The sequence below is a fragment of the Liolophura sinensis genome, chromosome 7 (genome assembly GCF_032854445.1).
Source record: "Liolophura sinensis isolate JHLJ2023 chromosome 7, CUHK_Ljap_v2, whole genome shotgun sequence".
Taxonomy (NCBI): Eukaryota; Metazoa; Mollusca; class Polyplacophora; order Chitonida; family Chitonidae; genus Liolophura; species Liolophura sinensis.
The window spans coordinates 55,998,829-56,070,917 of record NC_088301.1 but is presented as its reverse complement, the minus strand read 5'-3'; the positions used below and the strand labels follow the sequence as shown (position 1 = coordinate 56,070,917).

The following is a 72,089-nucleotide window of genomic DNA, read 5'->3' as shown; positions in this document are numbered from 1 at the left end:
GCTTGAGCTTATTATTATTTTTTGACAGCCTGGTACGACAGATATTGGTGTACAACTGTGAGGTCTGGAGCTATGTTAACACCAAAGCCATTGAGAGTACATTTATCTGTTTGTAAATATATACTTGCTGTGAAAGTTGCTACTATGTATCCAATGGTGTGTTGCGAGGTAGGCAGGCGTCCCTTTGCTGTTACCACTAAAGTCAGAACGATCAGATTCTGGTGCAAGTTTTTTTCTTTAAAGGAGACCGAATTAAGTCTGTGTGTTTCAAGTGTCAACAAGCTGGTGCGATGTCAATGGTACCAGTATGTTCAGAAAAGGGAATCGTAGAATCCAAAGTTTCAAATGCAATTTACTAGGTCAACTTGGAAAATAATTGAATATATACAGCATGTTAGTGCTGTCTTCACAATCAATTCCAGATAATTTTCTCTCTGCCAAGCTATAATTTGTCGGCTTAACATTTGAAATGTAATCCTACTCCCTCCGTTGTTTTCCCGTCCCATCCCATGCGCCCTTGTGGTGAGCAATGCTCAATGGATCTAATCGGTAAAATGATCTGACAGATTTTGTATGACCACGTTAATGTGTGTACATAGCAATCATGGTTAAGTTTATGAGGTTGAGGAAAGCAGCTTTGTTTCAGTGTGTAATACTTTAGTAACCCCATTCAACTTTGATAGCTCATGGTACTGAAAATCACATACAAGGGTGAAGAAAACAGACAAGGTTGACGATTTCAATTCTTTACTCCTTAAATTAACAAAAACTTATTTCAACAATGTACACAGATTTCCTCAACCCATCACTTTCTTGATTACGGTGTAACGAACACAAATCAAATACATGTGTACACCGTTTCATTTATGGACAACTCACACATTGCCACCAAATACACTTCTGAAACACCCGTTTGCATGAAGGTCACCTGTTAACACACGCTGCATAAGTGTCTGTTCAGACAGTTTTATCGTCTTAAGAGAAACGTGGTGGAGTTGCTTTTGTTACATCCAAATCACACTCTAAGTTTCCATGGAACACTCTGATTTTGTATGGCGCTCAAATACAGGTATGAAACTGTCACGATCGTGCTTATAACATTGTTTATGGGTTATCAATATTTTATCCTACCCCTTTCAAGTAGACTTCGGCTAGATAATGTTGTATAGGGAAATCATACGGGAGATGAAGACAGCCCAGTGTGAAATGCCTTCGCAATATTAGTAACATACTTCCAAATCTGTAGTCGGCCTTTCATCCTGCTCCTTTCAAGTAGACTTCCGCTCGATTATATTATGTAGGGAAAATACACGGGAGATAAAGAGAGCCCAGTGTGAAATGCCTACGCAATATTAGCAAAGTACTTCCAAATCTGTAGTCGGTCTTTCATCATGTTCCTTTCTAGTGGACCTCCGCTAGATAATGTTGTGTAGGGAAGACACACGGGAGATGAAGAGAGCCCAGTGTGAAATGCCTACGCAATATTAGCACACTTCTGCACAGATCTGTGGTGTGTCCGCTGTTTTGGTTCATCCAGATGCATTTTTTCAACAATCTTGAGTCTGCAAAACACACGGGAGATAAGGAAAACTCATAGTGAAATACCTACGCAACACTAGCACACCACTTAGAATTTTTTTGTCTGTCTTTTGTTTTCTTTCTTCGTGGGTGACTTTCGCTTGATAATGTTGTGTAGAGAAGACACACGGAAGATGAAGAAAGCCCAGTGTGAAATATCTACGCAATATTAGCAAAATACTTCCAAATGTGTAGTCGGTCTTTCATCCTTTTCAATTCTAGTAGACTTCTGCTAGAAATTGTTGAGTAGGAAAAACACACAGAAGATGAAGAGAGCCTAGTGTGAAATGCCTACACAATATTCGCACACTTCTACACAAATCTATAGTGTCTCCTGTTTTCTTTCATCCAGATGCCTTTTCTCGAAAATCTTGAATCAGGAAATCACACGGGAGATAAAGAAAGCTCATAACGAAATGACAACGCAACACTAGCACATCACTTACAAATTGGCTGTTTGTCTTTTGTTCTGTTTCTTTATGGTTGAAATCCGTTAGATAATGTTATGTAGGGAAGATACACGAGAGCTGAAGAGACCTTTACAAATCGGTTATACATATTACATATTAGCACATTTTTGTACAAATCTATTGTCTCTTTCATGTATTGCTTTATCTATATCCCTTTGTTAGATAATGTTGTGTAGGGAAAATACGCAACATAAGCACATTACTTACAAATTGGCTGTCTGTCTTTTCTTTTGTTTTTTTCCTAGATGACTTCCGTTAGATAACGCTTTGTAGGGAAGACACACGGAAGATGAAGAGAACTCAGTGTAAATTGCCTACGCAATATTAGCATATTACTTACGAATCGGTAGCACATATTACATATTTGTATATTTTTGAACAAATTTTTTGTCTCTTTCTTGTTTTCCTTTATCTATATGCTGTTTTTAGATAATATTGTGTAGGGAAAATATGTAATATTTGTACAATCCTTACATACCGGTTGTCTGTTTCGTGTTCTGTTTGTTTATGGGTGAGTTTCGCTAGATAATGTTGCGTAGGGAAAACACTCGGGAGATGAAAGGGATCCAGTGTGAAATGCCTACGCAACATTAGCAAAGTATTTCCAAATCTGCAGTCGGTCTTTCATCCTGTTCCTTTCTGGTTGACTTCGGTTAGATAATGTTGTGTAGGGAAGACACACGGAAGATGAAGAGAGCCCAGTGTGAAATGCCTACGCAATATTAGCACACTTCTGCACAGATCTGTGGTGTGTCTGCTGTTTTAGTTCATCTAGATGCCTTTTATCGATAATCTTGTGTCAGGAAAACACACGGGAGAAAAATTAAGCTTATAGTGAAATACCTACACAACACTTGCACATCACTTAGAATTTTTTTCTCTGTGTTTTGTTTTCTTTCTTTGTATATTCTGTAGATCTTCCCTTTGACCATTCCCTTAATAAATTTTATTAAATAATATTGAGTAGGCTGAACACACGGGAGAGGAACATAACCCAGTGTGAAATTCCTACGCAATATTATCATGTTGTTCACCAGTGTCAAGGGTAGATCTTCTGTTTGGCTCTCCTCGTGATATATTTTTTACAATAATATTGAGTAGGCTAAACACACGGGAGAAGAACATAACCCAGTGAAGAATGCCTACGCAATATTATCATATGTTGTATATCTTGTATATTCTGTAGATCTTCCGTTTGACCATTCCCTTGATGAATTTTATGAAATAATATTGAGTAGGATCCACACATGGGAGAGGAACATAAACCAGTGTGAAATGCCTACGCAATATTATCATATTGTTCACTAGTTCTAAGGGTAGAACCTTTGTTTGACTTTTCTTTTTCTGAATATTTTAAAGTAATATTGAATGTGCTAAACTCATTGGGAAAGGAACATAAAACAGTGTGAAATGCTTACGCATTATCATCATGTTGTTCACTAGTGTAAAGGGTAGAACTTCTGTTTTATTCTTCTTTTGATGAATTCAATTAAATAATATTAAGTAGGCTAAACACAAGAGAGAATAAGATAACCCACTGTGAAATGCCTGCACCCTATTATAAAATTGATCCTCAGTCAGAAGTCTGACTTCTTTTCTTCCTCTTTTCATCCAGAATTTTTTCAAATAATGTTGAGCGAGGAAAGCACACTGGAGAGGAACATAACGCAGTGTGAAATACCTACGCAGTATTATCATGTTTTTCACTAGTGTCATGGACAGATCTTCTTTTTGGCTCTTCACTTGATCAATTTTATTAAATATTATTGGCTAGGGTATACACACGGGAAAGGAACATAACCCAGTGTAAAATGCCTACGCAATCTTATAATGTTGTTCACTGGTGTCAAGGGTAAAGCTTCACTCTGACTCTTCTCTTGATGAATTTAGATAGATAATATTGAGGAGGGTAAACACACAAGAGAAGAACATAACCCAGTGAGAAATGCCTACGCAATATTATCATGTTGTTCACTAGTATCAAGGGTAGATCTTCTCTTTGACTCTTCTCTTGATGAATTTCATTAAATAACATTGAGTAGGCTAAACACACGCGAAAGGAACATAACACAGTGTGAAATGCCTACGCAATTTTATCATACTGTTCCCCAATGTCAAGGGTAGAGCTTATGTTTCACTCTTCTCTTGATGAATTTTTTATAATGACATTGAGCAGGGCAAACACACGGGAAAGGAACATAACCCAGTGTGAAATTCCTACGCAATATTATCATGTTGTTCACCAGGTTAGATCTTCTGTTTCACTCCTCTGTTGATAATTTTTTATAATAATATTGAGTAGGCTGAACGCAAGGGAGAGGAACATAACCCAGAGTGAAATGCCTACGCAATATTATCAAGTTGTGGTGGACTTTGTTCTTGATGAATTTCATTAAATAATGTTGGGTAGGAAAAACACAGGGGAGAAGAATATAACCCAGTGTGAAATACCTACGCAATATTATTATATTGTTCACCAGTATCAAGGGTAGATTTTCTGTTTGACTCTTTAGTTTATGAAATTCAAGAAATAATATTAAGTAGGGTAAACACACGGGAGAGGAACATAACCTAGTGTGAAATGCCTACGCAATATTATAAAGTGGCCCTTCAGTCTAAAATCTCTCCTCTTTTTGCCTTTTTTTCATGCTGATTTTTTCAAATATGCTGAATAGCAATAACACACGGGTGTCAAGGATAGATCTTCTGTTTCAGTCTCCTCTGGATAATTTTTTTACAATAATATTGAATAGGCTAAACACACTGGAGAGCAACATGACCTAGTGTGAAATACTCACGCAATATTGTCATATTGTTCACTATTATCAAGAGTGGAGCGTCTGTTTGAGTCTTCTCTTGATGAATTTTATTAAATAATGTTGAGTAGGGTAAACACACGGGAAAAGAACATAACCCAGTGCGAAATGCCTACGCAGTATTATCAAATTGTTCTCCCACCTGAAGAATGAAATTTCCGTTTGCCTTTGTTCTTGGTGAATTTTATTAAATAATGTTAAGCAGGAAAAACACACTGGAGAGGAAAGCTCAGATAAAGATAAAATCGGGTATAGTTCACTATACTGCTACTTTCTAGGGCCAAACACAAGACAGTCTTACCTTGATCGTCTCAGGACTGTACACACTCCTGCACACCTCACTCTGTCAACGGGGTTACACTGACCACAGTGATCCAGACCTGTCATATATGCGCTGTACTTAGACTTCCCACGAATACCACTTACTGTGTGAGAGGGACACCGAATGATTAATCCGATAATCTTTATTGGGTATTATCATCTAGGACAAATTTTGCTCAGAGGACCTTTCGGAACAAGTTTCTTTGCAAATTGCTCAGGCGGGGAATAACCGTTTGAGGAAATTAATTGATCACTGAGTAACTTTGAGAAATAGGCCTGCAGTTTTAATGTAAATGTTTTCAGGCAATAAAAAACCTTGCCCTTTACCTGATTGATCAGAATATAATATTCGCAGATTTTGTAAACAAAAGTAATTTTGAGGCTATACGGCGTGCTCGGTGTCATATAGGAAGCATAAAAACGGTTTTATGGTGTAAATCTGGCATAAATGCCTTATCGGGAATATGTACCTGCAAGATGTGTTATTTTGTCTTTCAATACTCTAACTATAACGACCACAAAAACTTGGGGGATCTTAGGGAAAACGTCGCTCGCGGACATATATCTGATAGACCAGTTACAAGAAATTATTGATCTGCCTTAATTTATTACGTGAAAAAAAAAGTTTCCTAGTAGATCCCTGTTTAACTGCATTGTCTAGTATTTGCTTTTCCTCAAAACGTGCATGTACTTGGTTACCTACGGTGCCAAACGATTCTTAGGACAATCTATACCAACTGTTGTCAAGAATGTTTTGGGGTTTTCAAGTTTGAACAGCTCCCATATTGTTTGTCTTATATTGGTTTTACGCAACTGATTACCTAACTCTCTTTGACCTATGTAACTATACCACACTCAGTCGCCTTCGATCGTCCCCGCGTTCTTTAAAAGCGATTAAAGAAAAACAATAATGATCTTTCGAACGGCACTTCTTTTATTCTGTAATCACTAGTGGCATAATATAAGGATCAGACAAACACGTAATAATTAAGGTGCGGGGGAGGGGGCCAAGTTGGACTTGTCTGAAACTGTCCCCGAGCTGAGTTCATGGCCAGGATAGTTTCCGATAATCCCCACAATCGGATTAAATCCGCAATGTACGAGGGTTAGGACGGTAGTGGGATGTCCCGTACAGTAGAAACAGTAGAAACCACTCTCTCTTAAATAAGGGCTTCTTCAGGGTGGAATTACATTGAAGGATTTTACCTCTAAGACGACCACTGCAAATTAACTGATTGCATTGGAGACCACACGAAAGCTGGACAAGAGTAACGTATGCGCTGTGCAAAAACCAATAACAACGTTGTTAGTTCTCAGTTACGGTGTACTACGAATGACCTGAAGTGCACTGGAGGCAAGCTTTTCAGACACGTAAATGACCACCTGGATCTACAGGGAAGCAGGTAATATATGTCCATGAAAGAGAACATTATATACGTAAAGTAAAATTCTATTTTGCAGGTGTGCAAGCAAATCGAATGTCTATGCATGCTGTAAATATTACAGATCACTCATAATTCCGTATCCAGATATAGATTTGATAATATTACATGCACATTTCAAACTTGGATTTTTCCTTAAAAGTTAACTGTAATTCTTTGAGAGAAACAACCGAGTTTACGTCTTTCTTGAGGGCAAGCCAATGCAACAAAATAACACATAGTCAAGAAGTAGTTTTCTTTGTTCAGTCAATTCTTTATCCGGAGCGTTGTAAAAAACATTGTTAAAGAAGCACAACCAAACTAACTTGTTTTAGTGGCATTTAGAAGTTGGCGCGGAAGTACACTGGACAAGACATTACTTATGGCTTTACAACTTCTTGGTTTATTGTCACGACGTTTCGATGCAGATACTAGCATCGTTATCAAGTGAATGGCATCATAACATAAAGTACTTGTTATATATAAACATTTTATGTTATGGTGTCATTCACTTGATAACGATGCTAGTATCTGCATCGAAACGTCGTGACAATAAACCAAGAAGTTGTAAAGCCATAAGCAATGCCTTGTCCTGTGTACAAACAAACTATCTGAATACACTATCATATACGGGTTATCCATATTACTGTTCACATTTTCATCTTCTCAATACTACAAAAGGAAACCCCAAAATAACAGGATTCAAAAGTCCAGCTGGAAACAAATTTTAAAACTCATACTGCATTAGTAGTTCATGGGCAATGAGTTATTTCTTCCATTGTTAATTTAAAAAGGCATTTCACAGGGAATTGTGTTCCTCTTCCGCATGTTTTTCTTACTCAACACTGCTTGAACAAATTCACCATGAAAAATGAAGAAAACAAAGTTTTAAGCATAAGCAAAATTGCTTATGCTCATCACACAGGGTTATATGGCCCTACAGTGTAATTTTCCTCCTCAACATGATTTGATGAAATCCATCAAGAAGAAAGACCAACAAAACATCCAGACTTCAGACAGGTAAACAATGTAATAGAAATGCGTGGACATTTCACACTGGGTTATGGTTTTTCCTTCTCAACATTATTTATTGAAATTTATTCATGAAAAGAAGGCTAAAAGAACGTCCAGAAAAATTTTATAATATTCCGGAGGGATTTCACCCTGAGGTATGTTCCTCTCCCGTGTGTTTTTCCTACCCAACATTATTTATTCAAATTCAGTAAGATGAAAGGGCTGCAGAACGTACACACTTGACACTGACGAGCAATATGATAATACTGCGTAGGCATTTCACACTGGGTTATGTTCCTTACCCGTGTGTTTTTCCTCCTCAACATTATATAATAAAATTCATCAAGAAAGATGCAAACAGAATCTACACTTCAGATTGGTGAGGAATATGATAATATTGTGAAGGCATTTCACACTGGGTTATGTTCCTTACCCGTGTGTTTTTCCTACTCAATATAATTTATAGAAATTGAGCACGAAAGAAAGGCGAAAAGAAGCCAGACTTCACACTCAGGAGCAACTTTATAGCAATGGGTAGAGATTCCCCACTGGGTAATAGTCCTCCCCGTTTTCACTACTTAACATTATTTGAAGAAATTCAGCATGAAAGAAAGGCGAAAAGAAGTCAGACTTCACACTCAGGAGCAATTTCATAATATTGCGAAGGCATTTCACACTGGGTTATTTCTTCTCTCGAGTGTTTTCCTAGGTTAACATTATTTGAAGAAACTCAGCATGAAAAAGGGCGAAAAGAAGTCAGACTTCACTCTTAAGAGCAATTTTATAGTATTGAGTAGGCATTTCACACTGGGGTATATTCCTCCCCAGTGTGTTTTTCCTCCCTTAACATTATTTGAAAAAATTCAGTATGAAAAAGGGTGAAAAGAAGTCAGACTTGACCCTCAGGAGCAATTTTATGATATTGCGTAGGCATTTCACACTGGATTATTTCCTCTCCCGTATAATTTCCTTACTTAACATTATTTAATGACATTCAGCACGAAAATTGGCGAAAAAAAAGTTCAGAGTTTACACTAAGGAGCAACTTAATAAGACTACCTTATGTTCTTGTCCCGTGTGTTTTTCTCCACACATCATTATTTAATGAAATTCATCAAGAGGAAATACCAACAAAAATCAATTCAGAATTGAGAAAAATATGATAATTTTGCGAAGGCATTCTACCCAAAAGATCAACAAATTTTAAAAAAAAACAACACAAAAAGGGTGAAAAAAGTAAGACTTCAGACTGAAGAGCAATTTAGGCAGTTCACACTGGGTTATGTTCTTCTCCCGTGTGGTTTTCCCGTGAAGGCATTTTTTAATAAAATGCCTTCAGAAAAATGCTAACGGCGTACTCTATGAAATTGCCGTATGCACTTCACACCGAGTTATGTTGCTCTACTGTGTGTGCTTACTACTCAACATGATTGGATAAAATCCATCAGGCAGAAAAAAACAACAGAACGTCCAGAATTGGGACTGTCGAGGAATTTGATAACATTGCGTAGACATTTCACACTGGGTTATGTTCTTCTACCGTGTGGTTTTACTACTCAATGCTATTAGATAAAATGCATCCAGGAAAACTGCCAACAAGACGTTCACAGTTTATACTGACGCACAGTATGATAAATATGCAAAGGTCTTTCCAACTGGATTATGTTCCTCCCCCGTGTGTTTACCCTACTCAATATTATGTAATACAATGTATCCAGAAAAAAGGCCATCAGAACGTTCACATTTTAGACCGGCGCACAATATGATAAAATTACTTATGCGCATCACACTGGGTTATAACATGATTTGATGAAATCCATGAAGAAGAAAGACCAACAGAACGTCCAGACTTCAGACTGGCGAGGACAATATTGCGTAGGCATTTCACACTGGGTTATGTTCCTCTCCCGTGTGTTTATCCTACTCACTATTATTTAATCAAATTCATCAAGAGAAGAGTAAAACAGAAGATCTACCCTTGACACCGGTAAACAATATGACAATATTGCGTAGGGATTTCACACTGGGTTATGTTCTTCTCCCGTGTGGTTTTCCTTCTCAACATTATTTATTGAAATGTATCCAGGACAAAAGGTAACAGAACGTTCACAGTTTAAATTGACACACAATATGATAAATATGCAAAGGTCTTTCACACTGGGTTGTGTTCCTCACCCATGTGTTATTTCTAGTCAGCATATTTGAAGAAATTCAGCATGAAAAATAGGCAAAAACAAGAGAGATTTTAGACTAAAGAGCCACTTTATAATATTGCGTAGGCATTTCACACTAGGTTATGTTCTTCTGCCGTGTTTTTACCCTACTCAATATTATTTATCAAAACTCATCAAGAGAAGAGTCAAACAGAAGATCTACCCTTGATACTGGTGAACAATATGACAATATTGCGTAGGCATTTCTCACTGGGTTATGTTCCTCTCCCGTCTGTTTACCCTATAAAACATTATTTAGTGAAATTCATCAAGAACAATGTCCACCACAACATAATAATATTGCGTAGGCATTTCACACTGGGTTATGTTCTTCTCCCGTGTGTTTACCCTACTCAATATTATTTCATAAAATTCATCAAGAGAAGAGTCAAACAGAAGATCTACCCTTGATACTGGTGAACAACATGATAGTATTGCGTAGGAATTTCACACTGGGTTATGTTCCTCTCCCGTGTGTTTACCCTACTCAATATTATTTTAAAAAAAAACGAATCATCCAGAGAAGAGTCAAACCTAAGACCTACCCCTTGACACCAGTGGACAACATGATATATATTGCGTAGGCATTTCACACTGCGTTATGTTCCTCTCCCGTCTGTTTACTCTATACAACATTATTTAATGAAATTCATCAAGAACAATGTCCACCACAACTTGATAATATTGCGTAGGCATTTCACATTGGGTTCTGTTCCTCTCCAGTGTGTTTACGCTATACAACATTATTTAATGAAATTCATCAAGAACAATGTCCACCACAACATAATAATATTGCGTAGGCATTTCACACTGGGTTATGTTCTTCTCCCGTGTGTTTACCCTACTCAATATTATTTCATAAAATTCATCAAGAGAAGCGTCAAACAGAAGATCTACCCTTGATACTGGTGAACAACATGATAATATTGCGTAGGCATTTCACACTGGGTTATGTTCTTCTCCCGTGTGTTTACCCTACTCAATATTATTTAAAAAAAACGAATCATCCAGAGAAGAGTCAAACCTAAGACCTACCTCTTGATACCAGTGAACAACATGATAATATTGCGTAGGCATTTCACACTGGGTTATGTTCTTCTCCCGTGTGTTTACCCTACTCAATATTATTTCATAAAATTCATCAAGAGAAGCGTCAAACAGAAGATCTACCCTTGATACTGGTGAACAACATGATAATATTGCGTAGGCATTTCACACTGGGTTATGTTCTTCTCCCGTCTGTTTACCCTATAAAACATTATTTAGTGAAATTCATCAAAAACAATGTCCACCACAACATAATAATATTGCGTAGGCATTTCACACTGGGTTATGTTCTTCTCCCGTGTGTTTACCCTACTCAATATTATTTTTAAAAAAAAAATCATCCAGAGAAGAGTCAAACCTAAGACCTACCTCTTGATACCAGTGAACAACATGATAATATTGCGTAGGCATTTCACACTGGGTTATGTTCTTCTCCCGTGTGTTTACCCCACTGAATATTTTTTAATAAAATTCATCAAGAGAAGAGTCAAACAGAAGGCCTACCTCTTGACACCAGTGGACAACATGTTAATATTGCGTAGGCATTTCACACTGGGTTATGTTCTTCTCCCGTGTGTTTACCCTATAAAACATTATTTAGTGAAATTCATCAAGAACAATGTCCACCACAACTTGATAATATTGCGTAGGCATTTCACACTGGGTTATGTTCTTTTCCCGTGTGTTTACCCTACTCAATATTATTTAATAAAATTCATCAAGAGAAGATTCAAACAGAAGATCTACCCTTGATACTGGTGAACAACATGATAATATTACGTAGGAATTTCACACTGGGTTATATTCCTCTCCCGTGTGTTTACCCTAATCAATATTATTTTTAAAAATTCATCATGAAAAGAGTGAAACAGAAGATCTACCCTTTACACTGGTAAACAATATGACAATATTGCGTCGAGATTTCATCCTGGGTTATATTCTTCTCCCATGTGGTTTTTCCTACTCAACATTATTTATTGAAATGCATCCAGGAGAAAAGGCAACAGAACGTTCACAGTTTAGACTGACGCACAATATAATAAATTCCGTAGACAGTTCACACTGCGGTTATGTTCCTCCCCCGTGTTTTTACCCTATACAACATTATTTAATGAAATTCAGCAAGAACAAAGGTCCACCACAACTTGATAATATTGCGTAGGCATTTCACACTGGGTTATGTTCCTCTCCCGTGTGTTTTTCCTACCCAACATTACTGAATGAAATTCAGCAAGAACAAAGTCCACCACAACTTGATAATTTTGCGTAAGCATTTTACACTGGGTTATGCTCATCTCCCGTGTGGTTACTCTACTCAGTATTATTTTAAAAAATTTATCAAGGAAGAGTCAAACAGAAGATCTACCTTTGACACTAGTGAACTACATGGTAATACTGCGTAGGCATTTCACACTGCTGTTATGTTCCTCTCCCGTCTGTTTACCCTATACAACATTATTTAATGAAATTCATCAAGAACAATGTCTACCACAACATGATAATACTGCGCAGGCATTTCACACTGCGGTTATGTTCCTCTCCCGTGCGTTGAGCATACTTAATATTATTTAATAAAATTCATCAAGAGAAGAGTCAAACAGAAGATATACCCTTTACACTGGTAAACCATATGACAATATTGCGTAGATTTCACCCTGGGTTATGTTCTTCTACCGTGTGGTTTTCCTACTCAAAGCTATTAGATAAAATGCATCCAGGAAAACTGCCAACAAGACGTTCACAGTTTATACTGACGCACAGTATGATAAATATGCAAAGGTCTTTCCAACTGGATTATGTTCCTCCCCCGTGTGTTTACCCTACTCAATATTATGTAATACAATGTATCCAGAAAAAAGGCCATCAGAACGTTCACATTTTAGACCGGCGCACAATATGATAAAATTACTTATGCGCATCACACTGGGATATAACATGATTTGATGAAATCCATGAAGAAGAAAGACCAACAGAACGTCCAGACTTCAGACTGGCGAGGATAATATTGCGTAGGCATTTCACACTGGGTTATGTTCCTCTCCCGTGTGTTTATCCTACTCAATATTATTTAATAAAATTTATCAAGAGAAGAGTCAAACAGAAGATCTACCCTTGACACTGGTGAACAACATGATAGTATTGCGTAGGCATTTCACACTGAATTATGTTCCTCTCCCGTGTGTTTTTTCCACCCAACATTATTTAATGAAATTCATCAAGAAAAAACGGCCAACAGAACTTTTACTCTTTAGATGAGTGAACAACAGAATAACATTGCGTAGGCATTTCACTCATGGTTATGTCCCTCTCTCGTGTGTTTTTCTACTTGACAATTTAATGAAATTTATTAAGAGCAAAACCGAATAGAACTATTATTTTTTAGATAAGTGAACAATGAGATAATATTGCTTAAGCATTTTACAGTGGGTTATGTTCCTCTCCTGTGTGTTTTTCCTTCTCAATATTATTTAATGAAATTCATAAAGAGCAAAAGCCAAAAGAACGCCCACTCATTACACTGGTAACAACATGATATTGCGAGGGCATTTCACACTGGGTTATGTTCCTCTCCTGTGTGTTTTTCCTACTCAATATTATGTAATGAAATTCATAAAGAACACAGTCCAAAAGAACGTCCACTTATTACACTGGCAAACAACATGACATTGTGTAAGCATTTCACACTGGACTGTGAGTTCCTATCCCGTGAGTTTTTCCTACACAACATTTTCAATAAAATTCAAAAAGGCCAACAGAACTTCCAGTCATTACACTAATGAACAATCTGATAATATTGCGCAGGATGTTCTCATACTGGTGAACAACATGATAATATTGCTAAGCATTTCACACTCGGTTATGTGAATCTCGAGTGTGTTTTTCCTACTCAACATTATTTGATGAAATTTATCAATAACAAAGGTGATCAGAACTTCTATTCTTTAGATGGGAGAACAATACTATTATATTGCGAAGGCATGTCACATTGGGTTATGTTCGTAGGCCATGTGTTTTTCCTACTCAACATTATTAATGAAATTCATTATTAAATGAACCCCAACAGAACGTCCATTCATTACACTGGTGAACAGCATGATAATATTGCGTAGATATTTCACATCGGGTTGTGTTCCTCTCCCGTGTGTTTTTCTTACTAAACATCATTTAATGAAATTCATCAAGAACAAAGGTTCAACAGAACTTTTATTCTTTAGATGGTTGAATAATGTGGAAATATTGCCTGGGCATTTCACACTGAGTGATGTTTCTCTCTCGTGTGTTTTTCCTACGAACATTATTTAATAATATTTATCAAGAACAAAGGCCAACTGAACGCCCACTCATTACAATGGTGAACAACATGATAACATTGCGAAGGCGTTTCACACTGAGTAAATGAGGAAAGAGGAATATCACAGAATACCTGTATGTGGCGGGCATGGCTTCTGTGTTAAACGCTTTCTGTATCATATTTTTCTGTAAATTTTCTTTTACTTTTATCTCGAGTGTTTTGAAATGAGCCATTTATGAAGGAAAAACCGTTTACAGTAGTCTATTTCTTTTGGTGAGTCGTCTATATTCAGCTGTCTGTAAAATCAGTCATACTCGTTGCCAAAATTGCCTTTAGTCAGTGACACCTAACAACCCAAACTCAACACATCCATATGTTGTTCATAAGAAAATGAAATTAGAGCGTGTTTTCTGATTTATAATGTTGCGCTCCATAAGCCTTTTTTCGACACCAAGAACTCTATTACGAGTTCCTACTTCTTTTGTTGTAAAATATGTGTTTTATTACTTAATTGTTGTTTAAAGCCATACTCAAGAATACTATGGCGGTCGCTTTTATGGGCAGAGAAAACCTGAGTGCCTGGTGTAAACCACCCACCTCTGTCAAGTTACTGACGAACTTTCCCATGTGTAAAGTACATATCATATCGGTGGTCTTCAACACAACGTGAGACTCTGCAAATTAAGAGCCTCGCTGGCGTTGTCAATCTATCCACAAAAGTTCCAAAAGAACGGTGAGAGCTGGGAAATCTACAAATTCCCTGTCCAAGGTTGGGATTGAACTTATTACTCATATGCCCTAGCGATTGCCATGCAAACACCTTTAAGCGTCCAGTAGCCCACGGTACATTCCATAAAATGCATATGAGCCCATCAGCCAAATGTTTACCACAGTTTATGTGCAGTCATGAATGAATTTATTTAGCACAATTAAAATGGTTTCTCGGCCAGACGTGGGAACCTGCGGATGGTCATAGGTTTTCCCTGGTCTCTGTCCGGTTTCCTCCCACTGTAATGCTGTCATACAAGTGAAATATTCTAGAGCACGGCGTAAAACACCAATGAAGGAAATAAATGAATAAATTAAAATCATTTCTGAGTTCCTCTAGCCGCTGTTCAATCCTGCGAATTTGATTAGACTGTCGATCTGTTTGTCACTCTCTGTGTTTGGCATCACTCCGTTATTAGGCCCAACCAAAGACATTGCAAAGGATTGTCTGTGACTTATTGTGTATGGTTTACAGCGCCGGTGTTATCACTATTACATACCGCCACATTAAGATTGATTTTATTTGTTGGGTTGATAGATGTTTAACTCCGTATGTTAAGGAATATTTCAGTGTCAGAGTGAAGACCAGACGAATGCCACTAGAGTCAATTAATACTCTGAAAACTAACCTATATTGATAATAATATGTTTTCTCAGTGATGGCAGAATAGATAATGTTGTTGATATAACATATTATTATTTGCATGCCTGACTTGCTCTGTTATTCCAGCAAAGTTATTCATAATATAACATTATATTGGAGTAAAAATCTGTTGTAGAGCGTCACTCAGAAAGCATAATATTAGTGTTTAGGGTGATCCATAGCCTATTAATTGACGGAATTTCCCACATGTGCCATACTGAGCAGGCCCTAAGAGCCGTTCGAGTTGAAGCATAAGTTCATTTCATTAGACGGCACAAATGCAGTGCACTGGTTGTTGGTGAATTGCTTTAGTATGTCAGTTTTCAATTTTCGATTAATAATTATTCTGGTATGAGGACATGTGTTAACAATGTTTTAACAGTTTCGATGATATTCATTCTGTCGTCTGTTCTTGTGTGTCCGGAGAATGTACAGTAATATTAAGTTATGCATGGACCGTCACTGACTGGTTGAAAGGAAGTAATGGGCTAAAAGGAGCAATGAATTCCGAAATGGGATTCCTGGTTTACTAATATACCTGTGGTTGTTCACCGCCAAAATTTGGATCTAGGTCCAGGTCTTGGGTAATTCATATCAGATACACGAACTGTTACAACAGAGAATTAATCCTTGAGTGGGGCGTGAAGATATGACAAAACCCACTAGTAAAGAATACCCGCTTTAGTCAGGTCAAGGTCGCACTGGGAGACCTATAGTTGGATCCACACTGATCAACATCCAAAAGTTCAAGGTTAAACACATATATATCTTTCTCAGTCGCGCTTTCATTTCAGGTGTTCATAGGAGCACTATATTGATCCTATGTAAACGCGAATGATCACACAACCCCCAGACCAGGTCAGTTATAGGTATTACGACCTCTCAGATCGCCAGTCGTCGTGAACATTCTGTCCATATTTGCGAAAAAGGCACTGGAGAATATAACAGACATTGTTGTTCCTTCGTGATGAATTCCGATGTTATCCGCTGATAATGTGGTATCTACAGAGATGAAACCAAAGCGATGTGAAATTCCTATATATGCAGCATTATCAGATGGTTCACCATAATTCAGTGGTAGTGATTTGTTCTGTGTTTCTTCGCCATGGATTGTGTTAGATAATGTATACCATGCACACATAACACTCTTTAGCACGAGGGATACCAAAGCAAAGGTATTTTGCAACACAATACATACCATTATATAATGCATGTCCTATCCTTGTGTAAATTTACTTTCTTCTATAAAAGCCGAGTTAGAGTATAGATGCTTGCAAACACACCCTATACCAGCCGAAACAATATCAGAACAAAAACAAAATAATTGCATGCACAGAAATCGTTCCATAGAAATATACGTTGCAATCCCTCTGTATATATGGTCTCGTTATTCCTTTCACTCTTCTCGAGAATGTTGGTTTCTGTAGACGAAATTACTTTCCGGAGACAACCACGCTCAAGAAAAAAAGGCGGAATATAGAATATCTGCCTAGATCAAGGTGGGTGCATAATGACATCATTTAAATTCTGCCTTAGCTTCACACATTTGGACAAATGGACAAATTGTCGTCACGTCATTCACTCAGGAAAGAAGATTATTTCTATATGAAATGACTATATGTAAACAGATCATAAAACATAACTGTACAATGTTAAAAATGTTAGAAACAGATGTGTATGACCCACTATTGGAAAGTTGGGGCAGATTGAGTTTAAACTTTTATACTGGACATTTCTGGCAAAAAAAACATATTCGCTAATCAAATCAAATTGTCTGTATTTACCAGGAATATCTCGAATTAGTCGCCACTATTTATGGTGTTAAAATGATTCTAAAGTTATAATGCGATCATCATTTTAGAAATTTATTCCCGATTTTGAACGGCAACACATGCCTATGAGAGAGTAATATTTTGTGAAAGGTAATTATTTGAGCTATTCTAAAATAATAAGAAACATTTGACTGAATTTGCACTGATTGATTTTTGCCACGAATCTGTTGTATATAAGAAATGAAAACATACACATTGCAGAAAAGGTGTCGTTCTTTTTCAGTCTCAGTATATATTGCCTAGTTTTCTTAATACTGACTCATATCTAAGTTTATACACAAAAATCAGCCCTAACACAGTGGGGAAATTCCTACCCAACATTAATATATAGCCAACGCTTTGTGTTGAAAGTAATCAATCAGGGTCTAGCAAGTCTAATACATGCAATTATTAGCAACTAACACCTTTACTATTCCGTTTTCCTTCTGTCTGTGAAAGGCATGGGACGGGCCAACAGACTGAGAGGACAACACCACATGTAAGATCAAAGCATGAATGAAGGATGTTAAAAAGTTCAAAGAGTAAATTATATGTTGTTAATTAAATAACTGGATTTTCCTTCCTCTGGAAAAAGCGTGATTATGTTTGTAATAACTCCCTTGTGGCTGAAATGGTTTGTTTGAGCTCATCATTTGTGAAATTAATACAAAATGCAGAGCTCACAGCTCCTCTTACTCTCCGGACATGGAAAGGTTTGTCAGCAACCTGTGGATGGCTGTGGGAGATGCAAGGAAAAGCCTCTCCACGTTATTGTATTTGGTTTGACTCAAAATTAGTAACTTAAAACACGATAATTTAACCAGTTTATATCAATCAAGCAATCAGGTTCAGAGTAGTCTTTCTTTCTACCGCTAGCGTTACCCTTTGCCTCTTACCTCAGGTGCCCTAGATTGACGCATCTGATACCAGACTTTGGCTAGCCAACTCATAACTACATAAACCCAGGAACAAAAATCCTGTCCTTTCATTTGACACATCAGCACTCTCGGTCTGGCCATAGGTTGAGCAAAGAAAACAATAAAGAATTAATCTTTTAATCTGTTTATAGGGATTATCGTCAAGGTTGAGTTTTGTTCGGGAAACTTAGACCCTTTTGAACGAGTTCATTGTTGGCTTAGTTCGTCCCCATGTCTTGGTAAATCATGTCAGTATTACCCCAGTACTGATTATATTTGGTAAATATCAATGGCTACTTATGTATCTTGGCGCAAATTTGTTAACGCCCTGGCGGGCAGGCCTGTAACAACACAATATAATCCACAACCCATAGTGAGACTTTGATGTCTACCTTTATCCGCTTAATAGGGTGAATTGAAAACAATATTGTGCGCAGTCAGGGCCGGATATGTATGTATAAGTTTGTGACAGTAGTATATTGTATGTTTCTTGTCCAAATGTGTGTTATTCAAAATATATTAACTTAGTTCATGCAAATATTCCGGAAAATATCACGCGCTATTATCTGTGGCCATTGTGAGATTATTTCTATGGTGTACACGTAGTTGATGTCATTTTGAATTAAAGAAAGCATTTGTCTTCTTTGAATGCTGATCAGTTTTAAGACTCGGGATAATCTTAAGTATTGAAACATAGCATTTATTTTCCGTTGATGGGAGTGTATGTTCGCGAACTATTATTGCTTGGTTTGCCGTTGGTGGATTTTTGTACAGACACAGTTGGTCTGCTCCAATAATGCAACAAGTCCCGACAGACCCTTTAACCGTTTCTCTCTGTGGAGTGGCTAAATCTTTGTCGACTTTTCACAACACTTGTTGAAATGACACAACATGTCACAATCGGGAAAGATCTGATTAACTCTTGACCGACGTCCTTCATTTTTAGTTTATCAAACACAGGTATTGTTGTTCATCAGCCAATTAGATTTGACGCAGCGCAGAACTTGTCTGAAATTGTTCTCGAAGAGGGACCTCTCCGTGATAGATCTCTACTCTTGTTAATCCCTCACGAGCGGATTATCCCAATCGTAATCCATTGTTGGACTGTAACCCCTGCTGATGAATTACATCTCTGCACTGATCATAGGCACTAAGGAAAAGGTATATAAAGGCGTGTCTGAAGTCACTGGGTAACAAACAAGGGTCACTTACTTGGAAGGAGAAGGCGGGTTGTCACCAACAGAAAATTAAATCTGTAATGTTTAAGGTAAGTGGAAAATGAATACAATTAGGACGTACAGCACAGAGAATAAAAAACAGAGGAGCGACGACAGTGTCATAGTTGGTAAATGGTCACACATAACTGTTGAAATACGGCCTCATTTCAATTTACCTCAGTTAGAGTTTATTAACATGACATCTTTTCCGTACGTCGTCAGGACAATTTGTTGGCAAATGAGACTATCGCCTCGCGATAATTCTTAGATATTCCTGAGTTACTACATATTACGTATTTAGTTGTCAGAGCTTGGTTATGTCGTTAATGACTTGTAGGCCATTTGTAGTAGGTATCGAAAGCATTGTTGGTGTCCTCGTGTTACTGTAGATTATCTACTCAGAGTACTGTTTTTAAAGGGATGTCAGGCTGACAGATTATAAATGCTACCATTTACTGGATGTTCATATTTCCAATCCAAAACCAAATGATAGGCTTATTTTGCATATTTCATTTCAATAAATAAACTTTCTTCTCTATTACAGGTGTTCAACTTTCCTTCTTGAAAGGAGTTGTTACCAGTAACTGAATATAGTCTCTATCTATAAGCCATCCGATGATTTTGCGTAGGCACTGTGCGCTGGTTGATACTATAATCCTGTGTATTTTATCTATACTGTATCATCTGCTAATTTGTCAAGAGGGATATCAAGAGGATATTATTGAGGAACCAAGCGGTACAAGTTCTGACAACCTAACAAGCATTCAATCTCTCAACATTGGTCAGAATAGGTGTCTATTTACTCAAGCAGTGCAATAAGTGATGGTTCCGTCTGAGAGTGTAGTATTGCATAAAAGAGGCCAGACAAATACATTGATGTGTAGATATCGTTGTGTAGTATTGCATAAAAGAGGCCAGACAAATACACTGATGTGTAGATATCGTTGCGTAGGCATTCTGCACTGATTGGTATTTATCTCTGTGCATTTTACCTATCAAATATTATTTGCATTGCTAAACTTCTGGCTGTTGTGGAGAGCAAGACGCGTGTGTTTCACCTTCATCACAAGCTCTGCAGACATAATGCGATAGCATTTACCATCAAGTGTTTTCTTTATACAGCAATATATTTCGCGCACATTGGAGAGAAAATAAGTAGTGACACAGTGTGCCTATCACAAATATCTGATCATATCTGGTAGGTATTTTGCTCTTGGTTCAGGATTCTCTTATTGCTTTTTCCGTAAAGATATAGAACTGATTTCACTCACAACATCTTTTATTCCAACTCGTCGAGAAAAATCAACAAGAAGTCACATTGTGCATATTTTTGACAATATTGCGTAGGCATTTCGCGTTGGGTTCTAATTTTATCTCGTGTGTTTTTCCTATGCAACATAGTTTAAATCCAATGCATCGCGGAAAAGAAGTCTGTGTGACCAGCCATCTGATAATTTATCGTAGGCACTTCACACTGGGTTTTGAATTTGGCTCGTATGTTTTTCCTATGCAACATTATGTAATGTAAGTCGTCTGGAGAACAAGAAAGTTCAACCATCTGACAATATTGTGTAGAAACATTGCACTGCGTTCTAATTTTGTCTCGCGTGTTTTTCGTAGCGGCATTATTTAATGCAATTCGCCGAGAGAACAAGAAACTGCCTTCATCTACTTGATATAATTGCGTAGGCATTTCGCACTGGGTTCTGATTTTGTCCCGTGTGATTTTCCTGTGCAACATTATTTAATGCAACTCGCCGGGAGAACAAGAAACTGCCTTCATCTATTTGATGATATTGCGTAGGCACTTCACACTGGGTTCTGAGTTTGTCCAGTGTGATTTTATTATGCAACATTATTTCATGCAAGTCGCCGGGAGAACAAGAAACTGCTTTCACCTATTCCATAATATTGCGTAGGCATTTCGCACTGGGTTCTGATTTTGCCCAGTGTGATTTTCCTATGCAACATTATTTAATGCAACTCGTCGGGAGAACAAGAAACTGCCCTCAACTATTTGATAATATTGCGTAGGCATTTCACATTGGGTTCTGATATTGTCCAGTGTGATTTTCCTATGCAACATTATTTAATGAAGTCGCCGGGAGAACAAGAAACTGCCTTCACCTATTTAATAATATTGCGTAGGCACTTCGCACTGGGTTCTGATTTTGTCCCGCGGGGTTTCCCTATCCAACATAATTTCATGCAAGTCGTCGGGAGAACAAGAAACTGCTTTCATCTATTTGATAATATTGCGTAGGCATTTCGCACTGAGTTCTGATTTTGTCCCGTGTGATTTTCCTATGCAACATTATTTAATGCAAGTCTTCGGGAGAACAAGAAACTGCCTTCATCTGTTTGATAATGTTGCGTAGGCATTTCGCACTGGGTTCTGATTTTGTCCCGTGTATTTTTCCTATCCAACATTATTTAATGCAAGTCCTCGGGAGAACAAGAAACTGCCTTCATCTATTTGATAATATTGCGTAGGCATTTCGCACTGAGCTCTGATTTTGTCTCGTGTGATTTTCCTATGCAACATCATTTAATGCAAGTCTTCGGGAGAACATGAAACTGCCTTCATCTGTTTGATAATGTTGCGTAGGCATTTCGCACTGGGTTCTGATTTTGTCCAGTGTGATTTTCCTATGCAACATTATTTAATGCAAATCGCCGGGAGAACAAGAAACTGCCAACATCTATTCGATAATATTGCGTAGACATTTCGCACTGGGTTCTGATTTTGTCCAGTGTGATTTTCCTATCCAACATTATTTAATGCAAGTCTTCGGGAGAACAAGAAACTGCCTTCATCTGTTTGATAATGTTGCGTAGGCATTTCGCACTGGGTTCTGATTTTGTCCCGTGTATTTTTCCTATCCAACATTATTTAATGCAAGTCGTCGGGAGAACAAGAAACTGCCTTCATCTATTTGATAATATTGCGTAGGCATTTCGCACTGGGTCCTGATTTTGTCCAGTGTGATTTTCCTATCCAAAATTATTTAATGCAAGTCGTCGGGAGAACAAGAAACTGCCTTCATCTATTTGATAATATTGCGTAGGCATTTCGCACTGGGTTCTGATTTTGTCCCGTGTGATTTTTCTATCCAACATTATTTAATGCAAGTCTTCGGGAGAACAAGAAACTGCTTTCATCTATTTGATAATATTGCGTAGGCATTTCGCACTGGGTTCTGATTTTGCCCAGTGTGATTTCCTATGCAACATTATTTAATGCAAGTCGCCGGAGGAACAAGAAATTTCCCTTAACTATTCGATAATATTGCGTAGGCATTTCGCACTGGGTTCTGATTTTGTCCAGTGGGGTTTTCCTATCTAACATTATTTAATGCAACTCACCGGGAGAACAAGAAACTGCCTTCATCTATTTGATAATATTGCGTAGGCATTTCGCAATGGGTTCTGATTTTGTTCCGTGTGATATTCCTATCCAACATTATTTCATGCAACTTGTCGGGAGAACAAGAAACTGCCTTCATCTATTTGATAATATTGCGTAGGCATTTCGCACTGAGCTCTGATTTTGTCCCGTGTGATTTTCCTGTGCAACATTATTTAATGCAAGTCGTCGGGAGAACAAGAAACTGCCTTCACCTGTTTTATAATATTGTGTAGGCATTTTGCCCTGGGTTCTGATTTTGTCCGGTGGGGTTTTCCTATACAACATTATTTACTGCATGTCGTTGGGAGAACAAGAAACTGCTTTCATCTGTCTGATAATATTGCGTAGGTATTTCGCACTGGGTTCTGATTTTGCCCAGTGTGATTTTCCTATCCAACATTATTTAATGCAAGTCATCGGGAGAACAAGAAACTGCCTTCATCTATTTGATAATATTGCGTAGGCATTTCGCACTGGGTTCTGATTTTGTCCCGTGTGATTTTCCTATCCAACCTTAATTAATGCAACTCGCCGGGAGAACAAGAAACTGCCCTCAACTATTTGATAATATTGCGTAGGCATTTCGCACTGGGTTCTGATTTTGTCCCGTGTGATTTTCCTATCCAACATTATTTAATGCAACTCGCCGGGAGAACAAGAAACTTGCCTCAACTATTTGATAATATTGCGTAGGCATTTCGCACTGGGTTCTTATTTTGTCCCGTGTGATTTTCCTATGCAACATTATTTAATGCAAGTCGTCGGGAGAACAAGAAACTGCCTTCATCTATTTGATAATATTGCGTAGGCATTTCGCACTGGGTTCTGATTTTGCCCAGTGTGATTTTCCTATGCAACATTATTTAATGCAACTCGCCGGAAGAACAAGAAACTGCCTTCATCTATTTGATAATATTGCGTAGGCATTTCGCACTGAGTTCTGATTTGTTCCGTGTGATTTTCATATCTAACATTATTTAATGCAAGTCGTCGGGAGAACATGAAACTGCCTTCATCTGTCTGATAATGTTGCGTAGGCATTTCGCACTGGGTTCTGATATAGTCCCGTATATTTTTCCTATGTACCATTATTTAATGCAAGTCGTCGGGAGAACAAGAAACTGCCTTCATCTTTTTGATAATATTGCGTAGGCATTTCGCACTGGGTTTTGATTGTGTCCAGTGTGATTTTCCTATCCAACATTATTTAATGCAAGTCGCCGGGAGAACAAGAAACTGCTTACATCTATTTGATAATATTGCGTAGGCATTTCGCACTGGGTTCTGATTTTGTCCCGTATATTTTTCCTATGCAACATTATTTAATGCAAGTCATCGGGAGAACAAGAAACTGCCTTCACCTATGTGATAATATTGCGTAGGCATTTCGCACTGGGTTCTGATTGTGTCCCGTGTGATTTTCCTATCCAACCTTATTTAATGCAACTCGCCGGGAGAACAAGAAACTGGCCTCAACTATTTGATAATATTGCGTAGGCATTTCGCACTGGGTTCTGATTTTGTCCAGTGTGATTTTCCTATGCAACATTATTTAATGCAAGTCATCGGGAGAACAAGAAACTGCCTTCATCTATTTGATAATATTGCGTAGGCATTTCGCACTGGGTTCTGATTTTGTCCCGTGTGATTTTCCTGTGCAACATTATTTAATGCAACTCGCTGGAAGAACAAGAAACTGCCTTCATCTATTTGATAATATTGCGTAGGCATTTCGCACTGAGCTCTGATTTGTTCCGTGTGATTTTCCTATCTAACATTATTTAAAGCAAGTCGTCGGGAGAACATGAAACTGCCTTCATCTATTTGATAATATTGCGTAGGCATTTCGCACTGGGTTCTGATTGTGTCCCGTGTGATTTTCCTATGCAACATTATTTAATGCAAGTCGCCGGGAGAACAAGAAACTGCCTTCATCTATTTGATAATATTGCGTAGGCATTTCGCACTGGGTTCTGATTTTGTCCCGTGTGATTTTCCTATGCAACATTATTTAATGCAACTCGCCGGGAGAACAAGAAACTGCTTTCAACTATTCGATAATGTTGCGTAGGCATTTCGCACTGGGTTCTTATTTAGTCCCGTGTATTTTTCCTATCCAACATTATTTAATGCAAGTCGTCGAGAGAACAAGAAACGGCCTTCATCTATTTGATAATATTGCGTAGGCATTTCGCACTGGGTTCTGATTTTGTCCGGTGGGGTTTTCTTATACAACATTATTTAATGCAAGTCTTCGGGAGAAAAAGAAACTGCTTTCATCTATTTGATAATATTGCGTAGGCATTTCGCACTGGGTTCTGATTGTGTCCCGTGTGATTTTCCTATGCAACATTATTTAATGCAAGTCTTCGGGAGAACAAGAAACTGCTTACATCTATTTGATAATATTGCGTAGGCATTTCGCACTGGGTTCTGAGTTTGTCCCGTATATTTTTCCTATGCAACATTATTTAATGCAAGTCATCGGGAGAACAAGAAACTACCTTCACCTATGTGATAATATTGCGTAGGCATTTCGCACTGGGTTCTGATTGTGTCCCGTGTGATATTCCTATCCAACATTATTTAATGCAACTCGCCGGGAGAACAAGAAACTGGCCTCAACTATTTGATAATATTGCGTAGGCATTTCGCACTGGGTTCTTATTTTGTCCAGTGTGATTTTCCTATGCAACATTATTTAATGCAAGTCTTCGGGAGAACAAGAAACTGCCTTCATCTATTTGATAATATTGCGTAGGCATTTCGCACTGGGTTCTGATTTTGTCCCGTGTGATTTTCCTATGCAACATTATTTAATGCAACTCGCTGGAAGAACAAGAAACTGCCTTCATCTATTTGATAATATTGCGTAGGCATTTCGCACTGAGCTCTGATTTGTTCCGTGTGATTTTCCTATCTAACATTATTTAAAGCAAGTCGTCGGGAGAACATGAAACTGCCTTCATCTATTTGATAATATTGCGTAGGCATTTCGCACTGGGTTCTGATTGTGTCCCGTGTGATTTTCCTATGCAACATTATTTAATGCAAGTCGCCGGGAGAACAAGAAACTGCCTTCATCTATTTGATAATATTGCGTAGGCATTTCGCACTGGGTTCTGATTGTGTCCCGTGTGATTTTCCTATGCAACATTATTTAATGCAACTCGCCGGGAGAACAAGAAACTGCTTTCAACTATTCGATAATGTTGCGTAGGCATTTCGCACTGGGTTCTTATTTAGTCCCGTGTATTTTTCCTATCCAACATTATTTAATGCAAGTCGTCGAGAGAACAAGAAACGGCCTTCATCTATTTGATAATATTGCGTAGGCATTTCGCACTGGGTTCTGATTTTGTCCGGTGGGGTTTTCTTATACAACATTATTTAATGCAAGTCTTCGGGAGAACAAGAAACTGCTTTCATCTATTTGATAATATTGCGTAGGCATTTCGCACTGGGTTCTGATTTTGTCCTGTGTGATTTTCCTATATTAACATTATTTATTTCAGTTCGGCGGGGAAAAGATGTCAGTGTGTTCATATGTTTAATGATATTGCGTAGGCATTTCGCATTTCTGATTTTGTCTCGTGTGTTTTTCCTATGCAACATTGTTTATCGCAGTCCATCGGGGTAAAGAGACGTGAGTGTGTTCACCTGTAATAGACCTTTCGTACTGGTTTCTATTTTTATCCAGTGTGTTTTTCCTGTGCAACATTATTTAACATTATTTAATTCATAGTAAAAAGAACAGTGTGCTCTTCCAAATAATATTACGTAGGTATATCGTAGTGGGTTCTGGTGTTGTCTGGTGTTTTTCCTATACAATTCGTGTTTGAGTGTTTTTTGTCAAGGGTCTCTTCGATAAAGGCCTCTGATGATATGGCGTATAGATATTTTGAACGCGGTTGTGATTTTGTACTGTGTGCTTTCCCTTAATAAGACGTCTGGAAAACTCATCTCATATAATGTACAGGCATTTCAATACACATGCATTGGTCATTGGTTGTACACAGTCTGCAAATAAGTAAAAAACTTTCACAGCAATGAGACGAAAAAATATCTCTAAAGGCATCTAATAGTATTGCGCAGGCCGATGGTATATATTGATCAGCATTAATCATTTCCCATATTGCCAAAGCTGTGAAGGAAATGTATACAGCTTCGTTGGAATCGAGATGCATCTAATTTGAACTTATATACCAGGGTTGCCTTCCACGCCGTTTTTACGGCTTAAAGGGATGATTTCAACTTTGAAATTGTAAATTACCCGTATTTCAATAGTAACATAACAAAGATTCCAGCCCATCGTTTAAACATATGTCGCTTTGTTTCTTTTGTTAGAACCTGTGTGAAATGTGATGATTTTAATCAACGTCATCAACCCGTAAGTCAAGGACACACCATCAAAAACGATTCACTATAAGTTTCTTAAATTTTACAATGAGTATTGCATTTTTTATTAAATATGGGCAAACACCTACACAAATACATCAACACTGGCTACTGTTATGAAAAGACACAATCAAAGTGCCATTGATATAATTATGTGCGACCTGGAAAATAACTGGATATCATGCCTGGAGTATCGACTGTCTTCCCTACATCATTGATCTCACCTACATGATACCAGTTTCATTTGTAATTTAAATATCATTTCTCACATATTGCTTTGAGAACTGGTGTTGTAAGTTGTTTTGGAAATAGGTCTTGCGAATATGGGCCTGGATCGTCCCCTCACGCTGAGTTGCGATTCCTCACGTCTACTTTTTCTATAGCACATTAATGTGTTCTGTCGGCAAAATCAGAACGCCATGTCGGTCAGCTATTAGATAATATTGCGGAGGAATTTCGCACTGGTTTATCATTATGGATTGCTCAATGCGTCTCCTTATTTAATGTATCCAGTAAAATTGATATAATATTGCCAAGAAAAAGCGCACAAGGGTATAGTTTTGTCAGTGTTGTCTTTCATTACAACACTAGGGGGAAAATGTGTTCAGTTATCTGATAATGTTGCGTACCGGTACGCATTTGCGCTATACACCAGTATCAATATAATTAAAGATGTACAGCACCAACTCCAAGGGTAGATGAAGGAGTTCCATGGAAACTGTCAAGCGATATTTTGACTGAATTATACCTGATGACTAAGAAAAATTGAGCACATACATAAATGCCGAGAACCTATTCATTACTCTATAGCATATCCTTAGTAAAAAAAACAGCCTTATCTTTCATAATAGAGCAGGATTATACTAGAATGTTGACTATTCACCTGAAGCGAGTTTATAAATTTGCAGCTCAAAACAAATACATGTCATAAATAAGTAAGTGATTATAGTAAGTTCCCAAATCAGTATATATACCTTCGAAGGAAAGAATTCGAAAATATGCAACTTCAAATAAGTCTTTTTTCTCGGACAGAGTAAAAGCTTTTGTTGAATGACATGACTTTAAACTGCTTGTTGATTTTATAGCCGTATTAATATAGAATTTACCGTCCTCTCAAGGTGTACAATATTAAATCAGTACGTTTTCTACAGTGTATAAAAAAACACTTTTTTAAAAGCAGAAATCTTGTTATGATATCGTTGTTTAAAGCTGTAGTTCACACAGCATTTAAGCATAGATACATACTTAATTCCATTATATTTATAGTGCAAAACACGTCATCATGTAAGGCATGTCTCATGGTTGTTTACTCTCTGAAAATTCAAGACGGACGTTGCAAAAACAGTTCGATTCCAAGTTAATAAAGCTTTTCCTGCTATTGTTATAGAAAATTGGCAATCTGTCGCAGAATACCATGAACCAGTCTGGTGCACTGATCTCTCTCCTCTTCCTAGAATTTCTCACACTTCCAAGAATTTGGGTTAGTTTAATATCAACGACTAGGTGTGTGCCAAAGAGGTACCTCGGGTTCAGTGTAGGACCTACAGGATTCAATCACTATGTTCTGCTCTGGATGAAGCGTAAGTCGGAATTGCTTGTCCGGAAAATGTCGTAATCATTAGCATACAGAAAGCTGTGGTTGTTGACGACATTTCAAGTCGTCTGCTTGCGCTTTCACTCCTCTCTCATATCTGCTGTAGTCCATGGAGGAAGAAAACATACGCCTCATCTTTCAAATGGGTATGAGATCTTATTATCCGAAAACGATATTGGCCAGTAATGTCACATATGAATTGTTTTAAAATATCAAATAATAGCTTTCTATCACAGTCCGTAAATATTTTCTTCCTTCGCACTTGAACTGCGTAGATCCATTAAAGCTGCAACCACGCAGCAAAATAAAGCTGGTAGGCTCCTACCAGAATTCTCACCAAGAATTCTCAACTTGGTTTGGTTTACTCCTACCACCTCGTGTCATAGCAAGAAAATATTCAGGGGGTAGTAATATGATCCGTATAGGTAATTTACATTCCGATGAAATAGCTCTCATCGGTTACACCTTGCAGCCATGACCCAGATTAAACTCATGCACGCACCAGCAGGACGACAAGATGGCATGCGCTGTAGAGGTCAAGGGTCGTCCAGTATTTCAATATATGGAGGCGGGGTTACTGGGAGCCTGTCATTTACGCCTCTGCTTCCATTATATGGGGCAGTTGAAACGTTTCTGTCAATCGTCGGTTGAAATGCACGGTTCGATCTGGGCACGATGATGATTTTTTCTTGTCGTTGAAGTTGAAGAACGCTTCTTCTTAATCTACAAAGAATTGAAATGGAAAAAATAATAAAACAATCTTATTTACACCACCTAATCTTAAAGAATTCCTTTTTAAAATTCAGATAGACTATTTCGTTTTATCAAAACATTGTCAAATTACCGTCACAAATTGACGGAAGTTGCTTCTTGTGTCAGAATTATCTAATAATAGAGGGGTTGCCTTACCTGAGAATAATTTTCACGGAGAAAATCATGATCGCCACAAGTACCACACAGAGGCATGCCAACGAAATCACTGTTGAAACAGAAATTAAACAGTTACACATAATCTCGTCAACTCTGAACAATAGGCCTACCATTTCACATCTGCATGTAATATTGTGAAGGGTTAAACATCAATAAAATAAACAGTTTGAGCATCAAAGGGTGTGGAAAATCAGCTAAACAAACAATACACTGCGACACATGGTAAAGCCTTTCAGTTTTTTCGGTTCTTGGCATTTCTTTTATGTCAAGGGTCAAACAACAAATGGTTCTCAGATCTGAGGACTGAAGTACAAGTGAGATGTTGTCGGCCAACAACGTAATGCTACACCAATGGGGATACATCACTGAATGGAACTTCTGCTGACACTATATACACACAGTGATTCTATATAAATGGGGTAATGCATAAGTTAGAATATTTACCGAAAATATTACAGCAGCTCACAAGCACTGGTGAGCGTTTGAAATGAGCGAAGGGTTGAGCAATATGCCTATGCAGTGAGTCAAGATCAAATTTTGACCTCATTTGTAAACCAGTAGTTTACAGGATGCATTTTTGTCACTTGCCCAGTTTGTGATACCATAATTATGTCATGAAATATGGACTGGTGTGTCTATGCAAACCTTCAAAACCTTCAAGACAAATTTAATCACAAAATACCGCCGAATTTAGCATGTCAGTAGCTATTTAATGTACTTTATTGTATGATGTTTGCAATGTATTGAGTTTTTTCTTTTGTCTTACATATATAGCCTTGTCGCGCATGCACATCATCAGGATGGAGTTATCATCAAAATAAATCATAATTACCATCAAATTTTTAACTAACCTAAACTATTTATTACTTGTCTGTAGCCTTTTAGAGGATTATGGGTTTCACTGTGGCTTCTACATACTAGTATGGCAGATTATCACACAGATTTAAAACCAGATTTGTAGACATAAAAATTCAGTGCCGATTAGATAAGAGTAAAGGGTGGGTGTGTTTTTTATTATCATTATTCTTCAGTGCATTACTCATGTGAAGGAATGCGCTCCAGGAGAGTTCAGTCGGGCTCGGCGCCCACAGCACACCATAAATATTTGATACCCTGACACTATATACCGTGGTTTGGTCCTGGAGCCCATCCCGCAATACGTCAGGTTCGACGAAAGGCACCTCGTACGAGTCGGCAGCAACAGCAGCCCTTGTTTATTCTAGACATACTCACCTACAGGCAAGTTATCATAACGCTGCACCTCCACATCTGGCAAAGTTTCACTGCGGAGATCGGCTGGCCCTGTCGAAAGTCGAAAGTAAACAAAGGAAAGACAAATTAATTAGAATCTTCACGAACAGGAATAGTTCTATACGAATCTATGAAGTATTATACACAATATATACACAAACTATTGATGTCCGGTAAACTCTAGTGACTAGCATTAAGATCATTACATGACTGGACATAAATCATCCGTCAACTATAGGAGACTTCCGTGAGATACCGTAGTCAAGTTTTTATTTTTTTTTTGTTATTTTTTTAACGTCATACTCAAGAATTTGCTAATGCACAATATGAGACTGATGATATTTGACACAGCATTTAATGTCTCATAGATATATCTAATTGCTTTCAACCAAGTGTAAAAATATAATGTCCACCTCTCCTTGTAATTAAGAACAGTAACTATGAAACCAAATACAAATTTATTGTATTTGTATTTCCCTGATAGCCATGTTGTCAACATTGCTTTAGTTGAAATACGTTTTTCTGGCACAGGTGCATGAATAGTGAAGGGCTGGCGTTTGTGTGCTGTTTTAACTGCACAAATCAGAGACTCAAAATATGATATTATTTACTTTGAACATTTAGCAAAACAAAAAAGAGAGATTCGCATTGTGCGAGTATAATGCAAGTAGGATGTCAAGTGCCTCCTTTACAATATTCCTTTTAGACAGCATGATGAATGTTTTAAGATGTTTAAGGGTTGTGTCATCCTTTCTTTGCTATAGAAAAATTATGTGGCTTGTAAAAAATTTTCCTTGGCAGCACGTCGACAGCATTTAGACACTGCATACTTGGAGTGTTGACTCCCGGATTGCCGTGGCCACACGTCTACGATTTATTCAGTGTTGCTACACTGATACCTGTCTGACTTGTATTTGAGAGAAGTATTTCGGATTATCACTGTATCAACATATTAAGTCAGTTGTTTTTATCTGGCAGGAACTCGCACGTTTATTCCATGATAGAGTTTTATGAGAGAACTTACTACATTAAATCAGCTGAACCAAACTGAATGCAATAGACAATAGACCTGAGAAAACTGTTCAACTTACCTGGAATGTTGGTTATTTTACAGCCTCGGGCAGGGTTAGGTTCCAAGTCCAAGTCTCCTGGGTGAGCGTAGGACACCCCGGCACCAAGTCCATATGAGATTAGTCCAAACTTTATACGAGGATTAATATGTTGTATTTGATGTTTTCCAAGATCTTGCAGAAAGACTGACACTGAATAATTCGTGTTGGGGATTCCCGTCCACCTCCGCCCAGTCCCAAGAACTTTGCCGTCCATTAGAATCCCTGCCTTGTGAGCAGACTTCGTTATCACCATCACATAATGGGTCATAGGGCTCAGTATCCGCGAGACCTCTGTTTGTCTCTCCTCGTGTATACTCCAGGATACGCTAACTGAGGACACCCATTGTCCCGTGTGCGGCAAAACTGTCATGGCTGGATCGCCAGCCCTGTTATCCACTGAGTTTCCCTGGATAAACAGAGCCACAAGGCACGGATTGCTGCACTCTATTCTTGTAACATCCAGAGCTTTACTTTTAAACTCAAGGAATTCGCCTTCGTTGACCGCGCCATAACCGTGACCGTTTACCCGCAACTGTGTTGCGTTGCACGAAGACAACACCCGGAAAATTTCTCCGCTTTGTCTGGGAGTTATGGCACCAGACACAAACTCAGTACCCCATGTGGTAAGTGGGGGCATTTGTTCTACGATGTGATCACAGTCCCTAGAGAATCGTGGAACCGATACACAGTTACACCCGGAATACACGGCCACAGGAGTGTACGACGTCACGAGCAGCCCGGTGACGTCATAACTTTCCACCTGGACTACTTCCAGGCCATCCAGTTTGATTCGCAACGTTTCTCCATTCCTGTAATAGCGTTCCCTGTAGCGGAAAAATGCCTGTCTTGTGGAGGCGATGTTAACACTGTTCTTTCCTAGCAAAGAAGTGATTGTTAGTACACATCGTGGGATCACGTTTGACTGAGTATAAGAAATTGTCCTAAAGTGTGTAAAGTCCTGAGTAATAGGGAGGGCCAGAAAACTGTCAGCTGACGTCGCCAAGGCATTCATACCTTTTATTGTCACGCGTCGTGACGATCGGATGTGGACTGCCTTTTTGGAGTGAAATTCCTGTAGGGCTGTCCGCAGTCTATTCGGATAGGAGAACGTTTTGGGTTTGCCAGCGTAAATCGTGTATGTGTCCCGTAAATTCAGGTACGGCACTTCTATGAAAACGACGGTGTCCTGCTTTGCAGAGATTTCCAGTAAATTGAACCCTCCAAAACGTGCGCTCTCGTCTTGAGGCAGAAACACGGCCAGGTAATCAAATTCCCCTTTGCTCTCTACCACCACTGAAAATGTGAAAGGCAAACACATAAGAATCATCGCTGGTTGATGAACACCCATGATGGATCTTGGTTGAAGCTGTAGAACAAAAACTGCTTATAAAGCGTTGTTATACATCTAAGCATTAAAACCGGTTGCTGATCATCCAAGACGCATGCCTGATACGCCAGTGGAAAATGATAGCCAGCGGAGGCCTCTGTTTACTTTAGACTAAGAAAGGTGTGCCCTGAGCGATCGGATAAACTATCCAAACGTCGGACGCAGGGTATGTCTGTTTGAGTCAGACGCCAAATACTTTCCCTCAACATCAGCTGTATACAACCTAACCCCTGAACTATATAGGTGCGTGCTAATATGTGGATGCGCCTTTACAAATATTGGTACAATGTTTATTGCTCTGGTTTAATACATGTAGTTTTCAGTCGTTTCGTTATCCATTGACCTAATTAATGAGTAAACATGCAATCGATTCCATCAACCATGTGCTAAATGAATCAAATCGAGAGTCACTATACAGGATTTCATACCGGGTGTTAAAGAACTTTGGGATAAAATGGCAAAAACATTGATGTGATAATTTGACATCTCAAGCATCTTTATAGAATCCATACAAACTAAAATACAGTTACACATTTATTTAACCACACTACGTTAGTTCTGTCATTTCTGTCGCCAGATTCTTAATTACATACTTTTTCCTTTAATAACTATGGACAATAGGTAAACCAGTAAAGAAAGAGTTACATGTGCATTCAAAATTCTTCTTTTTCACAACTATACCAGCCTACTCAATACACCAAACAAATGGCAAACGTCGCATTCCTATGTGTTCAAACAAAATGATCATGGAGTTCTGTGAATCAGTCAGCCCGTAATTGTTGAGCATTTTGCACACGTACACGTGAACATTTTCGTGTTGACCTATTATACACGTCTACATAAAAGGTGAGTTATTAGCCAACGAGTTCACAGTTGAACAAACCATTATATCTGGAGGTCAGTACTTTCAGGGCAAATTAAGTTATTGCTCCTGACCTATATCATAATTTTCTACATATGCATATATAAAACGTACGAATTTTGTACAACAACAATCCGGGGAAAATAAAATAAAATGACTGTAATTAAATACTTAAATATACTCTTGTGTCGTTCAAAACTAAAACAAAAGAATGAAAAAAGATATAATAATGAATTAATGATTACCTTGACAGCTGAATATTAAAATCAGCAATAGATTCCAGAATTTATCGGGGAACTCAGATCGACTCAACACTGTATGTCGCCTTTGTTCCACGTGATCAGTTGACATCCATAACGCCATGGCTTCACAGACACATGTGTATGGATGAAATCGGTTCGATCTCACTGAACTGTGTTGTCAAACTCCCACGGGCTTCTCCGCTTCTCCTTTTCTTCAGAGATGTTGATACCTAGCGTACCTAGTCTTCTTCGTACCTAGCCTTCTTCATCCCTATAACCCACATTTATCGCACATGTGGTAGGATTTGTTTATTTCCGTTCCCACTAATACCGCCTATTACACACCGAGACCATGTATGGTTATCAGCTGAATTTGTCTACCCAGAGCTCAGCGTCTGTCCTGTGGGTGACCGAGTGGGCGACAGTTACGGCACACGGATCTCACTGGGCTTGCTAATGTCCGCCGCTAAAGTGTATACGGAACTTAGTGCGATGAGAACTACACTTTCTCAACATACCGCATACGACTCTGGTATCTAACGGGCTTTGTGGTATATGTCGGATGAAAAGTATTCAGGAATGTATGGTATATATTTCAAATGTAGGTGATATGAAAATTGTCGTATTTACATTGTATTCCTGAGAACAGCGAGATCTTAACTGCAAAGCCAAGCATTTACTATTGATGTAGCAATGCGTGAATGGTAATTGTTCCTCATGCTCATGTTTTAAGTGTCCTGAATCCTGAAATCACTTTGTAATTGATGTATAGTGTTGCATACCGTGTTAGGGCTCAGTGACCCACTCCATTCGTGTATGGCAATACATGTATGTATGAAGGTCGACGGCTCGGTCTTCCAGCAGCAGCGAGGAAGAGGCCCCCACTACAGGAAAACAACTGACTCAACTGTTTTAATGCATACAACTTGACCTGTGCCTTCTCACTGAATCAATAGCGATAGTGTGACAGTGGGATAGCCGGGATAAACGTTAACAATAGGCAGTTGTTGAGAGACAATAATGTGGTGTTAAACACGAGTGAGACCAACTTGAGATATCATTCTATGATGGCTTATAGGGTAGACACCCAGGTTACGCTTTGACAGGAGCGTATCTGCGGAAAATATGGAATATGGTTAGATAGACTTATCTGAAAAAGTACAAGTCAAGTTCGTTAATTAAGAAATTATTTAATTTTATTTTAATTCATTAATTTTTAAATAATTCTTTTAATCAGTTATGACACTACATGAAAAATTTTAACTGCAACTTCCTACTTTGTGTCAGTGATTGGTCTATGATTGGGACCATTCGTTTTTGCGCTTGTTTGATTTCCGTTCTACTACATTAACACAGCAAGATTACAGAGTCTCGCTTTACCCATGGCGGCTTTCAAACACGAGAGTATTTAGTTTTATCTTGCTGAATCACATCTTACAGCTGGCGTTGGAAACTTAAATGTAATAATAATGTGTCAGTAGGCAGACAGAGTTAATCTCAAGCTATCAAAAAATGGCGATCAGTTTAAATCATGTTACACGATTTGAATGCTGATTTCACTCATTCGACTAGAACATTCCTCCCGTCTTTCCAACATCACTGAAAACCGTCGACTGCATCACTTTGTATGGTTCTGTTCTGATTTCGTACTCTGTATACTTTCTTACTTTATTGGTGGGTTTTATTAATCGTCGTCTTTGGAACTGGCGGATGCAATTCACCATATCAGTACAAATTCTCATGTGACACCCAGACAAGTTCTGAGTTATCCTACCGTGCGATAGGCACTTGATGATCTTCAGGGAAAAACGTCATTGTTCCTGAGGACAAAACGCCTAATAATATAATATTTGTCGTCAAAAATTATTAGGTTCTTGAAGAGGAGCTTAATATCACTAGATCAACTGCCGCAACCTAAACATCTTCTATAACGACGTAATCGGTGGAGTAATTAGTGAAAAACATCAGTCCTTTCTCGAACAGAGGAGTATATTCGTATCATCACACCGATATACCACAACTTTACTGGATTACTGGAATACATAAATCCCCCTACAATCCTCGCTTTGTTGCGGGGTCGAGAAGCTGTACCACCAAACTTGTGTCTACTCCGATAACGAAAGCACTACAAGAAGTCATCTTGGAAAAAATACTGTCGTGTAATTGCAAAAAAAATCTGGCGTCAACTGTATGTGGATACTTAAAAAACCCAAACGTTTCACTGAAGAACTAAACGCTCAAATACACGTGCTCTCAAAGTACATTTATGTATACCACTTTTCCACACACAAATTTAAAAGATAGAAGTTCATCACGAATTGTGTCGGTGTTGAATAAAACTGGTCCCCGCTACATTAACGTCAAAGGAAACAAAGCCTTCTGCAGTTCCACGACACATGAAAGTCTTACCATTCATGGGATGCTCCGTTGTTTGTCGAGTTGCTTGAATTTCTCAATTATAACATCTTTGTGAAATTCTGAGAAATCATATATCAGCAGTGTATAGGTAACCCGATGGATACAGAAGAAATTGTGCTCCCCTTTTGACTGACCTATACCTGTTCTCAGATGAATAATTATGCAGAAAATATATGCATGTATATTAAAGAGTAATCCTCACCAGGACCGATAATTCTTACGCTCCAAACAGATGATCCGATAGAGTTAAACACTAGAAAATATATAAAAAAAATGTGAAAGATATATATCCACCTTGGCTGGATTTAAGCTCCCATATGGTATATCTTATCTTGGCCTTTATTTGTACAAAACAGTGTTCTCTAAAGACGATTTCACGAAAAGAGGGACATAGGCTAAATTTTGACATTATAAATTGTCCTTTACTTGCAGTATACCGAAGGGTCCTGTATATGCCGTGTACATATATTGCCTTGTAACATTTGTTAGATCTTGTGTGTTCTCTGAAGATTTCAATCAACGTTATAAGTTATTACTGGAAAAAATAGTGCGTCAAGGTTATTCCATCAAATGCCTTCACTCTAAGTTTCATAAGTTTTACAATGAAAATAATTCTTTTATAATTAAATATTGATGGAACGTTCAGAATGGATGACACTGTGCTTCATGATTGTATCTCATTGCGCTCAACCCAGCGGGTTAGGCGCTGTATATTCAACGTGATAAGACAGACACGGAATTATGTACAGAGAAGCAGTCAATTGACAGTGTTCACTGATGAAGAAAAACAAACACAAAGTATGTTCTAGTCGGCTGAGTGAAATCAGCATTCAAAGCGTGTATCACGCTGGTATATAAGCTGTTGATAATACAATATGTATTTCAGATGCGCTTTTATTGAAATTGTCCATACATCCAAAGTGGCGATCTAATTCAGCATGATGAATACACACTCACTAGACCCTAGTTAAGCGGAATTAGACAGAACCATGAAGCAGAATGCCAGAGATTCTGGACGCTCTATCCATATTTACTTACAAGAGAATTATACTCATTTGTAAAGCTTATGAAACTTAGACTGAAGATGTTAGATATAAATAACTTTGACATACATGTTTGTGCAGTAATAACTTGTGACGTTGATTGTCACATAACACACGGGATCTAACCATACCTTTCCCAAAAGGTCATGTAGACCTCTTGTTAACAATTTTGACCATGGTTGCTTATGTCTTTGATCCAGATATAAATATGGTCTTAAAATGTAAAGGGTTTTGTGCATTTTGGGTGTCCAGTATAGCATAATTTATCTGTACCTATTTTTTAATGAAAGACATCCAACATCTGCGAGACACATTCTACGCCTTTGCTATTATAGTTAGTTAGGGAAATGCACATTAAAAGTGCACATTAAAATTAATAACCAGAGGTAAATTTGTTAGCAATTACAGTCGTTAATGCTTCCTGGCCAATGTGTCTTGAATGGAATTATGGCATGTCACCACTACAACTCTACAGTGCAAGGGGGATAACCGCCTTTATTGACCACACCACGAATTCTTTTCTCTTTTTAAATAAAAATTCACACCATTTGGCAATTTTTTGCAAATGATATTATCAAAATGTTGATAACAGCTACAAATTGTTCTTTCTCCTTTATGCCGTGGCGCTGTGCGGATCTTATCATTTGGTAGCATTAAACGAAACCCCGATTAAGAATTATAATAAATCCCTACCTGATCTTTTCTACGGTTACATGTGATCATAACAATTATCACCCGTCGTGGTTGCTCTGAGTTTATTGTGCGTTATTCTCTAAGCATGATGTAGTCCTTCAGTCTGGTCCATTTGCATTGATTTTATCTTACTGTTTATTAAATGTGATTACAACAAAGCATTTTAAATCAACGCGTCGAAACAGACATTCGTATACCAGGCGTCAGCCAATAAGGATGTTCCAGGTCAATAATCGCAAGCCTTAGGCCAATCCACAAAAAGACGTATCACACAAATCAACAGTTTTCAATGGCCATGTAAGATGCAAGGTACGTTCAAGACGACACGGTGAAATCAGTATTCAAATCGTGTACCATGCTAGAATATTAGGTGTCAATAACAAACTGTGTATCTCAGTTGCGCTTTGATTACAACTGTTGATATAGCCAACGTGGCAGTCTAATTCATCACAATGAATATACATCCCCTTGCTCCGAGTTGAGCGGAATTCTGACCGTTCTGTACATATTTACTTATGTAACAAGAGAATCAAAATCTTTTCGGTTAAGGTCTGTAACGCTCGTCATTATCGAACTATATCTAATACCGCTTAACCTGGGACTAGAGGCCATAAAGGCAGCCATGCTCATTACATTTGGATGATACCTTGTTTAATTGCCATGCTCATTACATTTGCATGATACCTTGTTTAATTGTTATTTGACCTGGAAATCATTCATGGACTACGAATTTGAACTTTGATATGGAATTCATGCCTGGAATATCAACTGTCTGTCCGGCATCATTGAAAACTGATGACCGCTTCTCTCTTTTGGGTTACCGGCTTTATTTCCTATTTGTACAATTTCTTACATACCTTTGTCTTTGGGAACTAGTGTTAAACGTTGTTTTGGAAATGGATCTTGCGATTATCGACTTGGAATGCCCTTTACGCACTACGAATGATATACGAATGTCGGACATGACGCTTATATTTATACTCATTGTCAACCTTAAGAAACTCCGAGTGAAAGCGTCTCATGGAATAACCTTGACACACTAGTTTTTGCAGTAACAAATTGTGCAGTTAACTAAAATAGTCACACAAGATGCAGGCTCTAACAAATGCTACGAAGAGAGATATGTACACGCCATGTGCAGGACCCTTTGGTATATTGCTGTCCAAGTGAGGAAATTTACAATATCAAAATTGAAACTATCCCTCTTGTCGTAAAGTCTGGGAGAAAGGAAACCGTTTTGTCCTTTGTACAAACGTAGACACAGATAAGATCTACCATCTGGAGGGTCGAAGGTGGGTAAAAATCATTCACAGCTTTTGCGATATATGGATTGCTTAAAGCTAGCAGATCAATAATAATGAGTAATTCTACGGCAATTCCACAACACCACTGATTTATTGTGTTAATTTTGATTAATCCTTCGTAGACAGGTGTAAGTTACCACTATTTCAACATTAACATAAATAAGTAGAATAGAACCTTTCCAACACAGTCAGAAATTGTGTAACTACGATAACAACATATAGTGTTAACAACACATTGTTGAGGGCTGTGCCCCCGCTACCGAGGCGCTTAGCGTGTCAGCGCCGTCAGTGGCGGCTAAATACACGCTCCATTGTTGCAGACTCTGAATGTATAGGAGACTTTTCCGTTTGTCAGGGTCAGTAAGTTATGTAATCTGACCTAGAAAAGCATTTTTTTTCACTAGTATCTAACATGTTTGATAAAGGCGAATTTCGGATCGGAAAATGTCGCCTGTGAATTACGCTGTCACCGGAACTCAAGGCGGAGTATTAGAAATTCACAAAATACGCCTGTATGAGCAGTATAAATACGTCTAATGTGTCCCTGGCTTGAGAAAAACTACTTGAAATGAATTTTATTTGGAGCAAATATCTACGAGTAAAATATACATATAAATATACATCGATGTGAAGGCCTCTCATCCGGAAGTTTCGACTCATGTTGTTACGTGTCACCGAGGAAAGACAATTTTGGCAGTGAGTGTGGTTGATTTTAAGTATGCAGTATACTTCGTCAAACAAAACGTTCATTTCTTGGTGGATTTAGAGGTTCCCCTCGCATTATTATGAAGACTGTAAACAATCAGTTAAAGGGCTTTTCATGCATGTATGTGTGAGGTACCGTTAGGACACATAAGCCAATTTGTGATGGTGCATCATCATTATAAAGTTTGATAACCTTGGCATCATGGCGGTCGCAATGTTGTAGTCAGTGAGCGCCGTGTTAAGGTTAAACATGCGCAATTCATGTTGTTGGTTCCAAGATTTGCTTGCGAACTGAGGAGTGAAGGAGCACTGCAGGGGAGAAACAATGGACAAGGCGCGGAATCAACTGTTGCGACTTGTTTCTCCTACTTAATGCTGTTTGTAGTAACGTAACAACGGTACTCTGTGTAGGTTACTACTTGAGCATGCACTGGATGTGTAAGATTATGGACAGTGATTCTATGATTAAATGTGCAAGAAAGCCAATCAAGCTTACATATATCTGGTGAAGTCTGATAGTAGAATACACAATTTCTGTCACACTGACATATCAAGACCTCGAGGTATCCAAAATGTTCGTAATCAGAATGCCACAAGTTAGGCCCACCGGTTAACCTTAGTACAAGCTTTGTTCTTTGCTGTTCATATTTGTGCCTAAGAGAATTGACGAATCCACTTTTTCTCACACTGGCAACATTTGGTGTAATTGAAAAGAAGGCAAAGAACGAAACTGTCAGAAAATAATTTCACATTGATGAGAAACGAATGGGCTCTTTATGCATAATATTCTTATGTTAAACAAAGCATTGACGTCACAATAAAAGTTTAAATTCGTCTGAAAGGAAATGGTTGTATGATCTTCCAGTATAGCTCATTGGGATATTCTATTCTGTAGGCGGCGGTATCCCCTAAATCTATCACGAAATGGCGCTCCAGTCCCACATATTCAGTCACATTTCGACATATAGTAAACACAAAATCCGCCATGGTCTCATGAGTCCTGTTCTCCCTCCCCCTTGACATGAACGACAACAGCTCAGAGACTGATTTCACAAATCTGTCCCAACTTTTCGACAAATTCTGTGTTCAACACGGTTGTTTCGATTTTTTTTCAGATTTCCTTTTCAGTACCGGTAGAGATGTAAAGCGCAAGAGCAACATTCTGTCGAAATAAGGTCGACTTAATGTACAGCTTATATGGTTTAATCATTGTTGAACATGAAATATGTGATCGACTGGAGTAGAAGGTGCAAAAGTGCTGCCAATCGTCTTGGTTCTACATCAGCATCCAATGCTGTTATCCGAATATATGTGAACATAGCGACACATGCGACAATGTGTGAACAGCGTAAAATACTTATGAATACACAACATAGTAACTACGAAGATCTACGTTTGTTCATGTTGTGTCGCAAATAGAAATTGATAAGCTCAACCGGAGAGTGATACAATGATAAATAACACAGATAAGGTAACATTGCCTCATCAAAAAAAAAAAATCGTTTTAATGCCTTTTGCTTCCATCATCCGTGCCGTGTCCATTTTCGTTCCTAATAATTGGCTTCCGATCCGGAAGTTTTTAAATAAAGAATCCCGCTGTAAAATATCGAATGTAACAAATTGGTTTTATATCCCGGATATGTAAAAAAACAGACAAAACTATATGTTATATAGCTGCATGAATTTTTGGTCTGTTGTCCAAGTCACCGAATCTTGTGATAAAACTGGTGAAGACAACATATTATCCACCTGCGCACATATAGCTCGAGATCACATTCTCAGTATATGGCAACGAGTCTAACCTCACAAGAAAATGGCGGCCGATATCAACTTCTTTTAGCAAATCACTTTTCATTACTTGTAGAAACAAAAAAGATTGATAGACAATTACACCAGATTTTGCATTGGTCAACTTATCGTTCCCAGCAAAAAGCATTTAATTAGAACTAACAGATAATCCCGTTTCCTTAAGGCCGGACGCGCAGTGTTTAGACAACAGATGGTGAAGCGGTATCTTAGCAACGTAACTCTCTCGGGACTCCAACGATAATAGGCGAGAGTTCGTATTTCGACTGAAAATGAGAATTAATACCGGAGTTTGACGTGTATCGAGTTTAACACAGCAATAAACACACACCAGCTTTGTCACAGGAAGGAAATGAATTTCTGAAGAACGGAAATTGTTGACTCGCACGTAAAATAGGGCTGTTGGCAGAGCCGCTTATTGATCGTTGTTGCAGAAGTCGCTTATTGTGTTCGTGGAAAGCCATGTTTAACGCGCAAGGCACGAACGATAAGACTGCATCCACTCTGTATAGTTTCGTAGTCTGGATACCTGATACTTGACTTCGCAGTCTTTTAATAACCTGTCACTCGAAGACCTGACATTTACGTATAGATATTGTATAATACAATACATACATCCATGAAAACAGCATTGCCAGCATCGAAAACATTTACAACAAGCTATTGTGAAAAATACAATCAGCTTAGAGATATAGAAAGAAATTAAAGACAATTCTTTTCTATATAGTTGATGTATGTTTTCAACTATTATTATCCACCATGTTAATGGTGGAAGACACACAGATCATATTTAAGGAAAATACAGAAATATAGGTTGTCAGCTAACATGGCTCAAATTATAACAGCAAACATGTATTCGCTTGCCATTCATCAACGACACATTAAGGCTGATCGCTCAGCGCATGTCATCAATCGAAAATTCAAATTTTTGAAACGAATACTGTATTATACCGAAATGTATAAATGTATGAAACAATATCAGAGCATGATATGCGTAAAAATTCTCTTTTTTCCCACGAAAAGGATCTACGTACTTGAGAGCGCTGCGTCGTACCCACGACGTACAACGGTCATTAGAGAAGCCACAAGGACAAACGTAGAAGATAATACATGATTTGATTGATGTTTTACGCCGTACTCAAGAATATTTCACTTACACAGCGACGGTCAGCATTATGGTAGGAGGAAACGGGGAAACCACATTCGCAGGCTGCTGACAAATCTTTTCACGTACAACCGGAGAGGAAGCCACATGAACTGGACTGGAACCAACAACGAAAATGTAGATATGAGCTCATACCGAACATCCCAATCCCATTATAAATGTAGTTCTTCCGTTACCATTGTCAACTGTAGTCAGCCCATCGGCTTTCCACTACATGGATTCACATGTGCATGTGATCATAGAAAAAAGAAACGATTCTTGTCATTTTGGTTGAAAACAATACGTTATTCCATGGGCTTTCGACTGCATGGGTTTGCATGTACATGTAACCATGGAAAACAGAAACGTTTCTCGCCAGTTTGGTTGAAAACAATATATTGTTGCATCGGCATTCTACTGATGATCGTATATAATAAAGCAAATCTCATTACAGATCTATAGTCAAACATGAACTATGCAGGCCATCGGATGTCACTGTCAGAACTTGGGCTTAATACCTTCGTCAGTTAATGATAATTGATGAAACAATGAGATTGCTTTGTTTGCGAAAGTATTTAATTTAACAATTAAGAGCAATTATTGAAGTGAGTCCCACATTAGCATGTGACATTTGGACGACACCACAGATTCGTGACACGTGGTCGCATAAAATAGCAACTGGAAAAAAACAGACACACATTTATGATGTCGATGACAAAGGCCAGACATGCATAACCAAGAAGTAACATCCAACATCTATCCAGTTGTCGACCATCTTTTGGGCAATATTTTAATTTCCAAAGCATTTATTAGTTAACAAACTCTTGAAGAAGAGCTGGGTGCTATGGTGAGTAATGTGATATTGTATATAAAAATAGTAGTGTATATATATATATATATATATATATATATATATATATATATATATATATATATATATATATATATATATATATATATATATATATATATATATATATATATAAAATAGTAGTGTTACTCCACTTCCGCGCATTAAATGAGACAACTAAGAATATCAGTTGCATTAGGTGCATTTTCTAGACTTAAGAATCTTACTGTTTCGAACGAGGCTAAAATCGTAGTCAGTGCGCACTTAACTTCATATAACTTTCGACCCTTTGACATACTTATTTACAAATACTCTCTGTTTTCCTTTCACTGTGATAGAACGCCCATGGCCTCTCTTGCGCACATCGTCTTTAACCGGCAAATAGGTTTATCAGTGGAGTAAAAAGAGCAGACCCTCATCTTGTACAAAACAGATACAGATGTATATACTGTTACAGCCGATCAAGCGATAGCTTTCATCTACATCACGGTGCGTCATTGGTCAAGGACCGGAAAGGCAACTTGCAACAGAATCCATTGGCTCGCTCGGCGAAAGACGGTCGCATGCTCAACAGTAATAATCAACCATATATATATATATATATATATATATATATATATATATATATATATATATATATATATATATATATATATATATATATATATATATATATATATATATATATATATATATATATATATATATATATATATATATTGTGATTAGCTAATGGTTGATTATTACTGTTGAGCATGCGACCGTCTTTCGCCGAGCGAGCCAATGGATTCTGTTGCAAGTTGCCTTTCCGGTCCTTGACCAATGACGCACCGTGATGTAGATGAAAGCTATCGCTTGATCGGCTGTAACAGTATATACATCTGTGTCTGTTTTGTACAAGATGAGGGTCTGCTCTTTTTACTCCACTGATAAACCTATTTGCCGGTTAAAGACGATGTGCGCAAGAGAGGCCATGGGCGTTCTATCACAGTGAAAGGAAAACAGAGAGTATTTGTAAATAAGTATGTCAAAGGGTCGAAAGTTATATGAAGTTAAGTGCGCACTGACTACGATTTTAGCCTCGTTCGAAACAGTAAGATTCTTAAGTCTAGAAAATGCACCTAATGCAACTGATATTCTTAGTTGTCTCATTTAATGCGCGGAAGTGGAGTAACAAGGAAATCGTTGACATGTATGGATCGTCAGTTCTATATACAGCCGTTAGGTAGAGAATTGTACATGTAGAATGACATTTGCTCTATGATGGCGATGACCAAATGTGTCCATCATCCAGTGTTTTGTGAGTTACATAACTCTCATTGATTTGTCCGGGCTTATCCGGATACACATATAATCTGTTTGGGGTATTTGCATTGTGCGTCATCACTGTTAACTTATACACTGCAATCTGTAATACGTTTTAGCGCGATGTTGATGACCGCTGTATAACCTATATGTATTAGTACGATTCTTAGTTCCAGTTAAAAAATGTATTTGTATTTGTTACTTTATATACTTATTTTGAATGATTATTTTGGTTTAGTTTGTAATTCTGACAGGTTTAAGTTTAGCGTTGGTTGTACACAAAGAGAGTTATATGTGTTAGATTACACACTGTAACCCTGGGTGTGTAATAATTTACCCTTTATGTATTATTCAGGAGACAAATGTATATTTCATGTGCAAATTGATGGCTGGGTTTATGCACGCTGAGAGGCAGATTATAATGATGATTGTAATAATAATTTTCTCCCAGACGGCGTCACTGGGGGCAAACACTGCATAAGGCATGTCCTACTGGTGCTGACTACACTATCAACCAAGTTTCTCCTCCTATCCACAGATCAACACGCCGCACCTCTGGGACAAACAGACCTGTGAATTACCATTTTCCTCGTAATTGAGTCTCACGACCGTGGGTGTTGCTACTGTTTTCCGTCGGTTACATGGAGACGGCCGATGTCCTGTTGAGAATTATCAGTCTATAGCATATACATATATACCATCGGTCTATTTCACGGGGAATCGAGCCAAACCCCAGAACACTGGTTAATTTATTAGGCATTTTCGTGCCGATGCATAATCCGTGGATTATCCATCCTACTTGTTCGATTTTTAGGCATGTGTGTGTCCCTCGGGCGAAAGACCGGCAATAAAAAGTGGATTGCTCTCGTTTGTTAAATTCAAGGCATGCATGAATGTTCTTTTCTTATATTTGCAGCCATTCATCGCGTGTTACGGCTGCCATTCCGGAATAATGGTTAATGGACTAAAGACACAACGAAGTCCCACGCTATCAACATTGTGAAGATAAGCATACGCGACCAGCATTGGCGTAAACAAATTTCAAGCAACTTTCCTTACAAAAAAATGCAAGGTACAGAAAAAAAACAGATGACATCTACGTGGTAACAGTGTATATATCATAAATTTATTTGGCGCTATATCAGTTTATACTTTGCTTTTTGTTATACACAGGTACACCGGGCATGTACAAACACGATTATGTTTTGTTGTAATTCTACAGCACACATTGTGCAGATGGAAACAAAGGCCAATGATATTTATTAGCCAGTGTTCATACTGTTGAGGCACTGCATCGATCACCTGGCTGAAGTGGTAAATGTCAAATTAGGCTACTTATTGACTTTATAAACTATAGACGGGTGAAGAAATGGAAACTAACCACACGCTGTTAGTGACAACCATCAAGCAAAAGTCAATTATAGATGTACGCCTTTGTCGTTATTGTTCTTAATACCGCACGTTACGCGCATGAACCGTTTGCTGAAAGCCTCTTAATGATGCATGTGGTCATCGCCGTTCCAGTTGCATAATGTGTCCAATAGCCTTATCAGCGAAGCATGTCTGTGCCTGCCTTATAACGGATGTGCTCTACAGACATTTGTCCCTGGTGAATCAAACTAGCATTAGCCATAGAAGAGCATAGGAGCATTCCTCACCAAACTGAATGTATTAGCAGAGCCAAGTTGAAACATCCCATTGCTACTTTGGACTGAAACGTAGTCCCCCATTGCATTAATACCTGAATGAAACTACCCAGGCCAGTGCATATATAAGTACACAGACATGTGATGAACAGCAATTGTGACATGAGTGGAGAAATTGAATTTGCTTTTGTGAATAATGATTTGACATTCTAGGTATCTAATATCCTTTCGTTTTTATTTCCAGCCTTCCGTGTTTAGCGCTTAAGCTTTGTTTAGTTTAATACTAAACGTTGATATCGCGAAAAATGTAATAAAATTTGATATGAGAGCAGAATGTGTGAAATGTGGCGAGAAAATTGTAAATATACATTTACACATCACTGAAGATGGCTGTTGACATTGAATGATGCTTAACATTATTTATTCATCTATTTGCATGACGTTGTGTTACACACTGCGAGTTCTGGGTTCGAACCTGTGCTCTACAGGGGGAGTGGGACGTCAATCGGCTGAGAACAACACTGCATTCGAATAGCTTACGGTTCTCTGTTCTATGTTTGACACATATCTGCCCATAGAACAGTAACTGCCACCCAAGGCCATTTGATGGCAAAACGCCAAGCTTTCTATCGATCTCTACGTCCCATTGAAGTAATACAAAAAGATGTGAAAGAGAAACTTGTGACTAAAACTAGATAGTTTTACTCTGTGTCTGGCAAACGAACGTTGCCGTTTTCCGACCAAATCACACATACTAGAAGGAGTGAAACTGGTGCCAGTTTCCGTAACTTGTAAGAAAAGGAACCCAATAGGTTAAACAGGCCGTTGAAAGCCAGCAAGGGATTCTGGACAAAGAGGTACACATCTGCACCGTGTATGCTTTCCTTTATGCGATCACATTTTGCAGAGCAGAATGTTCTGGGTATATTTTATTGATAAGATTTTCTCGATTAGTAGACCATTGCATCTTTTGTTAGTCTTTTTTCATTAGCCTTTGCGTAAGACAACGTTGTTCTGTAGGACTATGTGGTTTACCATTTTAACGTACTAGCCTCATTTATGGCGACGTAACTGATAAATGTCACCATAGTGAAATAGTGAAGATTTCCCAGTGGATGTCTTACTAATTTCATTGAAGCCGGTCCTTGGTATCTTGGATTTGATATTGCGATAAAGTGAAAACATCATTTGTGGCTAGTCTGAACTGAAATTCTTTATTACAGTTAGAACAAAATCTCAACCATTTGGGGGGGGGGGGAGCTTGTTTTTGTCTACCAGTTTGCTATACTAAATCCTCAAACGGTATTGGAGTCGTTGGTTTGGGCAACATAGTCTTGGAAAATTAGAAAACAATAAAGCTGTACAAAAAACGCTGTATTAATCTACATCATTTTTTCCGAATAGCTTTGTAATGAAAGGGCTTCTTTGGAAACTGAAATGCTTTGTCAAATAGAGTTGGGTTACGCGAAACAAAAGGCACAACCTGTCTGCTAACTGAAGCGGGCGATAGATAAGGATGAGCAAGCCCTTAAAGCGGCCGTTATTACCTATTAGCATCGATTGTGAAGCCCCTCGGGACTGGCTGTCCGCTCTGATGAAAGACAGCAACGGAAGTGCTTTACAAAGCCTCTGTAATTGACTGTAGATCGATCATGTTGGAAGATAGACCGTGTCGTGAATATTTCGCTATCAAGCACCACTCTGGTAAATATGAATACAGACACACCCTGATTGAACATGTATAACAGGGTGGTTGTCATAAACAATGGGGTTGTAGCAAACCACTCCCTAACAATCAGCAAATAACTCAGAGAATTTGGACATTCAGTGTCAAGTATTATAATGCTAGTTGCAAAAACAGAGTTTCATGTGTTGTAATTAATGTTTTATTTCACATTTCAATCTTAAGGGGGGTTGCTCTCAGGAGATTTGCGTATTTGGTTTGTAAATATTTCACATGATGATCTTGTATCTGGTTGATACAAAGAAATCCATGTCTAATTACGACGTTTTCAGTCATTACACACTTCGCATGTGATCTATTTTTGATAAAGCATTTTTTTATATACTGCATGCTATATAGGAGAGTCAATGGGCTGATTTAAGGTTAATCTGAAATCGCGAATACCGTAAGCCTACTGTTGAACATGTTAGCAGCCAGTGCATTTGAAGAAGTCATTTATCTTCATTTTTTCTTCTCTTGGTTTGTCAATTATTCAGTGTAAGATGTAGCTGGCTGTAACCACCATGGTGACTTTTCTATTCTTCGACCAGTGCACACACTAATCCAATGGATGACATGTCAACATGGCTTCTGGAAACTGTTTGCTCTGCCAGTCGACTTTCTGTAATAAAGGAGCGCCAACATCTGCTGCTCTCTCAGGGATCTGACTTTTATGGCTCCGTGTTCCACACTGACTGAATGGCACACATTCCCAAGAGTTTGAGACTTTAGAGCGAAATAGGACACACTATCCGCATCCCTATCTGTAGGAAATGAACACCAAGTCAAGAGGTAGATTGTTATTTCTGTGTGACATCGCCATTTCCCGATTTTAGTAAGTCGTCGAACGATTATGGAGTACAGAACCAAATAATGGATACTTCATCCCGACACTGTAATGTACATGGATAAGCAAGGTTCAGTTTATTGCCTTTTCTTGGTACCGAAGTGGTAAAGTGTAAACATTTTTTCAGTGTTTTAAATATAAAATCTAAAATAAATGCCAAATGAAAGTCGTTAAAATGAACTACGAGCTTCTGTCGTGTGTGATCAAGGTTATGACTGTAAACAATCAACACCATAGACATTCAATAATTGTGGCAGCATTTTCTGAAAATTTAGCAATGGATTATTGATGTTTAGATGTCACTGTCAGCTATCCAAGAAATACACAACGCACAGTGCATTGAGTACAGTGGGTATGGTGGATAGACATATACTTTTTTGCAGTATATGGTATACTGCCGGTCACGATCCCTTCTGTGAAAATTACATCAGTGGTGTAAAACGTTATTAAGTGTACGGTAAAGTTATGACATGTTAAGAGCAAATGCCCTCCTGGCTTTTACCTTGCTGTCTTGAGCTAGTGGGTGGCCTTAAGCGACCGCATTGCCTCAAGTGAAGTGTCCGTGCATGGAGGGTAAATGTCATAAGCCGATATAAAGAGCACATTAACAAGAGAGGAGTGCGGCCTGTTTTACCCTGCAAACTCTTCCAACAAGTGCCAAGGACCAGCCTCAGAAATCCGACCTTCAATCTATCCTGAAGCCGTCTCGCGGGAAACAGCGCCCTTTTGTAAATGCCGAGCACGACGACATCAATCATTTAATTGTGGCTACAGAGTCAAATAACAAATGTTCGAAGCCTGATAAATACTTAATATTGTATTGTGATCACGCAAGTTAGAGTCAGTTTACCCAACGTTAGCGATCAATTCTTGGCGATTCCCCACTGCCCGCCAGCGACACGCCCTCCAGGCCGCGGCTGACTGTAACAGACAAATCGCCACTGCTTTCATTATTGAGTAGAGCCAGCACGTGAAACGGTCCTTGTCACAATTCTGCTGTTAGAAAGCAAGGCACGCAGGAAGAACCATGTGAGGTCGGCGGTCCGTGAGGCCAACTCCGCTATGCTCAACGACAACAAAAGCGATGATAGCCTGTAGGCGCGACATAACTACCTGTTTCACAGTCATGGTATAGGCCTCTGTGGGCAACAAAGTACTACAATGGAATGGATGTACAGCAGGCTGTTGGAACTCACCACCGTTGCCAGTAAGTATTAACTCAATACGGAATACGCTCGTGCTTTACACGTTTTGAAAGTTAAGTCTTAAATTTGATACATAGGCAAAACGTGTCAGAACTGATTACTCTTGACTTGACTTGGGCAGCTTCCACTTAACCTGCTCTTTGCTCACTGCTTATTTTGTTCTGATAACTCTTCATCAGATGGATATTTAGAGTCAGGTGAACGGTTTGCACGTATTTCTTGGATAAATGTGTGAGGATATATATTCACACGACAGTAACCTGTTGCCTTAGTTTGAAATATAAACTCAATGCGACCAGTTGTTTACCGGCATTTCCATGATACAAATAAAGTCAAGACTGTTCTGTTTCCAGTGCCAAATGTTTGGCAAACCTTATCTGTCCTTACAAGTATGTTTCTTCTCTAAGGCATCATACTTTCTAAGCGAGCGTTCAGATAGTTACTAAATTTAAATGCCAGTACATTCATGTATCATTCATAGCATAGCATAGATTTTTGCTGTCATTTCAGAATAACAATATTAGTATGAAAACTTACAATTTCTTTCACCCGAAATTCTTTCTCTGATTAGGCGTCATCAGTTACCTTGAATCCCACGCTAAATGTCTGTTCTACTTGTCAGCATTGCTGGTTCCACTCTTCATTGCTTGCATACGCCGTTTGGTTGAGTTTGGTTGAGTAGTTCATCCAACACATACAAGACACATAACTATCAAACTGGTGATTTTTGCAACGCAATTTTTCCATATGTATAGTGGATAAGATGTGTATTTGCACCTAATGTTTTTGCTCTTTGTATTTTGCATACATGCGCAATCACATTGTCTTTTAGGTAAATATAGCTCTGCACGGTTGTCTACCACTACAAATTAAGAGCTGTGTACATCACAGTTGAAAATGTCAGAGCTATAACAAATTGGAGGATAGTGTTTGAAGGAGATTTCCTGTCACACGAAACATAATTGTTACTAATCTGGTTCTCCAAATGGCAAAGTGATTTACTACTGTAATCGATCCATATCGTAAAGCAAGTGTTTCTACTGACAGTATGCAGTGTAATCGGCCGTTATATTTGCTACAACTTCTTCTGTTGAATTATTCAAAATACAGTTTCCATTTCAATAACGTTACACCAGTGAAAGTGACAACTGAAGCATTGCTTTCCAAAATGTGCAGTAAAGCCGATAGAGTTGCCACCAAGCTCATTACACAAACTCAGTTCTCTGCCTCAGGGGATAGTGCAAACACGGACAAATATATAGTTACCTCAGCTGTATATTGTACTGCGATTCCAGTGGCTGCCGTTTTTCATGTGCCTACTTTATGCACGTTGTGGTTGCATTACATATTTGGAACAACAGTTCAAATGTCACGTTTACACATGGCGTTTACTAATCTGATTCCATACTGGAAAAAACTATGTAAGCAACTAAGACATGCTTAGGAAAGGAAGCTAGAGTTTGGAATCATCATTAAGAGGAAATTATAGTATGTTGGACACAGAGGTAGATAGAAATGACCCTTAAAATCCATGACCCTTAAAACCGGGAAGGTGTTATAATAATGTGAATTACTGCGTATGTTCATACAAAAAACCCCTACTATTTTACACTTAGAATATCAAGATCACAGCTATGCTACATCCCAGGATTAATTGAACTAAAGGTATCACTTCAGACCAGGGCCTGATTTCTAATGGTGTCGTAACGTTACGACCGAATCACCATGATGATGCATACTGACGGCATACGTTGCCTTGGTATTTGCGACCGGCGTAACATTACGACCGCTTTGAGAAACATCTCTTAGACAGAGACTGGTTGTTCCGTACCAGGCAGAGCCATTTTTCACCGTTACATCCCCACAGCAAAGTATGATTTTGATAGCAAAGGAGTGTGATCCAAATACTATGGTTTTTAAGTCTTTAACACTGGGACAAACAGGTAAACAGTCGAAGATTTGAAATGTATACCACTAGTCTTCCCAAAAAATAAGCTCCACATCTAAGTGTTCCTACGGCGTCTGAGAACAAGTGTGTATTAAGATATAATTTATTATATTCAATGAGTTTTCTCGAATTTAGAGTATGATGCTGCTGATGGGTCGTCTGCAACTTTATGTCAGAGGGTCTTATTTACCAAACTTCACCTGGTTTCCTCAGGTGCTAATGCTAAATATATGTGGACAAACCTAAAACTAATAGTTTTACACCTTCTTCGTTCCGTAACCCTTGGATCTTTTTTCACTTTATAGCGATCTTATTCCTGCTGACACAGAAAGGTGCTACCGTCACTTGTCCACGTGATATGTTTTCATCAGTGTTCGCTTGTTTCCGGGACATCCTGGGACCTAACGCCCAGGAACTAATTGTTGCTGGGGCGGATCTTCGCGCCGTAAAGGCCCGGTGTGAGTAAGTACAGTACTGGGTGACAAGCAGCAGCCGACAACCAAGATTAAAATACTAAAGAATACTGATCAAAAGTTTATGACATTATTTATTATTGTTTACCATTAAGTGGGTGTAAGCGTAAAGAGAAAAGTTTTTTCATGCATGGGTGTGCATCTCTTACAACTCATCAATCAACGATGAATGTGTCACCTGGTTTATACATATTTCCGTCATGATATATATTTTGCAATATAGCGGAAGTGACAATAATCTATATAACCATTTGTTCATTCGTTCAATTGCAATGTGGCTTATTCGCCCCTCTGTCGATGTCAAATATGAATATGACACTTTCTCTCTCTCATACTCACGCCCTTCAGGGACGGCAGTTTCAACAAGGCGGTGGGGTGTGTCCAAAATTTAAATCATGTTTGTCGTTATTCTGAACGGCAGGCTTTATTAAGTCGTCTCGCAAACACAGTCTTGATGGACGAAGGATTCAAAGTGTTTTGTGACAACCTTTTCCGTGAGTATGCTATGTATTACTTGCTTTAAACACTTCATTGTTTGCCTGTACAAAAGTGGATACTTAGGATTATACTCTTGATCAAAGGATTCTAATTTGTTTTAAAAAAAGATGTTTAAGAGGATCTCCTATCACAACAACTGTGACAGATTTCCAAAACTGAATAGCAAGAAACACACTATTGATGAAAATAATCAACAGTTAATCAATAGTCTATAATCGCTGTTGCTTATCCAAACCTGTATCTGTACATAAGCAACAAAGGCAATATGCGTGCTTGTAAAGTGGGCATGATCAGTGTAACAGTGGTTGCTTTTAACTACAACTAATGTATATCGTACATTTGCGTATGGATTTTTTTTTATAACTTTTCACATAAAAGGAGATGTTACGGATATCTAAATCCCAAGACATATTTTTTCACACACGGTACAACTATCTAACAAAAGTTATATCGTTTTTTGTTATTTGTCTAGAATGGTGTTAACGGCTTTCTATACCGCTTCCTAGCCAAATATCCGCTGGAAACAACTCTTGTATACAGTTGACTACAATGCCAATTTGTCGGTCTATATAAGACTGTAGAACTGTGGTCAGTGAACACCACGCCCGTGTAGCAGTGTATCTCCAGTGTGTGGTGCGTGAGACTGTGTATACTCTCTAATTAATTATAGTAGGCCTTCATGTGTGATCCCATGGTTTGACCAATAATGCCTTGTGATATAAAAAAACCCTGCAAATATGTGAAACACTGTCGATGTCACAACGTGACGAATTGCTGTCAGCGTGACGAATTGCTGTCAGTGTGACGAATTGCTCTCGGTCGGGCTCACGGAAGCACAAATCATGCATACTGGTTTGAACCGAATTCTGTACATTTTATAGTCACATCTCAGATTTCAGTTTTTCATAATTCATTTCATTTATTAACCACTGACAGAGGTGTACTCATACATATATATCAGCTTATTGTTCTATCCGAAAATGAAGAAACCTTTACATACAAGGTGAATAAATCTCATATGCTAAAATTAGGTGGGGTAATTTGTTTCATGCTGTGTAGTGTTCGTGTAGTGTATAGGAGAGTCCATATGGAAACGTACCTAATACAATCCATTTTGTGTAAATGTGGTTGACTTAACTTATTCCCACTTAACCTGCCCAACACTGCTCTACAACATACATGAGTATACATATTTTCAGTTAATTCAACATTTCCGTAATTATAGTGTTTACTCATTGAGGAAGGAAATTCTGAACATCATCGGCAACTGTTCTAAACTGTCACAGAATCCGTTTTAGTGAATAGTTAATGATGCATGGTCACTGCAACCCACTTGATATGTAATGTGTAATTTTTTGTACATATCTTGTAATACTGATGGCTTTATGACGCTGATTTCGATGGAAAAAATTGATGCCCCACTTATATGTTATTTCCCTTTGACCCGAACATTCACTTTTATCTTGTGGAGGAAGTTGTGCAGTTTGTGTTCATGTCAGATACAGTCAAGTGGGAAAATACCATTTGTATTGGGATCTACACATGGTATGAATAAAAACAATAAATAAAAATTCATGAGTCATTTAAGACGCCTGATTTCAGTAACTTATACTGCATGGCGAATCAAACACTTATTCACTCATTTCAAAAAGCGTTTGAAATACTGATAAGGTTCAATTCTAATACGCCTCTTTTATTTTCTAGGATATGGCGAAAACAAAGAGTGTCTGCTGAGGAAAAATACTGTGATACAACGTTGCATTGAATATCGCCAAGGGATTTTTGATTATGAAATGAGCGTCAATCGCGAGGACGAAACGGCTACGATGGAAACAGTATGCAAGTAATGGAAAAGTTTTTTTTGTATGTAAATATGACAACACAGTATTTGGAGTTTTTCTAGACCAGCGACGTCAAATAAATTGCAACTAACATCAGTACAATTTATTTACCTAATTCTGCGTATTCCCCGATGCAAGGGGTGTGTAAGTTGCTACTGTTGAAGTATTTGCATGAACATTTAGAATAAAACCCTAACTGATGTAAATTGACAAGAGGCTGCATTTAACCAATGAAGTGTGGCCATTTGCCAATTGTCGCACTGTGGTCGCTGCTCTGGTTTTAATCTCTATATATGCTGTAAGTCTTTTATACTTTATCACGATTATAAATCACAATAGGTGCACTGTACTAATTTTTCCTGAAATATATAGCAAAGAGGAGATAAGGGCAACATTCAAATGCGACATGTCATGAACCAATGATACAAACAAGTAATCTTTAAAGTCGGATTTTTTTATTTGTGCTTCAGTGCATTTCTTTCCTTTTTTTCCTCAGCTTCCTGCGGGGCATGACAGGCTGCATTGACTTACCAGTTCGGAATTCCTGTGACTCTGTCCTAGCTGATATTTTATTAAAATTCATGTCTGGGATTACGCCGCCTGTGTGTGAACCTTACCATCCCACAAACGATGCTTACTCGCCTTATTCCCTCATCACCAACACAACCTATTGGATTAGTTTCTTGTTTACCATGAGCTGCCTCCTGAACTTCAACTTTGACCTTGTGGTCTGGTTCCCCGAAAGGTGACAGAGCCATAGATAGTAGCCTCTGAACCGATCGAGGTGTCTCGTGTCTAACACATTATGCCACAGTCTACCTGCTCCGTCTTGGGTGTGATTCATGTTGTCTGGCCACAACGTTACACGGCAACCTGCTCCTTGGGCATGGGATAAATTGAATACAGCGTCGAGAAAATGAAATTATGGCGTCATTAGAGGGATTCATTTTTCTCCTTAAAATGAGAAAGCATGGTTAAAGAAGGGTTGACGGCGAGTGGCCTTCATATAAAATTCCGTTACAAACGCCATCGCAATTTATGCACTTAGATTTTACGAAGAGAATGGCCAGACGACTAAGATTGAAAACCTGTTCAAACACAGGCAAAATGTATGTCCTGATTTTCACTTATATTGAGAAGTGAGGCATGTAAACTGACGCAGTGTTCCCTTCAGCTGAAAATAAACTATGACCGTGGCACTGTGTTACCTATGTGAATAAAACCTGTGGTTTCGAGATGTGTACTATCTTCATTGGATTTGTGTGGCCCCTTTCCATTGAACATTTGGAACATGATTCATGGGATATAATTAATGATGGATCTGCTTTCGGTGTCCGATTCATGTCGATCTTCACTCCACATGCTGTATAAAAGCTTCTTCAATCTTAAAACCCAATTGTTTGTTAGTCTAAACCCAAACGTTTTAGACCTTCCCTGGAATATTATTCCATGTATGGGACCAAACCTCCAATACCAAGCATAATGCCTTGACAGAGACTTTATTAATTTATGTGTTTTTTTCTTTAAACAGAAAGTTCCATTAAGTGTATGATGTCATTTATCTGTCATCATGTTGTTGATATTTGTAAAATCTTGAAAGTCCGGAATACATTTCATAGTGCAAGCCATTAAATTATACAAATATTACATTACATCATTACATATTCCTCAGTGCATGGAATATAATCATGTCATATCCATAATTTCCTCTGTGAAAAGGCAGTTAACACCACATGAAACAATTACCACGATATATGACTGCAATATCGCGAAGTGGAGAAACAAAGCTCTACTTTATCATATTAAGACTTTATATGGGAATTTCTAGAATATCCGCTTTGTAATTTATTACTGAGGATAACTGTGCTGAAGTATCCCATCAATAACAGTTGCCTACCACAGTGGCATTCAAGGTACATGTGGTTGATGTGTATATATAACTTGTATTCGACCATTTTTACCTCTAACTCCACTTTATACATAAATGAAAACGACTGAAGTGTAAGCTTGTATATTATGTCTATTATAGTTTATTCATTAATTTGAGTTTAATCTAGTGTTGGTTGAATGCCATACTGGACTTCTAGATCTGCTCTGATGCGGAATGAAAAGGTGTGAGCATGGCATTTAACTATATGTAGTTAACTATTCAGATAAACCCCGCAGTTTATCTGGCCAAACATTCACAAAGCAATTGTTAATTCAGTCATTGCAGTTGATATTAATGTGATGTGTTTATGGGAGAAAAATCAGCGTAGTTAGTCCAATGGCGGTTGGAAATAACTAGCGGAGAGGAAAAGGTATTTCGACATTTATTTAAACATGTTCTTGCTTTATGCATCCCTAAATCTGCTTTGATCTGCACCTGTACAATTTTTATGAAAACTATAGTTATCATTCATGCACAATCCAAAACATGCAGGTACATACGCATGTTTAGTGAATGGATAAAATAATGAAAACAGGAAACGACTTCCATATCGGACAGATAGAATTAATGCCTATTGCAAAGGAAAGAAAGGTATGTGCTTCCCATTTTGTCGTAGCAATTAATTTGAGTTTGAACAAGAAGAATTGTGACAAGGCTTTATGTTGGCTCCACTGGGAATTTTACAAATTCAAAATGGGACCAAATCCTATAAACGAAGAGGATACTACATATGAGTTACTGAGGGAATTTGATTTTTCTATGGGGATTTGATTTATAAAAAAAGCCATGGCTGAAGCAAGGGAACCTCATTATGATCTCACGGCAGCAAGGCCACGCGTTAGTCATCACGCATTACCATAATACAATCTGTCTTTTATAGCATGTTTATGATTAAATAAAGTGAATTGGAGTGGACGATGGTTTGTATTTCTTATTTTTTGTTCCTCTTCTCAGGTCGTCAATAATATCTCATTTGTCAACGCTTCTCGCACTAAAAACTCATCTCTTTAATATTTAGCCTTCACTATTGGATTTGAGCGCGATGCTTATTCTGTTAGTGTAATTGCAAACCCATAATTTCAGCCCCCTAATCTGACCTTTGACATGTGTAGTCTACGCTAAAGAGAAACACGATCGATTCCGCCATTCCCTTGTGGTGGCCTGTAGAGGGTTAATTCAATTTACATACAAATAAGACGACCCTCATCCGTCCTTAATAGACTACCATCATTGTATCTTGGCCTGGCTAGTTTCATTATTAACCCAGAGTCTATAAAGCATCACTGAAATACTGGCTGATGAAAGTATGATCCTCCCGGTTATTTCATATAGCATATCTTCCTGAACATTGTCTATACATTTGCGTCGTCGCAACTGCACAACCCCCTGAATGCACTGAGAATGAAGTCGTCATCACACTGGCTGTCAAACCTCGTATGCCCATCATGTCATGAGGACAAAATGCTTTTCAGCAATATATAGTCTCAATTTTCGTATATTACTTTTTTGCCCGGTTTCCTCTCACCATAGTGCTGGCCGCCGTCATATATGGGAAATATTATTGGGTACGGTGTAAAACACCAATCAAATAAATAAATAAATACGTTACTCTTTATATATTGTAAGTCATCATGCGTCACACGAAACTATTCACATCAACTGCGGGACATCGTCATTTATTCTATGATAAATATCCTTCCTATATGATACGCACACCAGAGAACTTATTCGTGCCCCTCAAAGATAAGGTCAAGAATAACAGCCGTGCAATAGGATCTTTGTATCAGGAGGATATGTCTGTACTGTGTTATTTCGCAGAAAGTTCCTGAAAGATTTCAGCAGAAATAGCACTTCTTTCTCCATAAGCTGACTATATGACATATTCTTGTGTAGGTTATGTCTGTTGGGTGTCTCACAAATAAGATAACACGATTTATCAATGGGGTGGCAATTGTTGCTTTATAGGAACAATGTAGGGCTTATGGTCAGCTGTATGTAAAGGTGCTTCATTTTTATTAAGCGTAAGGCAACTGTTACTTAAGTATAATATGTAAAAAGCTTCAAGAATGGATCACAGAAAGCTTGCCCAGGGGTTGCCCTTCATTGTTGTATGACTGTATACAGCATTGGAAGAGATCCATGTCCCAGCAGCTGCCCGTTTGTACCTCGACACTATATATAGTGAAATAGGCCTGGAAGTGTCTGTCCTCATTCAGTATTTATATATGACTCTCCAAAGACCTTGCAATTTGGGGCAAGCTATCCCTGGAAATTGCCTAGCGTTGGTGATTATACAGAAGCGAAATTGGCGAGCTTTACATGTTTTTAGGTTTTTAATCCACAATTAAAGTTTACCCTATATGCCTCTTCCAGGGTGTTGTGAATAAGTAGTTAGGAATAATGTGGCTGTAATTAGGCCTACAGTACGTTTGGGATGTCGTACGTTAAAGGCCTACATGTATAAATATTGTTGCTTGATTTTCTGTTCTTATTTTAAAACCATGCAGATCAAAACATGTGATTATCGTTATTGTTAACCCTTAGTAAGTTACATTCGTATTAAAGTGGTTTGTCAATGGTCTACTGCAAATTTAGCATACATGTCCCACAGGTAGAGAATGTCAGCAATTGTTTAGTTCCACTGGGTACATATTATATATAAACGGATGTTCTGTTTTAGCACCAATATGTAGTTTTTCTCTGTATGCTTTTGTCTATTGCATATAATGTCAATTGGCTCATAACCCGGGGATAAAGGACCTGTGTGTATATAATTGACTTGAAATGTCAAAGCTATATAGTAACTTGAATGATCAGGCCTGGGAGTGCATTTTTGTGACAAGAGACATACCAGCCGGCAATTGTCAACAATATCACTCATTTAATATCAGGGCTGGCTACTCAAGCCCACAAGAGGTCTTTATGCTTCCAAACATTGTCACTGTACATTCATTTGTGGATTGCTAATTTTTCGTCAGTTATTCCTCTGTAAGGAATCACTGTGAGAGACGAGTTCCAATTCAATTGTTTAACACCAAGGGAAGTGACGGTTATAAATTAATAGTGTCAGCATAACCAATACATTTGCACTCATTTCTATTACCCATTACACAATCCTCTGTATTAGGCCATGTAGACAATGTAGACAGAACATATTTCGTTACCGCGCGCTTGGCATGGATGAGAGCAGCTGCGAAATGGTCATATATAACCGGTGAAATCTAGCATCTTCCCAGTTTATCTCAGTTAGGGTTTTATTCTCTGTTTATGTAAACGCGTAAATAGTAGCAACTTACACGTACGACTCTAGCACCATGGCAGCGGCAAAAGCAGATAAAAAAGTACAGTGAGGTTAATTACAATATAACTTCAGTGGTCTCGAATTACTAAAAATTCAAGGTCTTTTTCATCACGTATCATGAATACAATGCAAAACCTTCCTATAAACATTAGATAAGAGCGTACATATATAAATTCGTGACGGTCAAAAGAATTTAAGCATTTATGAAAACTAACGACTCCAAATATAAAACACTACGGCATATCTAGGGGAGAAACACAACGGAGACTCTGCGGCTGAGGTGAACAGCGTGCCAGTCCCAGGAGCCTCTCACCAATGCGGTCGCTACGAGTTCAAGTCCAGCTCAATACTGGCATCCTCTGCCAGGGTCTGCCAGCAGCCTGCGGATGATTCAAGTTCAAGTTCTTTCAGAACAACTAAACAATATACACACATTTTGTACAGTTCATTTCTTATTCCTATACTAATTATAAATATACAAGTTTTCCGTTATGCTCTGTATATTGTCATTGCTTTTTTGTATGTATTTGTACATTGTATAAGATATGTTTGCTCTGGATTGAAACAGCTTTTGAAAGGTAAAAACACTAGGTCTTGGCCGTATATTTTCAGGTATATGTTTTTATCCTTAAATTATTTAACTTCGTGTTAACAAGTATAAAATGTTTTTTCTATTGAAAATTCTATTTCGAAATCATCCTTAAACATCTTGTGAGTAATACCCTTAGATGAGGATGACATTTCGGCCTGCTAGTTTTGGATAAACTGGTCTTCAAGACGTTGTTCAAATAAAGCTATAAAATAAAAATATTCCGTCCAAGCTAATTCTTTAGAAATTTAAGTCTTTTCTATATTTACCCTTAAGGACCACAAATCACAATATTTCCCAATGCATTAAATGCATGCATAAGCCTTTGTTCTGACTCTGCCATGATAATATCATCTGCATACAATAATAATAAAATTTGTATTACAACATGAAGTTCGTTTTTAATTTCATCAGTTAGTGAACTAACACCTACGACATTGTTGGCCTCTAAAAGATCTTCAACAACGTTCAAAAACAATGCAAACAAAAGAGGGGATAAATTTTCACCCTGATTACCCCTGATTGACACACAAAGTATTCGCTGTATAGTTTACCATTTAAGATACAAGATTTGATATCTGCATACATATTTTGGATTAGCTTTAAACATTTGCCTGTAATCCCAGATTTCCCCAGCTTTTGCCATAAACCTTCTCGTCAGACTCTATCAAAAGATTGTGAAAAATCAATAAATACACAGTACAATCTCTTTTTACATTGTACAGAGTAATTAACTCTGGCAAATGTTGTCCAGCGTTGAGTGTCCAGTACAACATTAAATGTTTGACATACACTGGTCGTACTGTACCAGTAAACCAACTCTCAGTTAAAGTGTCAGTGTCCAGTACAACATTAAATGTTTGGCATACACTGGTCGTATTATACCAGAAATGCAACTCTCAGGTACACAGCCAGTGTCCAGTACCACATTAAATGTTCGACATACACTGGTCGTACTATACCAGTAAGCCAACTCTCAGGTACACAGCCAGTGTTCAGTACCACATTAAATGTTTGGCATACACCGGTCATATTATACCAGAAATGCAACTCTCAGGTACACAGCCAGTGTCCAGTACCACATTAAATGTTTTACATACATTGGCCGTATTATACCAGTAAGCCAACTCTCAGTAAGTCAAGAATATATCACTTATAGGACGGAAGTCAGGATTGTGGTGGGACAAAGCCCGGAAACCCACAACCAGCCTTCCGCTGACATACATTCCGGAAACGAAACCAACATGACTTGGACTTGATCTCACAGTGGCCGCACTGAATGCTCCATACAAATATAAAGTATGGATAAAATTTATTGTCGAAAGAAGTCAAGAAATGAATTCCCTGGCCCTGACCTACTAGCAGCTAATACAACCACAAACATGTTTTACTGACCATGTGTAACATGTTATACACATTCAAATGACCAGCGATGGCCGGAGTTAGAAGTCTGCGTGTGTGATAGATTATGAACACATTGGACATTTTTTTACTAAGTTATAGCCTTACAAGAAGCTTGTTTTTGATTTAAGGGATGTAATGGTCGAATCTCGCTTGTCAGTTTAAATAAGTTCGTGCGATTTCTTTATCAGATTGTTTAATCTGTGGAAGTTGCACAATACTAGTCATTATGTTGTAATGTTCAGCACGTGATTTATTTGTTTATTTATTCGATTAGTGTTTTACCCCATACTCAAGAATGTTTCACTTACACCACGGCGGTCAGCGTTATGATAGGTACACTCATATCATTGGCCTGTCTCGTCATTCTTTACTCGATTACTTACTGATGAGCATAGCTTCATTCTCCGTTATAGGCCAAACCAAAGAAGGTGTCGGTAAAATGTGCTATAAAAGAAACTACAAAATTAAGAGTAAAAGCAGATCAGTGACGAGAGCATGGCGTTTTAATATATTACCGGTGAAATCTAGTCTCTTGTCAGTTGGTCGGGGTTTTACTCAAACTGTCCATGTATATGCTTAAATAATAACAACATAAAAGACCCCATTCCGCTGGTGGTCACTAAATGTGGTGCATTTCTTGTAACACTTGTTTGTGACAGAATTTAAAACATGAGATGAGTAATCAGTCCGATTCTCTACAAGTTAAATTATCATCTTAGCACTAGACCTTCATGAGTTACTGACACCTACTGATTAAGCCAGTTATAATCTGCTGAGTGTCCGCAGTTGCAGACATTACTGCAATCCAGGTAGAGAGAAGGGCGGTAACTCTGCATCTACTTCTCCGTGTTAACTATGGTGGTTTGTCATGGAATCTCGGCGTCGAAACAGACATTCGTATGCGAGCCGTGGAGACGTGATTCTTCACAGCAACTGTTCCATTAAAGAGTTGATTTACGTAATACATCTGGTTTTCAAGTCACATTCGAAGCAAAAAACCCAAAACAAGTACCGTACATGCTTAGGCCTAAACTGAGAGTGTTTTTGGGAAGCCTTTGTTGATGTCCAGCTAGATGAATAATGTGACTCGATAAGGTAACTATGGTTTCTTGCAAATCGTTCCAGGTTTTATTTACTTGATTGTTCTTTAACGCCATATGCAATCATTTTTCACTTACACAATGGCGGCCATTTGTATTGGTGGAAGAAACTGACAAGTAACAGAGGAACAAACATACATACAGGTATAAGAAACCAAGTCACTTGTCCAAGGCCGGGTTTGAACAAACACCGCGATTAAAAGACATGCATGTTAACCATTCTTTCACGACCTGATCCAATCATTTTTTCCATCATTCAAAAGAATAGTTTACGCAATATCACTAGTACAGAAAGCCACCGTAAATATGATGATCAGGGCAGATCATCACATCGAATTTGATTTGAATCTTCTTCACAGGCTACTTTTGGAAACTTTAAAATTAATATTACTTCACTTAGCTAATATTTTACTAACGTCTTTGCCTTATATAACACCACCTGTGAGAAAACTGCCCCATCCAGATAACGGAGTTCCTTGCTGTTATTTTGTGAATGTTTACAATATTTTCCATATTAGGTCACGTGAAAGAGCTGAACGTGTAAACATTCTTAGCATTCTTAGATTTATATGTATATAAAAGGATGCATTCTAAAATGATGGTACCTATGCATTTAAAATTATGAAATCTAGCAGTGTATTTGTTTTAAGTAGCAAAAAAGGTTATGTGACGTCACTGGCCAAAATATAGTTAGATAAGGTTAATAAGGACAGCGCATGGTCTAAATTTTTTTATTGGGTTTTAAAAATTCTAAAAAAATAAATCGAATTATGTTTGTGAACACTGTTTAATGCTTCTTACTCTGACATACTATGCGTTAGTGTTTTCTCAACATTTCAATAAATAAATTAGTGAAAGTCGATACCCAACAAGGTGTTCTTACGTTAAATAAAGCTTAAAATTTCGTGCAGAAGGTATTTTTGATGGATGTGTCAGAAAGAATGAAATCAATAAAATATTTGAAGAGGGAAACAAAAACTTAATTAAGCACTAAACAACATTAAACGTAGCACTCAAGAGATATTTCACCAATTTTAAAAATGATTAAAGTACATGACGTCCAATTTCTGAAACAAGTAACAGGGTAACGCAACAGGCCAGATCTGATTTGTCGATATGGGAGAGAAAAAGTTCGCCGCTAAACTGATGTGTAGCAGGTCCTTATTATAAAGAACAGAAACCATTTCTGCTCAAAGAAACAGGGAAATTGGAATCAGATATACCTACGACTTATGACATTCCACTACATGATCTGTGGGAGCAAATCACGACTGAGCAGGGAGCAGGGACTATATTACAAATGGGTGATGATACTAATCATATCGATGAAATGCATCGAGTTCTTGGTTAGTGACATAGGTTCATTGTTGGTTTTATGAAAAGCCCTTTGTTAAGTAAGTCCTTAGGTACAATGACAACGTATGTTGTAGAGATATGAAGCTTAATTTGGGACAATTTAATACTGAGTGCGCCATGCGAAACTGAGCTCTGAAATATTTGTTTGCGCATAAATTGATATACCCTGTATCTATAGCCTTCATCGTATATTAGTTACAATCACAGGTTGTAAAGGGATTATATTTATGCCTGAGCACTACGAAAACCACTATTACTTTGTCACGCGTCATGTATTTGGTGCCAGTGACATGGTACTTCAGAGCGACGTGACTTTCTAATTTCACTGGAGCTGTACTGTTTCCAGAAGACAATTGTTACATGATTGAAGTAAAATTCAAAGCCCCTGTTAATTCAAAAGCAAACTATGAGACAGTACGACTTCATTAAGAATTCGAAAAAAATAATGCAAATTCTTTCGAGAGAGTAAATGCATCACTGATTTCAGTTCATTCACTGACGCATGTATAATTTTCATCGATTTGAATACTTTTTCATTTGTTTCAACGGACAATAAAACGGTATGTAATGAGTCATGGCGAAAAGAAGACGAGGGGAGATAACATCGAAAATCAGTGGAGAATGACTTTATGATCGATTTGCAGTCATTTTCTATGCACGGACTCCAAAACAAGTTCAGGCCTGTGTCTCTTGTGTCAAAAATTTAACGCTTCAACGTTTTTAATATCACTTATTCTTCCCAAGTAACAAAGGAAACAAATTTTTGTTCATATTAGGTGCTCATCCGGACCTTAAATTCCGGTTACATAGAAATTTATGTTTGCTGCTCTCGAGTAAAACATTTGCATGAGGCGTGAACTTGGTTGTTTACAAACTGATCGTGTGATTGGGTGTTTCTCGAATGCTTCAGTTTTACTTGGGAGCAGAGCACCACATAAAAAGCAGGAAGAAAAGAAATGCAGATTTGTAAGAGACAATTGATCGATAATATTCATCGATTCTATTCATGTAAAATCCGCACATGTAATACTCTTAGTGAGGCTATTAAAACTACAGCTGTAAAAACTTACAGAAAAAAAGAACGTGCATGATTAGAAAGTTTTGCTATGCTTAATGAAGATAGCGCAGTGCGGGGTTTAGGGCGTGAGCAAATAACTCTCGCTTGTCTGAGGAATATCAATTAAATCGTGTTTTCTAAATTTCGATGGAAATGCCGAGACAAAGACTCGCCAAACTGTTACTGACACATAAAGCGGAGTGTTTATAAACACCACGTTCGATTGCTCTGGGTTTGTTAAATGTTATGGCCTAACAAAACAATGTTCTTTTCAAAAGAAAAGTTCTTATCAAATAAATCTTTAATCAAACGTCATGAACTTGCGGATGGTCGTGGGTTTCCCCCCTAGTTCTGCCCGGTTTCCTCCCACCATAATGCTGCCTGACGTCGTAATATGAAATATTCTTGAGTACGGAGTAAAACACCAATCGATCAAAGTTTACGTCATCGACCTTGCAAGCACCAAACCCCAGTTCAATCTCAAGTAGAGACTGTACTTCCATACAAAGTGATAGGCCAAGAACTTGTTGGTCCAGTGCAGTATTACCTAATTCTGCCAAGTCATGACTAAATATATGTCATATTACTAGGGGTGTTTGGGTTGCTACTATTTAAGCATTTACATGAACAGGCCAGAGTTCACCGGTTATATGCGTGACTATTGTCAAATAACACATTTTCGAGGCGGGGCTTTTTTTTTACTGTGTATATTTTAGCCTTTTATATTTTATTCCTGCATAAACCAGGATTCTCCAGGGCGACTAGGGATCTACGAGGCATGGTCTCTTTGTTGTGTGTTTTTTTCTTTCTAGAGCACTTGATAATTGCTGTTAACAGCACTGCATTTTTTTACCCAGTTTTTCTTAAGCATTGCACTAAGGGAGCCTAATTTGCTAGTATCGCTACTATATTTTTCATTGAAACATTTAAAAGAACAGTTAGAATAAAACTCTAACTGAACTTAACTGACACGCTTCCGGGTTGCAAGTGTAACCATCCATCATCTATCACACTGTCGTCATTGTTCTGGTTTTAAGCAGTATATCGTAATCTTTTGTGTTATATTGTGTTATAAGAATTCCGTGCTGTTGAAAAAGAGATTAAATCCCAGACAAACAATAGATGAATAAATACATAAATAAATAAATAATGTCATATTAACACTTGATAAGACGGTGGCTGAACTTTACAGATCCCGGATCCTTCGCTAATTCTCATTTGTCTTCAAGCGTGCCCATTAACAAAGCGTCCAATGTATGCAGAGCAACCTGTCTTGTGAAACGATTTGCATTAAGACATTACCATTAGTACCTCAGTCAAAATTTCTGTTATGAGTCCAACAATATGATCTGTTTAAACTGTTGAGGATTAGATTTGAGACCAATTCATGCAAGCAAAGAGTGTTTCAAGCTGGCAACTGTTTGCGATCGGTCAATAGCCGCATGTTGAGAGTGGGAACTGTCACCCCAGTCACCGTCTGTCGTGTGACTAAGTCGACATGGCTATAGCCAGAGGGCTTAGGTGTTGGGGCTCGGGAGCAGAGGAATAATGGCATGCGAACTATTTCAAGAAAGCGGCAATGGAATTGCGTTCGATTGTTCTGGGTGGAACAACACAGCTGTCTAAGTCGGCTTACTAATATGGCGGCCATACGTAGGCCTTATCATCTTAGAAGTAGGAGGTATGTCACGCATGTGTGAACAGTCTGGAATACACATATTATGGTACTTGATCGAATATATCTATCAATCGGGACGAACAATTATACGTTTAGTAAGATTCATGGAAAATATAATCACGGACTTAAGAAAAGTTTTTATACCACTTTACATCAACAAAATCATTTATATTCTATTGCTCTGTTTGTTTATTTGTTCATTTGATGGGTGTTTTAGGCCATCCTCAAGAATAAAGGTTCACTTATACGACGGCGGCCAGCATTATGGTGGAAACAAACCGCAGGAAATCTAGCACCATCCACAAATTGCTGGCAGACCTTCTCGCGTATTACCGGAGAGTAAGCCAGCGAGCAATTTACAGTGGGCACAAGAGCTGTACTAAATATAAAGCTACACAGTCTTTCTGGTTATGTTTATTATTTCTTGATGATAATGTTGTTGCACAATCAATGTCTAAAGGGTTTAAACAATGATATTCAAGAAGTATTACGCTTAAAATCCACTATGACCTGTAGGTAATACAAATGTATCAAAGCCAAAAACAAGCATAATATATGAAAATACATTTATTGCATAGGTAAAGGAATATGAATTAAATGGCGAGGAAACGTTGAGTTTATTTACAATGTATTATAAATTATCTGATGTAACCGGAATGTTATGTATAAGAAACAAATTGTACAACCAAAGCGATGAAACACATGATTAGTACTGTATAAAAAGAGAATGAGATATGTGTGGAGCGGCTGTATGGAAGACATCCTGGCGGTTTGAGTCCTGACATCAGACGAACAGTCACATCCGCCGACTCGGCACTACAATACGACCTCACCGGCCGTTCGGCACACATCGTTATGGCATCTACAAAGCTGTGATGGTGAAGAAACAAAACATCCATTACTAACATCAACCTGGTCAGATTTTCATCATTCAACTTTTGCTTAAATAAATATAAGGCAAGTACCATTCCTAGTGAATTTTGTATCATGTTCTAGATTGATTCTCCTCCTTTCCTGGCACAGTGGCTGTATATTTAGGCATATTCCATTTTGCGCTTGTAGTTAATTTTCGTATAAAACCATACTCCTTCGGAGTTATGTATTGCTTATTGTAATATATTTGTATGAAGTTACTAGTTTTGGTTGCCTTATTGAGTCGTATTTTGAATAGATAGAGAACAGCTGACATTTCATCTGTTTGACCAACCTTTTACATCAATTGACACTCGGGTAAGCAAGACTAGATTCCATTGTATTCACGTATATAATAGTGTCGTCCAGTAGTATCAACAAATTGTGATGCCATGCGTTTGTGCATCGCAAATGGTGCGGCGTAAGAGAAATACAAGTTTTCAAGATAAATCTTGTATAGAAAATCCGTACAAATGTTAGATACCTGATGCCATAATTAGACATCAACAGTTCGTTAAGGCCAGAAAAGTTCCAGAGGGTAAAACCCATTGCACGCCTCCTCTGTATCAGACCCGTATTTTTAAGACGGCCCTGTACATTAAAACAAACTGTCCTCCTTAAAAGTGCTAGGTATACTGTAAACTTCATAGCCCAAAATAATCTTTACTAAGTGAAAGTAACTGTGAAAAATTCATGCAGTTGTTCACTTTGTAGCTGCAGTGATATTCATACGAGTCCATAAATACAGAATATATATTACCAAAGATTTTGTCATAAATGTCATATGCATGCATGGGATTATACTATCACAACTGAAGAGTGTAAGCTTATCTATTGTCCACTGGAAAAGAAAAACGTATTTATTCAGAAAGGTATGTTACCTGCATATAAGTTTCAAATACAGTTCCGTAGTATAGGCAAACTGTTTTTCTCTTTCGAATTCTTTTGCCACCTGTGAACTGCACTCGTTTATTTGGTCTTTATACCTTGTCACACAGTGGGCTGACTCGACTTGGACTGTAAACGGGAAGGACATTCGCAATAGTTACCACGGCAACTTGAACGCAAAAACACAAAAACGAATCAACGGCATCACATTCATCTTTTCAGGAGTGAATGTACGAGTCGTGCAAATGGAAATGACGGATATAAAAATGTTCGCCCGAAGAAGAAGGGAACAAGTATATCTTATGATCATAGCCAAATGCCTGTGGCTTGATGATGTCATCGCCAATGCTCACTTCAATACTACAACACTAGTGTCTTTCACGCATTCAGTCTCATTTAGTAATGGCGTTGCTATACTACTATATCTACTATGGCCGACAGGATATCAAATTTAGGTTACTTCAGTTGGCAGAAAAAAGTATCCAGAAAGCCAAACACAGAATCTCGCCCTGCATGAGCCTGGGGTTATTGCTTCTATGACAAATGCATCTGCAATGGCTCATTATCACTTACTCAGGTTGAAAATAGCAAAAAAATATTTCAAGAAACATTCAGACATATTAAAAACATCAACGTAAAAAATGTTCAAATTTTCTTCTTAATAGTTTGTTAGATAACATTTTCTGCTTGAAATACAAAAAATCTTGGGAAACAGAGTATATGTACTTAAGAATGTGAAAAAGTACATTTGTTACTATTATATACAATCAATATTTTGAGCTTCAACAAATTATAATGAAAATTAGAATATCTCAACCCACCGTCTAAATGATCACATGTGAATTCAAAGGCGGAGCGCATCTGGGCAAGGTCGACAGTTCTATGTATAAGATCTTGTTTTATGATGTCCGAGCGACAGGTGTATATGATGTGCTGAATGCATGATATAGTGACGTCAAACTTCCATCTCTGTAAAATAATTATGAGCTTACTGTTCGGAATTTGATAATTATGTGACGTCGTTAAAGGAAACAGCCTAGAAAATAACACAGTTCATAAACCTATACACTATCGTAATTCAGAAACTGACAAGAAGTATATTCTAGATATGATATCTGAATCTCACCTAATACTGAACTCATAACCATTTATAATCAAAATAAACCAACAATGTCTTGACTTACAAACATTTCGATCGCAAAATCTTCACATCGTTGCTAGCAGTCAATCCTGTTTCGTCAGAGGCGACGTGGCGTAGACAGTTGTAGACGCCCATGATGACGTCATCAGGACAAGCACTGACGAAACCCAGCCTCAAAACTGTGACAAGGCAACCTACAGCGACAAAACAAGAATATATCTCGTGTACCACGTCAGTGTCAGTGCTTTTAGCCTATTGTGATTATATATTCGACTGATACACTGATGGCATGAGAGAATTTATATTTACTTAAAATCGTGAGACTTTCTGCTTCATAGAAGTTATATAGAAGATATATAAACGTCTCGGCTCAAAATAAACCACACAGCCGCATTCATTCCCACTTTTTTTACCAAAAAAATGTTTGATGGCATCAAACCAGAAAAAAATGCCTCTGTTTGGCGCAAAAAACTTGTAGGCCTCGGTTCGTGTTTTATCTTGCTAAAACCAAATTACACAACTCCCCGAACTCGATGGATAAATGTGGCACGCTTTCTTGGCTCGGATTAAG

General features: G+C 38.1%; 2 protein-coding genes and 1 long non-coding RNA gene across 3 annotated transcripts; 1 reads left to right on the top strand and 2 right to left on the bottom strand.

Moving 5' to 3' along the window:
* Window positions 1-27,550: 27,550 nt before the first annotated feature.
* Window positions 27,551-35,185, bottom strand: LOC135470215 (IgGFc-binding protein-like). The gene is made up of 5 exons (XM_064749026.1): window positions 34,717-35,185; window positions 32,202-33,515; window positions 31,093-31,161; window positions 29,839-29,908; window positions 27,551-29,652 (listed from the first exon to the last, which is right to left on the bottom strand). Exons 1-5 carry the CDS (start codon window positions 34,832-34,834, stop codon window positions 29,466-29,468), a joined length of 1,758 nt encoding a protein of 585 aa, XP_064605096.1. The 5' UTR covers window positions 34,835-35,185; the 3' UTR covers window positions 27,551-29,465.
* A 15,840-nt stretch (window positions 35,186-51,025) lies between these two features.
* LOC135471530 (uncharacterized) lies at window positions 51,026-59,174 on the top strand. The gene is made up of 5 exons (XM_064750796.1): window positions 51,026-51,404; window positions 53,656-53,812; window positions 54,172-54,317; window positions 56,026-56,164; window positions 56,659-59,174. The coding sequence occupies exons 1-5, from the start codon at window positions 51,359-51,361 to the stop codon at window positions 56,909-56,911; spliced, it is 741 nt and encodes a 246-aa protein (XP_064606866.1). The 5' UTR covers window positions 51,026-51,358; the 3' UTR covers window positions 56,912-59,174.
* A 9,813-nt stretch (window positions 59,175-68,987) lies between these two features.
* Window positions 68,988-71,337, bottom strand: LOC135471961 (uncharacterized). The gene is made up of 3 exons (XR_010444486.1): window positions 71,199-71,337; window positions 70,371-70,506; window positions 68,988-69,447 (listed from the first exon to the last, which is right to left on the bottom strand). It is a non-coding gene; the product is annotated as an uncharacterized LOC135471961 (long non-coding RNA).
* Between the last annotated feature and the right edge of the window lie 752 nt (window positions 71,338-72,089).

Coding starts and splice junctions, on each gene's coding strand:
- LOC135470215 (XM_064749026.1), bottom strand. CDS start 34,834: ATGGCGTTATGGATGTCAACTGATCACGTGGAACAAAGGCGACATACA. Junction 33,516..34,716: donor TTTAATATTCAGCTGTCAAG/GTAATCATTAAT, acceptor TCACATTTTCAG/TGGTGGTAGAGAGCAAAGGG. Junction 29,909..31,092: donor TTATGATAACTTGCCTGTAG/GTGAGTATGTCT, acceptor CTGTTTCAACAG/TGATTTCGTTGGCATGCCTC.
- LOC135471530 (XM_064750796.1), top strand. CDS start 51,359: ATGGAATGGATGTACAGCAGGCTGTTGGAACTCACCACCGTTGCCA. Junction 53,813..54,171: donor GCCGTAAAGGCCCGGTGTGA/GTAAGTACAGTA, acceptor CACGCCCTTCAG/GGACGGCAGTTTCAACAAGG. Junction 54,318..56,025: donor GTTTTGTGACAACCTTTTCC/GTGAGTATGCTA, acceptor TTTATTTTCTAG/GATATGGCGAAAACAAAGAG.